The sequence below is a fragment of the Hordeum vulgare genome, chromosome 3H (assembly GCF_904849725.1).
Source record: "Hordeum vulgare subsp. vulgare chromosome 3H, MorexV3_pseudomolecules_assembly, whole genome shotgun sequence".
NCBI classification, from domain to species: domain Eukaryota; kingdom Viridiplantae; phylum Streptophyta; class Magnoliopsida; order Poales; family Poaceae; genus Hordeum; species Hordeum vulgare.
In genome coordinates, this window is record NC_058520.1 from 561,353,761 (window position 1) to 561,423,796 (window position 70,036).

Consider the following 70,036-nt stretch of genomic DNA (forward strand, 5'->3'; position numbering starts at 1 on the left):
CTCTTGTGGTCAAAGAAGACCACACTGAAAACTCTGAAGAAACATAAACAGTCAGGCACGAGTACAGTCCACATTCATACCGTGAAGAATACAGAAATCTGATGAAGACACGGGCTGCCTCTGATGGCACACCGGAAATCAGGATGTTTCTGAAACCATGTTCCACTCTAGCTTCCTCCAGCATACTTCTCAGAACGGGGGATCTGATGCCCTGTCAAAGACGAGATCAAGATCGTACATAGGATCAAAACCTGCCTATGTTGTAACGAGTGTGAGGTCATTTTCAGGAAGGGAATCAGAAAACTGCACTCACAAGAATGCACGAATGCGATAAGATCTCGCTTCCATCGTCCGTCGATACGTGGACATCGGCTTGATATCCTTCCAGGAACAGCCTGTTCCAGCAGTCCTGGACCTCCTCAGGGACATGAACACAACGATGCTCTTTTGCATTCCTGGAAGCTCTCTGTTTGCCATAAGAAGTTTCAGGCAATGGAGGTGGATCTGGCACGACTCCCTTGGTGCCTACCAAGGTACCACACAAGTAGATATCGAACGGGCTGTCGAAGAAGAGTTGTGAGGGGCCTGACTCAAGTTCCAGGGGCGCCATCAGCTTTGACCCTGCGACTGCAAGCCAAGATCATTAGAGAGAAGAGAGCTGAAAACACAACCTAGTCATGTTTTTGTAGTACCCCATACGGCAGCGCAGGTAGTACTACTTTCTTTCAAGGAAGGTTGAGGAAGAAGTTGCTGTTATAAATAGGGAGAAACCAAAGGCATAACGTAAGGCAAGTGATTCGTTATTAATTACTACGTACTCGATATCTTGAGCAGATAATAAATAAATAAATAAATAAAATTACTTCATACTAGTAATAGTGAACTGAAGGGAAATATGCTACATCCATGCGTTTCTTTACAGAACTCGTAGGGAAAAAGATTCTAAGAACCTCCTGCCCGGAAGAACATCACATCACATCACATGAGGTCCATGGAAGGAGATGCTAACAGGGAAATCTCTTAGTTCTGTGGGTGGCCCATGAGGATTCCAGCCCCCCATAAAGAAGAAACCGATAATTAGTTGGTAAAAGGATGTCAAACTCGAGCTGATCGGATTCCTCTTCAGCTGCTCGCTCAAGAGCTATGGCCATCAGAGAGGGGAAATCGACGGGGGAGAAGCGAGGCGCGAGAGGGGAATTGGATTGGAGCAAACCGCAGCTGCGTGTGCTCACCTGAGATTTTCCTCGAGTGATGGAGTCGCCGGAGTCTCTCTCTCTCTCTGTTAAAGTGTTAAGAAGGAGGTACGCTGCAGCCCTGAGTCTCCACTGTCGCAGAGCTTTTGAAGCCCTGCAAATGGCGAGCTTCCTACTTGGGCACTTGGACACACGGCCACGCAGGCTGGGGGGTGGGGGGCCACGTGCTGCGCTTGGCTGACACGAGTCCCCCACAGAAGGCCTGGCCCCGCGTGTCACTGCCACGAGGTACATGCGTGTGCGGTGCAGGCCACGATTGTGAAGTGACGAGTGACGCGAGGGCGAGCAGCAGGACGGAGCCGACTCACGCATGTACTACGTCTTCACGTGGAAAGGCCTCGGCAGCCGCCCGGGCCAGTGGGATCGCGCCACGTGGCCAGGCGCCGGCGCCGCCCGCAGAACGGAGGACGCGCACTTTCTCACTGGACGGTGGCCCCAGCGTGTACCACATGTGTGTGCGTGTGCCTACCGACTATGGAAAAGCAGAACTGGAAGAGCCTGGAAGGTGGCCCCGGCACCGGCAGTGCCGTCCGCTCGTGCGGTGGTGGGCCGGCGGCCGGCGGGTGTGGATGCGGAGCGGAGTCCTACTTGTCCAAGTGGGAGGGAGAGAGAGAAAGGAGCGGCCTGGGTCGGCTCGGCTCGGCTCGGCGCCCTTGGTGTTGATGAACAGCTACCGATGAATGAATGAATGAATGAATCAATGAATACAACTACTCCCTTCATTTTTTTTACTCCGCATATAAAATTTGGTCAAAGTCAAGCGATGCATAGCTTGATCAAATATATATCAAAAGATACCAACATCTACAATACCAAATCTATACGCTATGAAAGTTAATATCATGATGCATCTAGTAATACTGATTTCACATCATGAGTGTTAATATTTTTTTTTTCATAAAGTTGATCAAAGTTTACGAAGTTTGACTTTGACCAAATCTTATACGCGGACTAAAAAGAAACCAAGTGAGTACTATACAACCAGCCCTTGGATCCGCTGCGGCAACGCGCGTCGGTCAGTCGAAACGAAGGCGCATTATCCTTTCACATGATTTCATCGGCAGCGGGAAGGATAATAAACAGTAGAATTCTGGGGCGCCGGTGCTCGCCGAGCTCTTCTGCTGGATCCCCGTTTCCTTTTGGCTCTTCTGTTTGCAGGACGGCGACCTCCCCCCCTTGTCCCGTTCCGGGGCCGGAGGATTCCCGTGGGCGGCGAACCAAGCATCCGCCCGTCCGTTTCGACGGCGACTTGAATCGCACGCACGGCGCGGCGCGGGCGGCTGGTGTCATCACCCATGACACGCGGAGCGACAGTGACGGGAGGATTATGTATGTACGGACGTCGAGGCAAACCCTTGGTTTGCCGGACAGTGGAGAAAACAGAGAGGGCTTCCCAACATTCAATCGAAAAAGGAGAGGAAGAAGAGAAGGATTACAGACAGGGATTCCACGTGCAAAAAGCTTGAGAAACAAGATTACACGCACCTCCTTCGGCCGACGGGCAGCCCTTCTTTTCTCACTAAAAACAGGCCCATTCGTCGTCGGGTTCCGCCTCCTCGGCTTGTGCGCCAAGCTTGACGATGTCCTGTCCTCAACCAGGATCTTCCCGTCTGTAATGTGATCCAAGCATAAATAAGACAGATCAGTACGTGTCAATACGGTCAGGGGACATCGGATGTCCTAGTAGTAGCCATCGTTAGGCTCCCTTTATGTTGGGAGAGGCTCCCGATGAGCTCCTCGATGCCTGCACTCTCCAAGCTGTGCTTCAGGCACGCGGCCGCGGCTGCCACCTCCTCCGACGTGACCTTACTTACCGTCTGCATGGTCCCTTCAGGAAACTGCCATGATGCCAGGATAAAATATCGTGTTAACAATACGATACAAGGTCTTGGTCTGATGGAATTCTACATCCGTCATCTAGACTTGTCTAGACAACACAGAATTCAAGGGTTACTACCTGTCGAGACAAGCTGCCAGCCATCGCCGATGGCAGTGTCTACATCATCGATTTCCTTTGTGAGTTCCTTAAGCATGGCATTTGTCTGACAAGAAAGAGCACAAGAACACACCAGATGTTACGCACCAGAGATGGCCAGGATGAAGAAACAGACTGGTAAATTATCAGGATGGACAATGTTCATTTCAACAGAAAGCGGACAACTAAACTCATGACGTCCAAGTTGGTTAATTTCATTTTTGTTAACACTACAGACCTACTTCTCTTTTCAAATAACTGATCAATTACGATAAGTATTTTGGAATGGAGGCAGTAGTTTACATGAGTATGCCAGTGAGGCAAACAAGTATTCTATTGATATCTTACCGATGCAGAAGACAAAAGAGCTAATGCCTGACTAACTTTGCAAAGCTCTTCCTGTTTCTCTAACATTCTGTTTCTTGCTAGATCACCAGCTTCTTTGACACCGAATTTATTGAAGGACGCGTCCTTGTCTTTCAACTTCGCCATGCCCTCTTGTTCATGTTCTTCTTCGTGCAACATGTGTAAACAAACTTTTCAAGCCAAAAAGGCGTCAGAGAATAGACAGAGTTAAAGGACAAGAAACATTAGTAGTAACTTATCAATAGCAGTGGGCATAAATGGAAATGGACTCCCCTGGCCCTACCCCCAGCCTAGAGTAGCTAAGGGTGGAAGTAAAATCAACTCTTGTTCATACATAGCTTTTCTGGTACGAAATGGGCCACTTCAAATAGGTTCATTGCTCCGGTCAGAATGTAATTAATCCGGCATTAGGAAATGGCAACTGATATGCCTTTTAACTATAAAAAGGTAAACTAAAATAGAAATAATGTTACTCCCAAGTAAATATTAGATGACCTTGATAAGTTTATCTTTTTTCTGATTTAAAAATATGAAAGATAGGAACCAATCCATCAATACTGCGTAGGAATAGGGACCCATTTCACATAAGTGTTCATAAGGATATGATGTACATGTGTCCGTTTATATGCTGAGTGTATTTGCATATTAGTGTGTGTACTATATTATAAAATACTAAAGTATTTTTTATGAAAACTATATCATGTAAAATTCCTCTAATCTAAACAAAAAGAGACGTTAAATTAAACGGCTGAACCCATCTAGAACTATTATCGAATAAAACATACAGAACCGATAAAAAAAATATGGGATCGACTAACACGGGATATGATAAGGCCACCAAGGCACCAACCGGTTAACCAAATCCTCAGGTTAAACACATATAGTGGAAATACTAGCTTAAACACATAAACACTCACTTCTCACACTCAATGCATGTTGATCTCTGTCCGGCAGAAGGCCGGTCATCAACTTTGGAGACACAGTCTGACAGTTTGGCTATTACAGTACTACTCCTACATGGCTACACATCAACCAAGTCACTCGACCACGCCCTAACCAGTCTCCGCTGGCCGGCTGGTCGGCTAACAACTCGCTGCTCTCTAATCCCCGTGGACGGCGACCCATCCGAAGTCGAGGTGCGCGGCCACGGCGGTGAGGGCGCACACGACGCGAGCAACGCCGAAGGAGACGGCGCCCTCCACGCCCAGGAGCCTGTCGGCGACGGCGTCGAGGGCGAGGAAGATGCAGACGGCATTGAGGGCGAGGACGAGTAGCAGCCCCCCGCGGAGCAGCAGCCTCTTCCAGCGGACCAAGTGCATGATCGTCCCTCCTCCGTTGGCGGCGAGCGCCGCCATGGCGGCGAAGAGGACCAGCCCTGCCGCCAGCAAGACGGGGACGAAGAGCCGCCGCCGGGCGGCGTCGCGCTCGCTGCCGCCGGTCGCCAGGATGAGGACGGCCGGGAGGAGCCAGAGGAGCGGCTTGCTGGGCGAGTCGTGGAAGGCCATGGCAGCCAGCCTAGGGATCTCTCTCGTCTATACTTTCGCTCACTGTGTGTTGTTGCTGGGTGCTGTGAGCATGCATACGGTAGGGTAGCGGCATTTTTATAGTAGTAGCCGAAGCCACAGGAGGCTCACAGCGGTGGCATAATTTGTCCTGTGCCATTGCTCTTGTGGCAGCGGGTTGATGGAGGCCGATCGAGTGCGTGTATTCAAAGCTCTGCTGCTGCGCCTGAGTGCACAAGAGATTTCCGTATCCACCGTATCACGCGAAGCAGTACTAGCCTGACATTGACACAGAGAGAGAGGGGGGGTGTGGCAAGCATGGCTTGGCTTGGACCGACGGTCAAAGGCCTAGACTAGCTGCACCGGACTGCCACGGCAGAAATGAGATACGCTGCACAGTTGAGGATCAACAGCAGCACGCGTACAGCACGTCGTAAGTCTTCATCATAGCAGCAGCAAGAGAGCATGCATGCTACTAGTACGCGTGATCACCACAGAGCAGGCATGCATTCCTCTTGGCAAACGAAGCAGCAGTACTTGCGAGCCTTAAACTCGGGTGCGGGTCACACATGCATTTTGGTATTGTCACGTCGGTGGCTCGGTTACCACGACCTTATATCGCCCACCGTTCAGCCGCGGTACGCATGTTTGGCAATGGGGTACATTATGCATGTCCGAACTGTAGGAAAGGTGTTCCCGCCAATCAAGTTTATGTAGTATCTCGGGTGCAGCTGCCTCTTGTCAAGCAAGTGAACCTCCGTGTGCTTGGCACTTGGGTGGCCGGCCGGCCTGCGGCCATGCTACAAGGCAAACCCGTTCGTCTGGTCAAGCTCCTGCTAGTCGTGCACCATTGTTGCCCCGCCACAAGCCTGCTCTCTGTAAATGCTCCTGCATGTAGTACCTTCATCTGCCAATGATTTTCTTCTTCTTCTTTTTTTCCGAAACAACCTGCCGAGAATTGAGGCCGAGCCTTTTTACCCGCTCCACACTTTATACCCGTCTGTGCGTCCATGCTTTCGACCGCGCGCGATTTGGCCTTGACCGGTGCACAAAACGCAGCGCCTGCTCTTCTTTCACAATAAATGGCAACATGCATGCTATGCGGGAAAACGAGGATCTGATCGTGATCGATCGCTGCGGGAAGAGATCGAAAAAGATCCACCCTTGTCCTGGTGATGGATCGGAACGACGATCCGCTGCTTCCTCGTTTTCCTCTGAGACGGCCGGTACTGTGCTGACACATGCGTTTACCCAGACAACCCACAAAGGGAAATAATATAAAGTACTAACATGTAGTGCTCCTAAATATTTGTTGTTGGAAAGAATTAGATTAATTCTTTTCAACAATAAATACTCACTCCATCTCAGTTTGTAAGTCCGGTACGTGTATCTAGATCGTTAATTTAACCAACTTAATGATAAACATATATTATAAAAAATATATCATTAAAAATTTTAGATGTTCTATTTTTAATGATATAATTTTTATATTAAACAATAGATTTTATATAAGTTAAATTGACGACCTAGGTACACGTGTGTGCCTTCTAAACTACGATGATGATAGTATTATGGTACAGAGGAAGTATATGTTATTAGTCTATAAGGGTGTGTCTATGTCTCAGTCGACTGAGACTTCACGAAATCACAGTCAAGTAGTATAGTATGCAAGAAGAAGAAAAAACTGGAAAAAATTATCTGTACGAATCTCAATGCAAAATCAACGGATTATAGTAAGTCTCAGTTGACTGATTTTTAGCAAAATCGTTAGTTTAACTTGCTATCTTCACGATGAGTATTAACATAGAGATGATAACATTTTTTTTTCATTTATTAAGTTATAGATTCATCCTGTCTTGATATATGTTATGTTATTTATAGCATAAGTAACTAGTTATGGTGGGACGGTGGACAGCAAAGTTGCATCACACGGGCTTACTTTTTTTTAAGTAATACTTCCTCCAAATTAAGTGTGGCTGTTTTTTTCAAGATCCAACCGTGGCTGTAATGAGTGTCTCTAACGTTTCAATATATATGCAGATTCAGTCATTTCACCAACAACTAATCCTGGATGATGGAGTACTTTTCATAAGATGAAATCACTGATGCTCATGGCAATGGACATTATCATAATGGGTTGCTGGCACATATGAATGCAGAAACTCCTGGATATTCAAAGCAATAATGCCCTTTGTTCAGTCTTGGAGATTCTTGCTCCGAAATGATCTAAAGTTGATCCTCTTAAGGACTAAAATCAAGCATATATAGAGATGCATTCAAGCAGTGGATTGAAACAAATTTACTTTAGTTTCTTAATGAATCTTCCTAGAACTAGTGTTGGCTAACTGTTTGGGTTTGTTTTCTATTTTTCACTGCAAATGTTATTTATGACTGAAAATTACCGTAGAGCAAGTGTTCAACGGTCCTCAGTTCAAAAACGAAGAAGATGAAATCGCTATCGCTTGCAAATGTAACCAGCAAACTCGTTCCGTGGCGCAATGGTTGTGCCAATTGTTGTGACCAGAGAGTTTTAGCTTTGTTTATCCGCCACAAGAGGATGGGGAGGGTGTGTACATCCTTTTTTTCACGAGATTCAAAATCTAAAACAAAATACCTTGTGAAGTTAGCATCCAAATTATAAATCGTCTTCACCAAAATCTCATATTAACACGTTTGATGAACTTCTTTCGTTCACAACTTGTATTTCGAAAGATAACAAGCTTGTGCTCCCCACTATAACACGTAATCCACAGGGTAACATACTTGTACTCCTCGGGGAGCTAGTGTAATCGCATGCATCGTAAGTTGCTCTCCTATGTTGTACGGGGTAAGTACTTACGATGTGGCTTCCCATGACACGTGTTGCTTCCCTAGGTGGCAGTGCAACATGTCCTTCGTTGTGGAGCACACCTATGTTGCATGAGATAAGTACGTGAAGCACACATGTGATGCATGTGTCATAGTACATGTGTTGTAGTCGTGTAGCTACTGTCTATGCCACAATACATGTGATGCATGCACTATAGTACATGTTCCACGGACGGCACAATATACTCGCTATAGTGTGTCACAATTGTGGTTCAATGGGAAAGAGTAGAAAAAAAGGAAAAATTAGAAGCACTACCACCTAAGGAAGCAACACGTGTCACTCTTCCGTGCGTCCTTCACCGAAAGTGACCTTTCCGAGGATGCCCATGCCTCCTAATTACTCCCTTTGTTTCTAAATATAAATCTTTTTAGAAATTTTATTAAAACACTACATACAAATGTATGTAGACATATTTTAGAGTATAGATTCATTCATTTTGCTCCATATATAGTCCCCTAGTGAAATCTCTACAAAAACTTATATTTAGGAACAAAGGAAGTAGTTGCTTCCAATATATCATAGAAGAGCCAGCAAGTGAAACATGGGCTGATTTAACAACTGAAATATACAAATATAAAATACCATATAAATCAACCCATTGGGTTTTGGATACTATAGCGACTGAAGTTTCTTTGTACGTGTCTACGTGGGCAACGCAACTGTTACTCGGGCCTCGATTGGCTTTTCCCCATACTTTTTGTTCAAAGGGTTGGTTTGATCTTACTAAAAAAATTAGTTGTTTTATAAAATTTGGAAATGTTCGTCCAACATCTGGTTGTTCCCATTGTAATGGTTTTTTCACCTAATATATATTCCAAATATATTTTTTGGATTAAAAACCCGTTAGATGTTTTTCAAGTTAACATGGCATAGATTTAGGTCCTTTTGTCTTTCTGAGCCAAGTAAATATTGATTAGCACTGGATCATTTTAACTGTCTTGACCTCCATCACCTTCCTCAAGCCCACCTGCATTCGTGCAATAGCTCAGACCTGACGAGTTCTTCCTTTAGTCAAATGGTCCTATGGACGACTTCGAATTGTGGTCGTCATTATGGAACCGACAACGGCAAACTCATGATGGTGATGAGAGAGATATTAGGACCCTGTTTCTTTAAAAAGTCCTAGGATTTTTTTAGTCCTCATTAGAAAGTCTCTAGTCCCTACTCGTTTTTTTCAGGGACTAAACAGGGACTAGAGGTCATTAAATGACATTTCAAAAGACCGTGCTACCCCTAGTAATGTAGTAGAAGTTAAATGACATGCTAAAAGTAGGGGCACTGTTGGAAAAAGTGTCAAAAAAGTTCCAAAAGTCCCTCCCATAGGGACTTCTTCCTTTAGTGTCAAATACCCCCTTTAGTCCCTAAAAGTCCCTCATGTTTCTTTCACATGGGACTAAAAAGGACTTTTTTTAGTCCCTACAGCAAAAAGTCCCTGTAAAGAAACACCCCCTAGGTGTCACCCATGTCGTGCATGACCCCTATTCCTAGGGTAAAGCATTTTTGGATGTGGTGGAGAACGGGATTTCATCATTGACATCTGTCCTTGGGCACCCGGTGCCTCATAGTGGGGAGTAACATATAATAGTATCATGCGTAAGTTACTATTGTATAATACTATCTTCATAGTGCATTGTATCATAAATTAGTATCATAGGTGATCTCATTAATTGACATGCATGACACATAGTAGCATAGCATTTAACATGTTACGGTATCTACCTATGTTACTCTAACCCTCTCTCTTCTTTAAATGTCTGCCACATCAACATGTTTGCTATTCTCAAGTACATGATACTACCTAAGTTACTCCCACTATGGCCAGCCTAACCACACCCGAGAGCTACCCCCGCGGGTCAAAACTAGTCACGGGGGTGTCTTGTGTGTGTTTAATTTCGTCGTTTGGTGAAAAAGATGGGCAATAAATGTCAATCTAACTAAACCTATGCATTGTGACCGAAAAAAGTGCGTAAGAGAGATTAATCCGGTAGTTGTATATTTCAGGTTCTTCACCAGACCAATCTCTTCAGAGGGTTATCGTTCCACTCAAATACCTTTCTCGATGTAATTCTCGTTATGTTTGAGATGCTTTATACTTTCGGCGAATTTTTATAACAGGTCTTATGCTTTTCGCTAAAAAAAATACATTCCAAGGTAGATAGTATACTTACCTCCTAAAAACTTCTCATCATGGGCTAGATACTCATTAGCACGAATTATGGCCCATCCTATCCTATGCTTTGTAGGAGCAAGTGGAAACTTCGCTCGAAAAAAAAGGAGCAAGGAAAACACACAAGTATTCTTCTCGCATTTGTCTCAAAGAAAAAGTATTCTTCTCCCATTTTAATTAGGCAGGAACAATTTATGGGTGATCGGTTCAAAGTTCACAACCTACATGTGACGGATTCGAGTCACCAAACATCACAGGTGAAAAAATCACACAAACAAACCAACGAAAGGTTGCAATTGTTCACGCTGCTCACATGATAACGAAACGATATTTCTCAAGACAGTGACAACATCAACATATATTATTATCATGGTATCCTAGCTTCTGCAGTAGAGCATAACCAGATTTTTTCTCTTCAGACTCTTCGTTCGACAATACAGCAGCAAAAAAGAAAAAAGAAAGACCGTATGCGTGCTCGTGTAATCTTTTACAGTATGTATGTATGTATGTATGTATGTATGTATGTATGTATTCGACATGTCAGGTGGACGATGCGGTGATCCTCCAGCTCCATCAGCACCCCGCGCGTTGGCGCGCCTACGTACGTACACAGAGACCTGGCCCCTGTCATTTCCTGCCGGACAAAAACGCAGAGGAAAATCTTTCAGTGTTCAGATATCTGGATAAGCAGCAGTACCGTTCGGTACTGCTCAGCGACTACGATGTACTCATCCTTTTTCGGATTTTGAGCCTGAAACCCTTCAAGTCGCCGGGATACGGACCAGATCTTGAGCGACTCCTTCCATGCCCCCTGCTTCATGCAGTGCGCGTAGATCTTGTCCAGCCGGACGATCATCTCCGAGAACGTCGGCCGCGCCATCGGGTGCGTCTCCCAACACTCCTCGATCAGCCTGCCATTGCACATTTGCACACGCGCAGGGTGGAAGAACAAGGGTTTTCAGATTCAGAGGTCAAAGTGCTTTCCAGATTCAGAAGAAAACTCACGCTTTGAAGTCTGCAGGGTATCCCTTGAGCTTGCCCTTCAGCGACGGCCGCATCCCCTCGCATCGGGTTATGACGGTCGAGGATTCCATGTTGGGTAGCCCTTCGACCATCTGATGATCACATCGCGCGACAAAAGGTTGAGTTGATGATGATCATATGGACTATGAATTTATCATGTCTGAAACTAGGCAATATCACAGTACGCAGCTGCATATGGGACATAAACTTATGCTGACCTCGTAAAGGATGAAGCCGAATGCGTACGCGTCGACGCTCATGTCGAACACTTCGTTTCTGTGCAGCTCAGGCGCAGTGTAGTAACCTGAATCACAGGAGAGTGCGATTAAGTATATGTCAGCGAAGCATTATCTGAAATGTTTCCCATTTTGTTGCTGTTGAAAGTGGACTTACTGAAGGTGTCGACGATGGCCTCGTGGTCCATCAGTTTCACCTTGTCAGGAGCGATCTTGGACAGCCTCATCAGGCCGAACCCTCCGACCTTCATTAGGCCTCCATTATCCAGGAAGATATTTCTGGCACCTTACCAAGATTCAAATAGTAAAGTACGGCACAACCACCCAAATATGCGCGTCGTATTTATGATTATTCCAAGAGAAATGCAAGCAGGAGAACAGACAACGCAAGGTTGCTTCATTTCCTCATCTTACTTTGGCTTTAGGTCGCAGTGGATGATGGGGTCTGGTCTGCACTGATGCAGGTAAGTCATGCCCCTGAACATCCATAGGTAGAGGCGACGAAAAAAAAAACATTAGCACCGCCGATGCACATTTCGACATGGAATGTTATCTTTGGTCGAATGAAGAACAATACGACACAATGTTTACAGTTATCAAATCTTCTGCTGGGACCAGGAGTTAGATATACCTGGCAATATCAAGGGCAAATCTTAGCACCTTCTGGCCATGCAGCCTTCCTTTCCTCTGAATAAGGCTTCCTAAGTCAGCCTGTGTTTTAGAACAACTGCATGACTTAGTCCATCTAAGGATATATAGTTATGTAAGCTAGATATAATGGCTTAAGTAACATTATAATTGTGAAATTCTTAATACATTTGCATGGTATTCCGAAACAATCATCATGGGTATGTTCTGTGTGACGGCTCCGATGAACTGAACGACGTTCGGGTGCCGGACCTTCTCGAATACCGTCAGCTCATGCCTGAAAGAGTTTCTGTAACAAATGAAAGGAAACATGATTTTGTTTTTGTTAGATGAATTAATTGGTTGGTGTCTTTGGAATGAACAATTGAGCATCGGGATCTGCATCTCACATGGCTTCCTGATCGCAGTAGGTTTCTCTGTCTACTATTTTAACTGAAACCTTGGTGCCGTTCCATTTTGCAACTTGGTACGTGCCCTGTTCGATGGGTACACCGTTAATTTCCCCTCTTATTTTTCACTAGCCTCATGCTATTTCTGTCATCTGAACCGAAAATGGAAAGAAAACAGATTGCACTACCTTGAGCACTTCATCCCCTTTCCGGAACTGGAGCTCGCCGGGGTTCAACTCGTATTCCGGTATCTCCCCGGGGTTCGACACCATCATCGGCGTCCTCTTGTTTCTCTGCAAATTACAGACGGTCAGAGACAGAGACCAACACATAAACCACAAATCCATCTATCAGACAGTTGATGTGGTCAAAAGAAAGATGTATACCGGGATCTTTGCGCCATGAGATTTCAGAAGATCGTAGATGTCCATGTGGCCGTAGCACTTGGAATCGGCCACGGCCTGCATATGATCAGAGAAACCAATGAGACATCCATCGTCTGATGCTGAATAATTTGGATGAAGTGATGAACTGGAATGGTGGATGACCGACCGTGCTGCCCCATCGGTCGCGGGCGTCGATGTTGGCCTGCCAGTCGAGCAGCACCCGGACGACGTCGTGGTGGCCCTCGCAGGCGGCGATGTGCAGCGCGGTGCGGCCGTCGAGGTTGATGCTGTTGACGTCGACGTCGCCTTGGAGCAGCGCCTCGACGCCGTGCGCGTCGCCCTGGCAGGCGAGGAAGAGCAGCTGCATGGTGGTGTCGAGGTTGTCCGGCAGGGCGAGGTCCTGGTCGGCCTGGGAGCCGACGGGGCTCTGGCTCCGGCCGCGCCGCCGGTTGGGGTCCATGGACGACTGCCGCCCGAACAGGTAGCGGTTGGCGGCGCGGCCCGAGCGTGGGGACTCCAGCGACGTCTGCTGCCGGAGCTCCCCCGACGGGCCCTGCTTGAGGGACCCCGCCGACGCCTGCCGCTGCAGCGTCACCTTCGTGCCGGGCTCCATTGGCTCAGCTCCTCCTCCTCCGAATCAAGCGACCGGTGCTCCCTCTTATTCAGGCACGGGTCACGAGCAGAGGCAGGTGTGATGGATGGGTCGATCGTGGCGGCGGCGGCGGCGGATCGGGGTCCCCGAGGCACGAGGGGGTGCGCCGGAGAGCCCCGCGGAGATGGAGAGAGCTTGGGCGGTGGTGGGCTGGGGTGGGGCGCGGAATGAGGAAGGGGAGGAGGAGAAGGAGTGAAGGAGAGGCGAGGAGATGAGAAGACGGGAGGAGGGGGCAATGGAGGAGTGGACGGAAGGCCTTGCTTCCCGGAGGAGGCCAAGGAAGTAAGTTGTTAAAGTTAGGAGAGCGCGGGCAGGAAGCATGGGAATGGGATGGAGCCCTTTTGGCGCGTGTTTTTAAAATGCCGTTGGGTAGTGGGAGTGCTAACCGTCGCTGTCGGGAAACGGTAGTCAGAACCGAGTAGGAAAGCTACCAGTAGTGTCTCTTTCGAGCTTAGTATAATCTTCTAAATAATTATAATTGAACAAAATTAGCATAGTTTTTTTGTCAACTACAATTATTTAAGAACGGAATGAGTAGTTTCAGCCAGTGCCGGGCCGGCAAAGTCAGAGACCCTGTGCGAAACTTTAAAATGGACCCTACCTCACTTTAAAAAACTACTCCCTCCGTTTCTAAATATAAGTTCCTACGGAGCCTCTTAAAAGACTTAAATAATTGTAAAACCTCTTAAAAGACTTATATTTAGATACGGAGGGAGTATATGAATATTCATATTTGCAAGCGATTGATTATTAGAGGACACTTGTTTTTTATATGGAGTGTCTAGAACTCTTCTAGATGAGATATAATTTGGTAATAAAAACATACATAAATTTGTACGATCCACGTCAGCACACACATCTTATAGTGTCACACAAAATGACAATAAAAGGTGAATGAGACATAAATAAAATTCAGCTAGATGAATTGTAGCAAAACCGTTATTTATAACATACTTACCCCTATTTTTAAACTGGGGCTGAGTTAACTCCTTGATTTTTTTTCCACGCTTTTGGTAACCAGATTCATGTTTTCTAAGTAAAGGTATGACTCGGATCTTGCAATGCTAGACGTCTAATTTTTAATTGATGAGAATAATAAAATTAGCTACAAGGTTTCAGCAAAATTATGTGCATGATCGAAATTGAAACACACAACAAAGATGAAGGACACACGGAATCACCGACACTCTGGCAGTCGATGCAAACTTTCATGCCTTCCTGTGGGGCGCCAGGTCCCGTTCCTGCTACTGTGCCGGCCGCTCGCTGCCTTGCTCGGACCGTGAGTCACTGGCCCTAGCCGCCGCACGAAGAAAGTTTGGAAACCAAAGGAAAGGAAAGGATAGTTGGAGAAAGGACGCTTCGATCCGATTGCTATCTTCTCTCCTGGAGAAGGGACGCTTCGATTCGGTCTGCAATCGCTAGAAACTTGGAGCCTGGCGGCGCGGTTACTCTATGCACGAGAAGCGGAGACGAGGGGTGGCTCGCGATCGGGAGCTGCTCACATTCCCGCCAGGAGGCCCATGACAACGAACAACAACCAACAGGCCCATCATCTATCACTAATGATCCATATTAGTATCACTACAGCCTAAAAATATTGAGGCCCCAAGAACCTGGGGGCCCTGTGCGCCCGCACAGGTTGCACTCCTCCAGGACCGGGCCTGGTTCCAACTTGAATTTGTTGAAAAAATGAAGCAGATAAAAGGAGGACAACAATATATTGAAGTAGGACAAATATTCTTGGGAGCGACGAGGAAAAGCCCATCTGTCGCCTTCCTCTCGCAACCGCGTGGGTGGGTGAGGGAGGGGGATACCGTACCCTTCGTTGCGGCATTCCTATTCTCTTCTCCCATGTCTTGTCGTCACATGAGGCTCCATCAGCAAAGCCCGGGCAAAAGCTCCGGTGAAGGTGGCGATGAGGCGTTTCTTCGGGTCGACATCTATCCTGTTCATGCACATCTATTAGGGCGGGGCCTGGGCTGCACGGTCCTTGATGCATGACTAGCGTGTGTCGGCAACGTTGGAGAGGCTCTAGCGCATGATGTTGAGGCGGTGGTGGTTCGGGTTATCTGGCCTCATCTAGGTTCCGCAGGCCTCCAGCCTCTCGTCGCGCCCCGCCTTGTTGTGAGTGACATGGTGCCCGCCGTTTGTGACGGTGTTAGATGACATATCATAACAGGGTTGTTTCGAACATTGATGTCTACTATGCAACCTTCTCCTTGTAGACGTTGTTGGGCCTCCAAGTGCAGAGGTTTGTAGGACAGTAGCAATTTTCCCTCAAGTGGGTGACCTAAGGTTTATCAATCTGTGGGAGGCGTAGGATGAAGATGGTCTCTCTCAAGCAACCCTGCAACCAAATAACAAAGAGTCTCTTGTGTCCCCAACACACCCAATACAATGGTAAATTGTATGGGTGCACTAGTTCGGCGAAGAGATGGTGATACAAGTGCAATATGGATAGTAGATATAGGTTTTTGTAATCTGAAATTATAAAAAAGCAAGGTAATTAATAATAAAAGTGAGCACGAACGGTATTGCAATGCGTGGAAACAAGGCCTAGGGTTCATACTTTCACTAGTGAAGTTCTCTCAACAATGATAACATAATTGGATCATATAACTAGACCTCAACATGCAACAAAGAGCCACTCCAAAGTCACTAATAGCGGAGAACAAAAGAAGAGATTATTGTCGGGTACGAAACCACCACAAAGTTATTCTTTCTAATCGATTTATTCAAGAGTCTGTAGTAAAATAACACGAAGCTATTCTTTCCGTTCAATCTATCCTAGAGTTCGTACTAGAATAACACCTTAAGACACATATCAACCAAGACCCTAATGTCACCTATATATTCCATTGTCACCTTAGGTATCCGTGGGCATGATTATACGATATGCATCACAGAATCTCAGAATCATCTATTCAACCAACACATAGAACTTCAAAGAGTGCCCCAAAGTTTCTACCGGAGAGTCAAAACGTGTGCTAACCCATATGCATAGGTTCCCAATGTCACGAAACCCGCAAGTTGATCACCAAAACATACATCAAGTACTCACATGAATATCCCATTGTCACCACAGATAGACACGTGCAAGACATACATCAAGTGTTCTTAAAGACTCAATCAGATAAGATAACTTCAAAGGGAAAACTCAATTCATTACAAGAAGGGAGAGAGGGAAGAACATCATAAGATCCAACTATAGTAGCAAAGCCCGCGGTACATCGAGATCAAGACATCTCAAGAACACGAGAGAGAGGGATCAAACACATAGCTACTGGTACATACCCTCAGCCCCGAGGGTGAACTACTCCCTCCTCGTCTTGGAGATCGTCGGGATGATGAAGATGGCCACCGGAGATGGTTTCCCCCTCCGACAGGGTGCCGGAACGGGCTCCCGATTGGTTTTTGGTGGCTACAGAGGCTTGCGGCGGCAAAACTCCCGATCTAGGTTTGTTTCTGGAGGTTTCTGTATTTATAAGACCAAATGGCATCGAGAACAAGTCAGGGGGACCAACGAGGGAGTCCCGAGCCCCCAGGCGCGCTCAGGGGGGTCGGCGCGCCTACCTGGCTCGTGGCTTCCTCGGGACTCCTCTCTGGTATCCTTTTCTTCTGGTATTTTGATATTTTCCATAAAAAATCTCGGCGAAAGTTTTATTCCGTTTGGACTCCGTTTAATATTCCTATCTAAAAAAGGTCAAAAACAAGGAAAAAACAGAAACTGGCACTAGGCTCTAGGCCAATAGGTTAGTCCCAAAAATAATATAAAATAGCATATTCATGCATATAAAACATCCAAAGTTGATAATATAATAGCATGGAACGATAAAAAGTTATAGATACGTTGGAGACTTATCAAACGTCAAATTGCTCGGTGCGAATCCAAGGCGGAGCTGCTCCCTCCCTTCCCTGTTGTGTCGGTTCGGTCCCGGTTCAAGTTAACCTATCGTTGGATGTTTCGGCTCGATGGCCATCGATGAGGCATTTTTGAGGTGCACATAGTACAAGGCCAGTGTGGTTGTGGCCGTGGCACGCTCAACGGTGGACCATTGATAGCCGCAGTGTGGTGTCCCCTCCCAGTTCATGCGGGAAGGGTTGGGACATCGGCATGGGCGACATCGTCTCGAGACCCGTCGCAAATTGGTGGTTTGATATCGGGTCAGGAAGGAGGCGCCTTCCTACTTTTACTTCCGTGGTTCCTGAGCTACAATGATGACTGCGGGTACAGTATGGCTGCATGGGGACATTGGATGCCGGGGCTACGAGACCGAAAGGAGAGATTGCACATTTGGGTCTTCGACGAGCAGCGCTACAACGATGGTGGAGTCTCCTCTCGGCTATGTGCGTACCGAGCCAAATTCACGGTACCAGACACAACAGGCAATGTACCGGTTGGGACACCATAGGACCGTGATAGAGGAGAAGTTGGGCCAGAGCAAGGGAAGAAAACCCTCGCAAGGGAGTGAGAATTCCTGCATCGGACAAAAGTCGGGGCACAATAGGATTGGGCGAGAGCAAGGGAAGTAAACCCTCGCAAGGGAGTGATAATTCCTGCATCAGACAAAAGCCGGGGCACAATAGGATTGGGCGAGAGCAAGGGAAGAAAACCCTTGCAAGGGAGTGAGAATTCGTGCATCGGTCAAAAGCTGGCTGGCTTGCACTCGCAAAATCCATCCATGCAGCCTTAACCAAAGAACTACCGGAGACAACAAGAACAAGAACGAACATAGACGGGTGGTCGATGGCCTCGAGTCGTGACCTGGTGCGGAAGGGGGCCGTTGCCTTCAAAGCCCTAACAACTCATCATGGTCACCCCCAGCGACCTAGTGGCTGTGGTTTCTCGGGGCCGACAGGTATGAGATTAAGTCAGCGTGAAGATGGAGAGGCTATCGAAGACACAGAGCAGGATGTCAATGTGTTTTGATAGTGTGGCAAGAGAGGGGTGGTAGTTAAGCTTGATTCGATACGCCCACCGTCTCCCATGCTTCCCGAGGTGTGCATGCGAGAGGCACACGTGATTCGCCAAAGTCTCGCTTCCCAAAAATGGCCAATCTGGCCTTTCCCGCTTAGCCTGACCCAATAGTGATGTGACTTGTAAGATTCACACGGATGAGAAAACTAAGTCGATACAAACAAACAGGTCAAATTCGTGACGCCGGGATCTGTTTGGATTGGATGCATGCAATCAAATAGTGCCCGACATACCGAAAGCAGCGGTGTGGAATCCATAGTTTTGGGCATCTCCAACCCCCACCCTCAAATCCTCGGCATATGTCTGAACCGCGCAGACCGGACTGTGGAAGCCACAAATGCGTACCTGTATGAGCCAGCTCGACTGTCCAGGTGCACTTTGATACGTCCATTTTGCATCATGTTTCCATGTTGATATTTATCGCTTCTTGGGCTGTTATTTCACTTCACGGTACAATTCTTATGCCTTTTCTCTCTTATTTTGCAAGGTTTACATGAAGAGGGAGAATGCCGGCAGCTGGAATTTTGGCGTGAAAAAGGAGCAAAGTTGAGATACCTATTCTGCGCAACTCCAAACGCCGTAAAAATCAACGAGGATTTTTTCCGGACTTATAAAAAATACTGGGCCGAAGAAGCACCAGAGGGGTGCCAACAGGTGGCCACAAGCCTGCATGGCACGGCCACCCCCCTCGCCGCGCCATGAAGGCTTGTGGGCAGCCTGCTGGCCCACTGCCCCCCCCTCTTCTGCTATATGAAGGGTTTCATCCAGGAAAAAAAATCAAGGAGGAGCTTTTTCGTGGATTCGCCGCCGCCACAAGGCGGAACTTGAGCAGAACCAATCTAGAGCTCCGGCAGGACGATCCTGCCGGGGAAACTTCCCTCCCGGAGGGGAAAATCGTCGCCATCGTCATCACCAACACTCCTCTCATCGAAGGGGACTCGTCACCATCAACATCTTCATCAGCACCATCTCATCTCCAAACCCTAGTTCATCACTTGTAACCAATCTCCGTCTCACGACTCCGATTGGTACTTGTAAGGTTGCTAATAGTGTTGATTACTCTTTGTAGTTGATGCTAGTTGGATTACTTGGTGGAAGAGTTTATGTTCAGATCCTTGATGCTACTCATTACCTCTATGGTCATGAATATGATTATGCTTTGTGAGTAGTTACTTTTGTTCCTGAGGACATGGGATAAGTCATGCTAATAATAGTCATGTGAATTTGGTATTCGTTCGGTATTTTGATGTGTTGCATGTTGTTTTTCCTCTAGTGGTGTTATGTGAACGTCGACTACATAACACTTCACCATTATTTGGACCTAGAGGAAGGCATTGGGAAGTAGTAAGTAGATGATGGGTTGCTAGAGTGAGAGAAGCTTAAACCCTACTTTATGCGTTACTTCGTAAGGGGCCGATTTGGATCCACTAGTTTAATGCTATGGTTAGACTTTGTCTTAATTCTTTTTTCGTAGTTGCGGATGCTTGCGAGAGGGGTTAATCATAAGTGGTATGCTTGTCCAAGTAAGGGCAGTACCCAAGCGCCGGTCCACCCACATATCAAACTATCAAAGTAACGAACGCGAATCATATGAACATGATGAAAACTAGCATGACAGAAATTCCCGTGTGTCCTCGGGAGCGTTTTTCCTCCTATAAGACTTTGTCCAGGCTTGTCCCTTGCTACAAAAGGGATTGGGCCACTTTGCTGCACCGTTGCTACTTTTGTTACTTGTTGCTTGCTATGAATCATCTCACCACACAATCACTTGTTACCGACAATTTCAGTGGCTGCAGATTTTACCTTGGTGAAAACCACTTATCAGATCCTTCTGCTCCTCGTTGGGTTCGACACTCTTACTTATCGAAAGGACTACGATTGATCCCTTTCATTAGCACGTGGGGGTGGGCCCGCGCCGGGCAGGCTTGTCGCCTCCTCGCACACTTTCTGGACTACTTCCAATTTTTGTATTTTTTAAGTATTCCAAAATGGAGAAAATTTCCTACTGGAAAAGTTTTGGACTCTGTTTTCTTACCGAATCACATACCTATTCGTTTTCTGAGTGTGAACCAGGCTGATAAATATCCCTTAGGTATTCTTCCGGAGTTATGCTATTGATAATGTTGCTTTCAAAATTTATGGGAGTACTTGAGATATAATGCTTGATTCTCTGCCCATTTACAACTCTCGGACAATTACCTTCCGTGTTGTTGATCTTGATAGCATCGGAACGATATACTTCCTCAACAACATAGGGACCTTCCCATTTAGAGAGAAGCTTGCCTGCAAAGAATCTTAAACGAGAGTTATATAGCAAGACATAATCACCTACATTGAACGCACGCTTTTGTATCCTCTTATCATGCCACCTCTTAACCTTCTCTTTGAACAACTTGGCATTCTCATATGCCTGAGTTCTCCATTCATCAAGCGAGCTAATATCAAACAACCTCTTCTCACTGGCATGTTTGAAATCAAAGTTGAGCTCTTTGATTGCCCAGTAAGCTTTATGCTCTAGCTCAAGAGGTAAATGACATGCTTTACCGTACACCATTTTGTACGGAGACATGCCCATGGGATTCTTATAGGCAGTTCTATAAGCCCACAGTGCATCATCGAGCTTCTTAGACCAATTCTTTCTAGACCTGTTGACAATCTTTTGCAGAATAAGTTTAATCTCTCTATTGCTTAGCTCTACTTGACCACTGGACTGAGGGTGATAGGGAGACGCAATTCTATGGTTGACATCGTACTTAGCAAGCGTTTTACGAAAAGCACCATGAATGAAGTGTGAACCACCGTCGGTCATTAGATATCTAGGGACTCCAAATCTAAGGAAGGTAACTTCTTTCAGCATCCTGATAGAGGTGTTGTGATCAGCACTACTAGTGGGGATAGCTTCTACCCACTTAGTGACATAATCAACAACAACTAGGATATGAGTATACCCATTGGATTTTGGAAAAGGTCCCATATAATCAAAGCCCCAGACATCAAATGGTTCAATTACAAGTGAATAGTTCATAGGCATTTCCCGATGTTTACTAATATTACCTATTCTTTGACATTCGTCACAAGACAAGACAAACTTACGGGCATCCTTGAAGAGAGTGGGCCAATAGAAACCTGATTGCAATACCTTGTGCGCAGTTCTATCTCCCACATGGTGTCCTCCATTGGCCTCGGAGTGACACTTCTGTAGGATCTGTCCCTGTTCATATTCAGGTACACAACGTCTAATAACAACATCTACTCCTTCCTTATAAAGGTGAGGATCGTCCCAAAAGTAGTGTCTCAAGTCAAAGAAGAATTTCTTCTTTTGCTGGTACGTGAAACTAGGTGGTATGTATTTGGCAACGATATAGTTTGCATAATCAGCATACCACGGGGCACTACGTGAAGCATTGATGACATTCAATTGCTCATCGGGAAAGTTATCATCAATAGGTTGTGGGTCATCAAGAACGTTCTTCAACCTAGACAAGTTATCTGCTACTGGGTTATCAGCACACTTTCTGTCGACAACATGCAAATCAAATTCTTGTAGCAAGAGAACCCATCTGATAAGTCTAGGTTTAGCGTCCTTCTTCTCCATGAGGTACTTAATAGTAGCATGATCAGTGTGAACAGTGACTTTGGAATCAACTATGTAAGACCTAAACTTTTCACATGCAAACACGACTGCTAAAAATTCCTTCTCCGTAGTAGCATAGTTTCTCTGGGCACTATCTAGGGTTTTACTAGTGTAGTGAATAACATTCAACTTCTTATCGACTCTTTTCCCTAGAACAACACCAACAACATAATCACTAGCATCACACATGATCTCAAAAAGCAAGTTCCAATCAGGTGGTTGAACAACAGGTGCAGTTATCAAATCCCTCTTAAGTATTTCGAAGGCTTCCTCACAATCATCGTCAAAAACAAAAGGAATATCCTTTTGCAAGAGATTGGTAAGAGGCCTAGAAATCTTAGATAAGTCTTTAATGAACCTTCTATAGAAACCAGCATGACCAAGGAAACTTCTTATACCTTTGATATCTGTGGGGTATGGCATTTTCTCGATTGCATCAACCTTAGCCTTATCGACTTTAATGCCTATTCGGAAATTTTATGTCCTAAGACGATGCCTTCATTAACCATAAAGTGGCACTTCTCCCAATTCAAGACAAGATTGGTGTATTTACATCTCTATAAGACTCGATCAAGGTTGCTGAGGCAATCATCAAAGGAAGACCCGTAAACGGAGAAGTCATCCATGAAAACCTCAGCAATCTTTTCACAAAAGTCAGAGAATATAGCCATCATACATCTTTGAAAGGTGGCAGGTGCATTACATAAGCCAAAAGGCATACGTCTATAAGCAAAGGTACCGAAAGGGCAGGTGAAGGTGGTTTTCTCCTGATCAGATTGTGCAACTGGTATTTGCGAGAAACCAGAATAACCGTCTAGAAAGAAGAAATGTGTGTGTTTAGACAATCTTTCTAGCATTTGATCGATAAAAGGCACAGGGTAATATCTTTCCTAGTGGCTTTATTCAGTTTCCTAAAATCAATCACCATCCTATAGCCAGTAATAATCCTCTGTGGGATCAACTCATCCGTATCATTAGGGGAACCGGTAATGCCTCCTTGATACATCTGCAACGTATCTACTTTTCCAAACTCTTTTGCCCTTGTTTTGGACTATAATTTGCATGATTTGAATGGAACTAACCTGGACTGACGCTGTTTTCAGCAGAATTGCCTTGGTGTTATTTTTGTGTAGAAATCAAAGTTCTCCAAACGTCTTGAAAATTTACGGGGAGCAGTTTTGGAAAATATCAAAAATATCTGCGCCAAGTTCCACCTCAGGGGGTGGGCCAGTGGGCCACAAGCCCCTGCTCCGCCACCACCCCCTGGTGGTGGTGGGCAGGCTTGTGGGGCCCACACACACCTGCCGCCCCCAACTCCAGCTCTATAAGTTGTCTTTCATCCCAGAAAAAATAAAAAGAGAAGTTTTAGTCGCGTTTTCGATACGGAGGCGCCGCCACCTCATGTTCTTCATCTCGAGGGAAGATCTGGAGTCCGTCTTGGGCTCCGGAGAGGGGAAATCGTGGCCATCGTCATCATCAACCTTCTTCCCTCTCCAATTCCATGAAGCTCTTCGTCGTTCGTGAGTAATCTATTCGTAGGCTCGCTGGGCGGTGATGAGTAGGATGAGATCTATCATGTAATCGAGTTAGTTTTGATGGGGATTGATCCCTAGTATCCACTATGTTCTGAGATTTGATGTTGCTACTACTTTGCCATGCTTAATGCTTGTCACTAGGGCCCGAGTGCCATGATTTCAGATCTGAAATTATTATGTTGTCACCAATATATGTGTGTTTTAGATCCGATCTTGCAAGCTGTAGTTACCTACTATGTGTTATGATCCGGCAACCCCGGAGTGACAATAACCGGAACCACTCCCGGTGATGATCATAGTTTGAGGAGTTCATGTGTTCACCAAGTGCTAATGCGTTGGTCCGGTTCTTTATTAAAAGGAGAACCTTAATATCCCATAGTTTCCTTTTGGACCCCGCTGCCACGGGAGGTATGGACAATAGATGTCATGCAAGTTTTTTTCCCTAAGCACGTATGACGACACACGGAATGCATGTCTACATCACATTGACGAACGGGAGCTAGCCACATATCTCTCCGTGTTATAGCTGTTGCATGATGAATATCATCCAAACAAATCACCGACCCATTGCCTACGAGTTTGTCCTACCGCTGTTACTTGTCTTGCTCTGCTGCTACTACTGTTGCTACTGCTCTTACTTGTCTTGCTCTGCTGCTACTACTGTTGCTACTGCTCTTACTTGTCTTGCTCTGCTGCTACTGCTATTACTGTTGCTACTATTGTCGCTTGCTACTGTTGCTACTTGCTACTGCTATTCCTTGCCACTGCTATTGCTCGTTACACTACCGTTACTCGAATACTCTACCCTCGAAAACTGCTGCGAACCCACGCGCTGGTGGGCCATCAACAACATTCTTCCAGTTTCATTGCTGGGGAGTGCTTTCAGCATTCTTCTGGTGCCGTTGCAGGAGAAGGTTAGTTGTTATAAGCATTCGTCTAGTAACACTAGAGATTGCAGGATCAACACTTTTCTGGAGCCATTGCTAGGGAAGCACAACTGACGTCAGCATTTTTCTGGCGCCGTTGCCGGGGAGGTATTGCTATATTCTCTGAGTTACTTGGGATTTATATCTGCTGATCACTATGGAGAATCTGAAGGATTCGAAGACCAAAGTCTTGCCCTCCACTACGAGGGGAGGTAAGGAATTGCCATCTAGCTCTGCACTTGATTCACCTTCAGTTATGAGTAAGTTTGCGAGATCACCTCCTGCTAGAAATCTTGATATGTCGCATGTGCTTGATGATGCTTGTGATACTACTACTAGAGATGCTATGCTTGATACTATGCCTGATGATACTATGCTTGATACTGCTAGAGATGCTATGCTTGATACTATGCTTGATACTATGCTTGATACTGCTAGAGATGCTATGCCTGATACTGCTAGAGATGCTATGCTTGATACTGCTTGGCCTGATGATGCTAGAGATGCTATTTTGCCTCATGATGCTATGCTTGATACTGCTAGAGATGCTCCTTTGCCTGTTCCACTAGGAGTGTTCCTTGATGCTCATATTGCTAGAGTTACTGCCAATGCTCGTGATGCTTGTGAAACTGTCGATGCTATTGAGATAGAACCGATATGAATTTCCTGATATACCTGAGGGTTACGTTATGGAGGGAGAGATAGCTAGGATTTTCGTGCATGTAAGGATGCCTATGACGCTGAGAAATTAATTCTCAAGTGGAAGGAAAAATCTCGTGAAGTCAGGATGAAAAATGACCCAAAGTTTGCCACTTCGCCTATCTTTGTCACCAATAAGGATTATGAATTCTCTGTCGACCCTGAGATAATCTCTCTAGTCAAATCTGATCCTTTTCACGGTTATGAGTCTGAGATGGTCATAGCCCATCTTGCCAAACTATCCGAAATAGCCAACCTTTTCACTGATGAGGAGAAGATCCGCCACTACTATATCCTTAAGCTGTTTCCTTTCTCTTTAAAGGATGATGCTAAAGCCTGGTTCACCTCTCTTGCTCCTGGATGTGTGTGTAGTCCCCAGGAGACGGTCTATTACTTTTGTGAGAAATATTTCCCTGCCATAAGAAGCAAGCTGCCTTGCAGGAAATATACAACTTTGCTCAACTCCAAGAAGAGAGTCTTCCACAAGCTTGGGGGAGGCTCGTCCAGCTACAGAATGCTTTGCCTGATCACCCTCTCAAGAAGAACGAGATACTTGATATCCTCTATAATGGAATTACCGATGCCTCTAGAGACTACCTAGATAGTTGTGCCGGTTGTGTTTTTAGGGAACAAACTGTAGAACAAGCTGAGACCCTATTGAATAACCTCTTGATCAACGATAATGCTTGGACTATTCCCGAACCACCTCCTAAGCCAACTCCTAAGAAAAGAGGTATTCTATTCCTCAGTCTCGAAGATATGCAAGAAGCCAAGAAATCTATGCAAGAGAAAGGCATTAGATCTGAAGATGTCAAAAATCTACCACCTATCGAAGAGATCCATGGTCTCGATAACCCGATACAGGTAGTGGAAGTGAATTCTCTGCGTAGGTTTGATGAAAGTGATATTCCTTTTGATAAACCTGCTAGCCTATGCTTTGATGAATTTGACAACTTTGTTGCCGAACAACAAAGTTTCAATGATTATGTTAGCAGACATCTGGAACAAAGTACTCGTATGCTTAGCCATTTAAGTGCTTGTGTAGACAGAAATGTCAATGCTCTGAAGCTTCTGAGTAAACATGCCTCTATGATTACTACTCAGGTAGAACAAGTACTTAAAGCTCAGAATGACTTGCTCAATGAATTAAATGACAACTCTGTCACAGTCATTACTAGAGGAGGCAAAATGACTCAGAAACCTTTGTATCCTGAAGGTCATCCTAAGAGAATTGATCAAGATTCTCAAGAATCAATGCTGATACACCCAGTCATCCTAAGGAGAAGAAGAAGGATGATAGAAACCTGCACGCCAGTTCATTAAATACTATCACACCTGAAGAACCTAATGATATTTCTGCGTCTAATGCAGAAACACAATCAGTTGATGAACATGAACCTGGTGACAATGTGGACAATGAGGTTCATAATAATGCTCAACCTAGCCATGATGAGGATGTGGAGATTAAACCTACGGTTAATCCTGATAATCCACAACCTAAGAAGTACGACAAGAATGACTTTACTGCTAGGAAGCATGGTAAAGAGAGGGAGCCATGGGTTCAGAGACCTATGCCCTTTCCTCCTAAGCCATCCAAGAAAAAGGATGATGAGGATTTTGAGCGGTTCGTTGAGATGATAAGACCCGTCTTTCTGCAGATGCGGTTAACTGATATGCTCAAGATATCTCCGTATGCCAAGTACATGAAAGATATCGTGACTAATAAACGGAAGATACCAGATCTTGAGATCTCCACCATGCTTGCCAATTAAACTTTCAAAGGTGGAACTCCTAAGAAACTTGGTGATTCTGGAGTGCCCACTATACCTTGCTCTATTAAAGGAACCTACGTAAGACATGCCTTATGTGACCTTGGAGACAGTGTTAGTGTTATGCCACTCTCTCTTTATCGTAGACTTGAATTGGATAAGTTGACACCCACTGAAATTTCTCTGCAAATGTCCGACAAATCAACTGCTTTCCCTATCGGCATTTGCAAGGATGTGCCTGTTGTGGTTGCTAACACCACTATCTGAACATACTTTGTTATCTTGGATATTCCCGAGGACGATGCCATGGCTATCATCCTCGGAAGACCCTTTTTAAACACCGCAGGGGCGGTTATAGATTCCAACAAAGGCAATGTCACTTTCCATGTCGACGGTAATGACCACACAGTGCACTTTTCGAAGAAATGATATCCAGTACATTGCATCAATGCTATCGAAAAGACTTCATCGATTCTCATTGGGAGCTTTGAATGCCCTATTCCTCGTGTCAAGATGAAGTATGATTTGCTTGTTGGGGAGATGCATATCCCCATTGAGGTGACTTAGTGGCTATTCGAAAATTCTCCGTTCTCTCTTGCGATTCGAGAAGTTTTTGTCATAAGGACTTGATCAATCCCATTGATGGATTTCTTTCGATGACCATGAAATGGATGAATCAGAGAGTCACATACCTCTGTTTTGAGTTTTCTTTTTCTGTTGCTTAGAAGAAAAATAATAGAATTAGTTTAGTTTTTCCAGTTTTCTGTTTTAGCGTCCCGGAGAAAAATACCTCGAAAATAAAAGTTCTCCGATGGTCCTGAAAATTTAGTATGATTTTTTCTGGAATTTTTGAAAATTTCTGGGCCTGAGAGCTGGCCTGGCGGCCTGACCAGTGGGCCACAAGCCCTTGCTCCGCCACCACCCCCCTTGGTGCCATGGTGCAAGCTTGTGGGGCCCACAGGCACCCCCTCCACTCATTCCAGCTCCCATCCTCTTCTTCCACCTCCAGAAAAAATTGTTTCGCAGCTCAAACCCGTGTTCTTGCTCATTTGGCTGTGATTTTCGATCTCCTTGCTGAAGGCACCATTCTCCGAACCATTTTGGGGAAATTGCTCCTTGGTAAGCGACTCCTCCATTGGTCCAATTAGTTTTTGCTCTAGTGCTTTATCCTTCACGTATTCTTGCTACCTTGGTGACCCTGTTCTTGAGCTAGAAATGTTGATTTTAGCTGGTCCCAAGTCGTTTTAGCGCGTGATATGTTCTCTAGGCACTAGTAGGAGTAGTTGCTACAAGTTGGGTTAATCTTTATTCACTTTTCTTTCGAAGTCTCTAAAAATTTCAGAATTTTTCAGAGCTAGAAAAAGGAAGAGATGAGGAGGTTCTTGAGAGGCTCTTCAAGCCGTAACCACAAGGAGGATGAGAAGAATCACCCCAAGTACGCAGTCCCTCGAGTCACACAAGTTCGAGCGTGCGAGTGGCCAAGTGATGAATTTTTGCGCGCCCCAGGACTTTATGAAGACTTTCATTACTTGGTGGAGAACGCAGGTCTTACTGCGTTCGTTGAAGATAAGTGCCCACAATATATCCTCCTCACCAATATTTTCGTTCAAAACTTCAACTTTTATCTAAGGAAGAATCCTCCCATGGTTGAGTTCATGATATACGATGTCCCCCAGTGCATGACGCTGCAGGATTTTTGTTGGAATTATGCCCTAGAGGCAATGATAAATGTAGTTATTATTATAATTCCTGTATCAAGATAATCGTTTATTATCCATGCTATAATTGTATTGAATGAAGACTCATTTACATGTGTGGATACATAGACAAAACACCGTCCCTAGCAAGCCTCTAGTTGGCTAGCCAGTTGATCAAAGATAGTCAGTGTCTTCTGATTATGAACAAGGTGTTGTTGCTTGATAACTGGATCACGTCATTAGGAGAATCACGTGATGGACTAGACCCAAACTTATAGACGTAGCATGTTGATCGTGTCATTTTGTTGCTACTGTTTTCTGCGTGTCAAGTATTTATTCCTATGACCATGAGATCATATAACTCACTGACACCGGAGGAATACTTTGTGTGTATCAAACGTCGCAACGTAACTGGGTGACTATAAAGATGCTCTACAGGTATCTTCGAAGGTGTTGGTTGAGTTAGTATGTATCAAGACTGGGATTTGTCACTCCGTGTGACGGAGAGGTATCTCGGGGCCCACTCGGTAATACAACATCACACACAAGACTTGCAAGCAAAGTGACTTAGTGTAAGTTGCGGGATCTTGTATTACGGAACGAGTAAAGAGACTTGCCGGTAAACGAGATTGAAATAGGTATGCGGATACCGACGATCGAATCTCGGGCAAGTAACTTACCGAAGGACAAAGGGAATGACATACGGGATTATATGAATCCTTGGCACTGAGGTTCAAACGATAAGATCTTCGTAGAATATGTAGGATCCAATATGGGCATCCAGGTCCCGCTGTTGGATATTGACCGAGGAGTCTCTCGGGTCATGTCTACATAGTTCTCGAACCCGCAGGGTCTGCACACTTAAGGTTCGGCGTTGTTTTATGCGTATTTGAGTTATATGGTTGGTTACCGAATGTTGTTCGGAGTTCCGGATGAGATCACGGACATCACGAGGGTTTCCGGAATGGTCCAGAAACGAAGATTGATATATAGGATGACCTCATTTGATTACCGGAAGGTTTTCGGAGTTACCGGGAATGTACCGGGAATGACGAATGGGTTCCGGGAGTTCACCGGGGGGGGCCCCATGGACCTTAGGGGTGGCGCACCAGCCCTTAGTGGGCTGTTGGGACAGCCCAAGAGGGCCTATGCGCCAAGAGAAGAAAAATCAAAGAGGAAAGAAAGAAAAAAAAGGAAGGAGGTGGGAAGGGAAGGAAGGACTCCCACCAAACCAAGTCCAACTCGGTTTGGGGGGGGGGAGTCCTTCCCCCCCTTGGCTCGGCCGACCCCCTTGGGGCTCCTTGAGCCCCAAGGCAAGGCCCCCTCCCTCCCACCTATATATACGGAGGTTTTAGGGCTGATTTTACACGACTTTCTCACGGCAGCCCGACCACATACCTCCACGGTTTTTCCTCTAGATCGCGTTTCTGCGGAGCTCGGGCGGAGCCCTGCTAAGACAAGATCATCACCAACCTCCGGAGCGCCGTCACGCTGCCGGAGAACTCTTCTACCTCTCCGTCTCTCTTGCTGGATCAAGAAGGCCGAGATCATCATCGAGCTGTACGTGTGCTGAACGCGGAGGTGCCGTCCGTTCGGTACTAGATCGTGGGACTGATCAAGGGATTGTTCGCGGGGCGGATCGAGGGACGTGAGGACATTCCACTACATCAACCGCGGTCACTAACGCTTCTGCTGTACGGTCTACGAGGGTACGTAGATCACTCATCCCCTCTCGTAAATGGACATCACCATGATAGGTCTTCGTGCGCGTAGGAAAATTTTTGTTTCCCATGCGACGTTACCCAACAATTTTTGCAATGTATGCAAATTACCTTATGTTGGGGATATCCGTGACCCTCGTCCATGGGACTTGGAGGATTTCATTGGTTCTATTGCTGTTGGAGAGGAGAGAGGAGTGTCTCGCGCCAGAACTGCTAGCATACATTTTCCTGTGCTTCGGTACTTCTCACTATTTGTGGGAAAATGTTTGATTGGTCGTGGGGAGGCTGGATTACTTAGTTCTCTAGACCTTGCGGTTTTGCACGAAGGCCTTTATAATGATAAGACTTATAGCTTGGGCGCTATAGTAGCTCAACGGTTGAACCTGAACCGTTCTAAAGGTGTTGTCTATGGAGTATCTATGCTACCTGTCTTGCGAGACACTTTGAGATACCCATTAGACTAGGAGAGGAAGGAGAGATGCTTCTCCCTCAGAGATATCTGGATTATGACAGCATGGTTCGCCATGATTTTCTGGATAGAGATGCTAGTAGACGGATGATTTATAACCTGGTGTTTACTCAGGGTACTCGAGAGACTATTACTTTGCCTGCTCCTTCTTTGTTTGATCTTCATGCACGCACGTACACTATTATGCCCACGGACATCTATGCATATTGGGGCTTGGCCCAACCACAGGCGCCCGCGCCTGAGCCGCCAGTCGAGTACCAGGCGCCAGTTTATCAGTGGGAGCCAGAGGAGCTCACGCAGCAGTGGCATCCATAGTCTGCTCCGGAGTATCCTGGAGCTAGTTATTTCCCACCATGGGAGTAGACCAAGCTAGGCCAAAAGCCTAAGCTTGGGGGAGTACATGTTCTCACCGACTTTACATTCATGCTTATGCTTTCACTTTGTTAGCCGGTGTTTACACTTTGCCACTGTACTATGCATGCTAGTTTCTTTTTGTTTTCTTGTTTTCTTGTTTTGTGTCCTTTTGAGAAAACCCAAAAATATTTTTCTTTCTTCTTTTGCTTGTTGGGAGCTTTCCCGTGTAAATAGCTTTCTTTTTCTTTGTGTCAAGGTAGAAGATATTGGTTACAATGCTTAGTGGTTCTTACATGCTTACCTGTTTAGCTTTCAAAGAACCATATTATTTTGTCTTCTCCTTTGTGTTTGCCTGCAGATTCAGTTTAGTCCAATGCGCTTATTATCGTTTTCATCGTTCGATCATGCAAATGAAAGGCAAAAATGATGATATATGATGAAGTGACTGAGACTGAAAAGTTGGTATGAACTCCATTTATTTTGTTTTTGTAAATATGACTAGCTTGTCGACCCAGATTTAGCTTTGTTGTGAGAGAACCATGTTTGCAATGACAACTTAGAGATCATAGTTTCTGATGCCATGCTTATTTAGCTGAGAGCTTATAATGGTTTGTCTTGATTGCCAACATAGATTTTGAGATGACTATGATGTAGTATGATAGGATGGTATTCTCCTTTGAATGTTTCAAGTGGCTTGACTTGGCACATGTTCATGCATGTAGTTGAAACAAAATCAACATAGCCTCTATGATGTTCGTGTTCATGGTGATTTATATCATGTTCATGCTTGCATTCAATGTTAGTCAAACTCATTGCATCTTGATGACCGTTGTCGCTCTCTAGTTGGTCGCTTCCCAGTCTTTTGCTAGCCTTCACTTGTACTAAGCGGGAATGCTGCTTGTGCATCCACTTCCATAAACCCAAAAGTTTTTCCATGAGAGTCCACCATACCTACCTATTTGCGATATCTACCTGCCGTTCCAAGTAAATTTGCATGTGCCATTCTCTAAACCTTCAAGAAATGAATCTGTTTTGCATGCCCGAACCGCTCATGTGGTGACAAAGGGCTATTGGTATCTTCCATGCTAGGAGTGTTATCCTCGACATGTGTTTATTCACAGTCCTTCACGAGAAAAGGGGCCGGTATTTGGGATGCCCAGTTCCATGCTTAAATCAAAAACATAACTGTAAAACAAGACTCCCCCCGGATTGATGTTAGTATGGACGGTACCCGAGGATTCGGCTAGCCGTGGAGTGTGATTGATTGGTGGTGGGGGAGTTAAAACTTTACTTTTCTGTTTGGGAACCGCCTATAACATGAGTAGCATGGAAGATATTGAGAACTCTTGGTCATTGTGTTGACAATGAAAGCATGCCGCCCAAAATTATTATCTTTGTTTTCAAAGCTTGAGCTTTGGCACCTCTGCAAATCAATGCTTCCCTCTGCGAAGGGCCTGTCTATTTATTTTCCTGTTGAGTCATCCTCCTCTTATATAAGCACCAATTAGAGAGCACCTCTGCCATTTTTATGCTTTGCTTTTGATTGATATTGAGTATGACTATGACTGGATCTTCGTTGCTATGAATTACAATGTTTAGTCAGCCCTTGATCTTTGAAAGTGCTCTACATTTATGTTTTTCTGTCTCAAAAAGAGCTAGCGAGATACCACCTAATCATATTGCTTCATGCTTGTTTTGATTGAAGTGTTGGTATTTGAAACTCATTATTATTTGCTCGTTAGCTGATTATGCCATTGATATTAGTTTACCGTGAGACCTTTGTGTCATCTGCTTATGTGGTTAACTTGTGATCTTGCTGAAATTCTGGTTATGAGTTAGACATAGTTGCAACAACAAGATCAAACAGAGTTTGTCAAAGTTTTTCTTTCTCTCTTAGTTTGTCAACTGAGTTGCTTGAGGACAAGCAAGGTTTTAAGTTTGGGGGAGTTGACACGTCTCCAACGTATCTACTTTTACAAACTCTTTTGCCCTTGTTTTGGACTATAATTTGCATGATTTGAATGGAACTAACCTGGACTGACGCTGTTTTCAGCAGAATTGCCTTGGTGTTATTGTTGTGCAGAAATCAAAGTTCTCCAAACGTCCTGAAAATTTACGGGGAGCAGTTTTGGAAAATATCAAAAATATCTGCGCCAAGTTCCACCTCACGGGGTGGGCCAGTGGGCCACAAGCCCCTGCTCCGCCACCACCCCCTGGTGGCGGTGGGCAGGCTTGTGGGGCCCACAGGCACCTGCCGCCCCCAACTCCAGCTCTATAAGTTGTCTTTTGTCCTAGAAAAAATAAAAAGAGAAGTTTTCGTCACGTTTTCGATACGGAGGAGCCGCCACCTCATGTTCTTCATCTGGAGGGCAGATCTGGAGTCCGTCTTGGGCTCCGGAGAGGGGAAATCGTCGCCATCGTCATCATCAACCTTCTTTCCTCTCCAATTCCATGAAGCTCTTCGTCGTTCGTGAGTAATCTATTTGTAGGCTCGCTGGGTGGTGATGAGTAGGATGAGATCTATCATGTAATCGAGTTAGTTTTGATGGGGATTGATCCCTAGTATCCACTATGTTCTGAGATTTGATGTTGCTACTACTTTGCCATGCTTAATGCTTGTCACTAGGGCCCGAGTGCCATGATTTCAGATCTGAAATTATTATGTTGTCACCAATATATGTGTGTTTTAGATCCGATCTTGCAAGTTGTAGTTACCTACTATGTGTTATGATCCGGCAACCCCGGAGTGACAATAACCGGAACCACTCCCGGTGATGATCATAGTTTGAGGAGTTCATGTGTTCACCAAGTGCTAATGCGTTGGTCCGGTTCTTTATTAAAAGGAGAATCTTAATATCCCGTAGTTTCCTTTTGGACTCCGCTGCCACGGGAGGGATGGACAATAGATGTCATGCAAGTTCTTTTCCCTAAGCACGTATGACGACACACGGAATGCATGCCTACATCACATTGACGAACGGGAGCTAGCCACATATCTCTCCTTGTTATAGCTGTTGCATGATGAATATCATCCAAACAAATCACCGACCCATTGCCTACTAGTTTGTCCTACTGCTGTTACTTGTCTTGCTCTGCTGCTACTACTGTTGCTACTGCTATTACTTGTCTTGCTCTGCTGCTACTACTGTTGCTACTGTTGTTACTTGTCTTGCTCTGCTTCTGCTGCTACTACTGTTGCTACTACTGTCGCTTGCTACTGTTTCTACTTGCTACTACTGTCACTACTGCTGTTCTTTGCCACTGCTATTTCTCGTTACACTACCGTTACTCGCTACTTTGTTGTTACTACTGTGCTTGCAGATACTAATATTTCAGGTGTGGTTTAATCTGACAAATTTAGCTGCTCATACTTGAGAGTATACTCTCACCTCCCGTCGTGCAAACCAACAAATTGGGTCGAATACTCTACCCTCGAAAACTGCTGCGAACCCACGCGCTGGTGGGCCATCAACAACATTCTTCCAGTTTCATTGCCGGGGAGTGCTTTCAGCATTCTTCTGGTGCCGTTGTAGGAGAAAGTTAGTTGTTATAAGCATTCATCTAGCTAACACTAGAGATTGCAGGACCGGCACTTTTCTGGAGCCATTGCCAGGGAAGCACAGCTGACGTCACGCCCTTCTTAGGAACGCAATGCACCGGACTCACCCAATCACTATGAGCAACATGATAGATAATACCCACTATGAGCAACATGATAGAACTGCCTATAAGAATCGCATGGGCATGTCTCCGTACAAAATGGTGTACGGTAAAGCATGTCATTTACCTCTTGAGCTAGAGCATAAAGCTTATTGGGCAATCAATGAACTCAACTTTGATTTCAAACTTGCCGGTGAGAAAAGGTTATTTGACATTAGCTCGCTTGATGAATGGAGAAGTCAGGCATATGAGAATGCCAAGTTGTTCAAAGAGAAGGTTAAGAGGTGGCATAATAAGAGGATACAAAAGCGTGAGTTCAATGTAGGTGATTATGTCTTGCTATATAACTCTCGTTTAAGATTCTTTGCTGGGAAGCTTCTCCCTAAATGGGAAGGTCCCTACGTTGTTGAGGAAGTATATCGTTTTGGTGCTATCAAGATCAACAACACGGAAGGTAATTATCCGAGAGTGGTAAATGGGCAGAGAATCAAGCATTATATCTCAGGTACTCCCATAAATGTTGAAAGCAATATTATCAATACCATAACTCCGGAAGAATACCTAAGGGATATTTATCAGCCTGTTTCAGACTCCGAAAACGAAGAGGTATGTGATTCGGTAAGAAAATAGAGTCCAAAACTTTTCCAGTAGGAAATTTTCTCCGTTTTGGAATATTTGAAAAAATACAAAAATTGGAAGTAGTCCGAAAAGTGCGCGAGGAGGCGACAAGCTTACCCGGCGCAGGCCCACCCCCTGGCAGCGTCGAGAGGGCTTGTGGCCACCTCGTGCGCCTCCCGAACTCCGTTTTCGTGCGGGGTACTCCTTCTGGTCTGAAAAAAAATCATTATATATACTCCCGTTTGGTCTGACCCCTGCATCACACAGATTTCCTCTGTTTTTCATTTTGAGCCTGTTTTCTGCCGCAAATTTAGAGAAAGATGTCGTCTCAGGAATCTATGGGGGAGAACAATCTCCCTCAAGTTTATGGAGAAGTAAGTGCTGATATGAAAAGGATGGAGGTCATGGAGGCTAAGGAAAGGCTACCTAAAGAAACCAAGGGCAAAACCAAGAAGAGGAATCAGGCGTGGGACGAAGTGCAATCTGTGCTCAACAAGGAAGAAGTTGAGGAAGTGGATTTCCTCCAACCCTACCTCCACGTATTGTCTCCATCCTTGATTGAACTCTTGAGGTTTTGTGAAACAACCCGTGCTCGCAATACTTGTCTCACTCGTGAAGTTGTTTTGCTGGAAAAACATATCGCAGATCTCCAAGATATAAATCAAAGATTAATGGCCCTCTTGGAGTCAAAGATTGCAGCAACTCCACCACCATCACTACCAAAGGCAGACAAATGAGCATGGGTATGGGCAATCCCCTTGGCTTGTGCCAAGCTTGGGGGAGTTGCCCCGGTATCGTATCACCATCACATCTTTTGCCCTTACCTTTGTTTTAGTTTTCCTTTTCAGTTTTCTCTTTTTTTAATAGATTAAAAGTCTTAGTGTTTTAGTCTTGATTTTGCTTTGTGTCACCCCCGATGTATTCGAGCTCGTGAGCCATATAATAAAGAGTGTCTTAGTTGAAGGGTTTGCCTCTTTCCATGATCAAAAGAGTGAGAAAAGAACAAAAGCATGAAAGATCATGTAATGATCTTATGGGAAGTGATGGCTTCACATATAAAAAGAATGATGATTGAAACTTGTTGAGGGTAGGCAAACGTAGACCTTGGTCATGGTTGCAATTAATAGGAAGTGATAAAGAAGGATAGGTTCACATATAAATATATCATCTCTGACACCATCTATGAGTGTGAACACTCACTAAACTATTGCATGCTTAAAAGTAGATGTTGGACAAGGAAGACAACATAATGAATTGTGTTTGCTTGGTTCTGAACAATGTTATATGATTAGAGATCCCTTATCATGTGACGATTGCTTCCACCTCACATTAGCCAAACCTCCCGCACTAAGTAGAGATACTACTTGTGCATCCATAAACCATCAACCCAGTTTTGCCATGTGAGTCCACCATACCTACCTATGGATTGAATAAGATCCCTCAAGTAAGTTGTCATCGGTGCAAGCAATAAAAATTTCTCTCTAATATGTATGATCTATTAGTGTGTAGAAAATAAGCTTTGTACGAACCTGTGATGAGGAAGACATAAAAGCGACAGACTGCATAATAAAGTTCTTTATCACAGGAGGCAATATAAAGTGACGTTCCTCCACACTAAGAGGACACGCATCCAAACCTCAAAAGCGCATGACAACCTCTGCTTCCCTCTGTGAAGGTCCTATCTTGTACCTTTACTTTTTGCCCTTGAAAGAGTCATGGTGATCTTCACCAATTCCCTATTTCGCCTTTATCTTGGCTAACGTCTTATGCTTGGGAAAGATCTATATTCATATGTCAACTTGGAAGTGAGTATTCATGAATTATTATTGTTGACATTACCCTTGAGTTAAGGAGTTGGGAGGCAAAACTATAAGCCCCTATCTTTCTCTGTGTCCAGCTGAAACTTTGATCTCATGAGTACCATATGAGTTGTAGCAATTGTAGAGAACGAAAGAATGATTGAGTATGTGGATTTGCTTTACAAGCTCTTATTTGACTCTTTCTGATGTTGTGATAAATTGCAATTGCTTCAATGACTAAATGCTATTGGTTGTTACTTCTCGGTAAGGTTCTTGATCCATGCGTTACTTTGTGAAGGAATTATCACTTTAGCATGAGAGATTATATGATGGTATTGCTGTTCTGATCACGATCATGATGCATGCATGTTCGTATCTTGTTTTGTTGGCACCTCTCTCCCTAAACATGTGGATATATTTATTGAGTTAGGCTTTCGCTTGAGGACAAGCGAGGTCTAAGCTTGGGGGAGTTGATACGTCCATTTTGCATCATGTTTTCATGTTGATATTTATCGCTTCTTGGGCTGTTATTTCACTTCACGGTACAATTCTTATGCCTTTTCTCTCTTATTTTGCAAGGTTTACATGAAGAGGGAGATTGCCGGCAGCTGGAATTCTGGCCTAAAAAAGGAGCAAAGTTGAGATATCTATTCTGCGCAACTCCAAACACCGTAAAAATCAACGAGGATTTTTTCCGGATTTATAAAAATACTGGGCCGAAGAAGCGCCAGAGGGGCGCCAGCAGGTGGCCAAAAGCCTGCATGGCGCGACCACCGCCTGGTCGCGCCATGAGGGCTTGTGGGCAGCCTGCTGGCCCACTGGCCTCCCTCTTCTGCTATATGAAGGATTTCGTCCAGAAAAAAATCAAGGCGGAGCTTTTTCGTGGATTCGCCGCCGCCATGAGGTGGAACTTGAGCATAACCAATCTAGAGCTCCGGCAGGACGATCCTGCCGGGGAAACTTCCCTCATGGGGGGGGGGATCGTCGCCATCGTCATCACCAACACTCCTCTCATCGGAGGGGACTCGTCACCATCAACATCTTCATCAGCACCATCTCGTCTCCAAATCCTAGTTCATCACTTGTAACCAATCTCCGTCTCGCAACTCCGATTGGTACTTGTAAGGTTGCTAGTAGTGTTGATTACTCTTTGTAGTTGATGCTAGTTGGATTACTTGGTGGAAGAGTTTATGTTCAGATCCTTGATGCTACTCATTACCTCTCTGGTCATGAATATGATTATGCTTTGTGAGTAGTTACTTTTGTTCCTGAGGACATGGGATAAGTCATGTTAATAATAGTCATGTGAATTTGGTATTCGTTCGGTATTTTGATGTGTTGCATGTTGTTTTTCCTCTAGTGGTGTTATGTGAACGTCGACTACATAACACTTCACCATTATTTGGACCTAGAGGAAGGCATTGGGAAGTAGTAAGTAGATGATGGGTTGCTAGAGTGAGAGAAGCTTAAACCCTAGTTTATGCGTTACTTCGTAAGGGGCTGATTTGGATCCACTAGTTTAATGCTATGGTTAGACTTTGTCTTAATTCTTTTTTCGTAGTTGCGGATGCTTGCGAGAGGGGTTAATCATAAGTGGGATGCTTGTCTAAGTAAGGGCAGTATGGTCCACCCACATATGAAACTATCAAAGTAACGAACGCGAATCATATGAACATGATGAAAACTAGCATGACAGAAATTCCCGTGTGTCCTCGGGAGCGTTTTTCCTCCCGTAAGACTTTGTCCAGGCTTGTCCCTTGCTACAAAAGGGATTGGGCCACTTTGTTGCACCGTTGCTACTTTTGTTACTTGTTGCTTGCTACGAATCATCTCACCACACAATCACTTGTTACCGACAATTTCAGTGCTTGCAGATTTTACCTTGTTGAAAACCACTTGTCAGATCCTTCTGCTCCTCGTTGGGTTCGACACTCTTACTTATCGAAAGGACTACGATTGATCCCCTATACTTGTGGGTCATCACGCTTTCTTCCACAAAGTGGAGACAAAAGGGGGGGAGGGGGGTGCAGGAGTGTGCACGATAGACACGTTGGACTCTGATACCCCACACCCACTAAGTTCGCCTTCCTTGCCAATTTTCTTCCATTACGCCACTTCCTCCTCCTTGCTTTGCATCCACACCATCCATCTTCACCATCACCGTTGTACCTCTCCAGCCGCCACACATGCATTGATGAACGATTGTAACCAGCACCGATGCGCTCGCACGCCTTTTACGACGACATTGTCCACATTGGAGCTGTTTGTACCCACGTACACTCCGCCACCCTATGTATGACCTCCATGGTGGCGAGCACAACCGGCATGTGTTCGGTTAAATGCCATTGAGCTTACTTTTGGATGACATGTCTTTTTTTAGAGTAAGAAGGATGGCGGGAGTACTCGACCATGAAGGATGAGGTGTTGTGCGATGTGTGGTTGGTCGTATCCTCATATTTCATAGGCAGGAGCAGAGGGGGACCTTCTGGCAACAACTGCATGAATTGTTTCATGAACGAAAGCACGTGGACCCCTACGACATGCACATCATCTATGATTGCAATGTGAAGTCGTTATCGTCTAGCTGGTACGCCATCCATACCATCATCATCAAGTTTTGTCACGTAGTTGCTCAGCTAGAGGCACGGTGGGCATTACATGCGGTAGATGAAGAGATCACAAGTTTTCCTTCTTCTTACTCAACTTGTTCCTTGAATCATTAATTCATTCAATATTGCTATTTACATTGTGTAGCCCGTACACGTTGCTATGATACACCACAAGATAAAAGAACGGCCATTTTCGTAGACACGAGGTCAAATGAAGTTGGAGGGGTTGTATGTGTGGTACGACACCATCCGTTAAAAAACTTGTCGGACACTGAATTTAGAATATTGTTATTCTTGCATCCTATATATGGATGATTTATGTTATTATATTTTTAAATTTTGATAAATATCAATCGGTTTGCATGAATTTTTTTAATCAAATCAAAATCCGACAAGGAATATATGCCGACAACGTTGGATGACCGGTCAAAACATTTAGGTTGCCCGTAATGGTAGTATCATAGCTAGTATCATGCATGCCAACTAAGCAATTTCGATGAGGTGGCATATAATTAAATGAAAAAAGAGGGTTGAGTATCATATTATGATACTGTATCATATTAAATGATGTGCTACTATGTGTCTTGCATGATAATAAATGAACTACCCTATGATACTAATATATGACACTACTCCCTCCATCATAGTTTGTTGGGCGCCTCTCACGTCGCTCTGGGCCCAAGGTGCGTTGTGATAGGCAGGAAATAAGGAGGTGATGGAGCTGCGAAATTGAAGGAGAGGCGCCTAATGAATCGCTAAACCAACGCTTTGTAACCTCCCCCTCCAATAAAAGAAGGAACCGATCGCATGCATTTGTATTCACACTTGCATGCGCAACCCAAACAGTTCATGTTCCCACTTGCCAGCGCTTGAAGAAAAGAAACGGAAGAGTACTAATACACCCCAATTAATAGGAGTAGTTAAGGAGCTGCGCCCTATTTTTGTGGGATTATGAAAAAATCTGATTTTGAAGAGGCACCTAACAAACTGTGATGAAGGGAGTACGCATTACGGATGTGGTATCATACACTAGTATCACTAGTACAAATGCCCGTGCGTTGCACCGGGCAAAAAATATGATCATGTGTCTGCAGCATACATGGATATATTTAGTGAGCACAATAGACTTAGTCAATAGGCGTGAGACACTGCATCAATTCTCTCTTTTTTCTTCCGGGAAAGAAACTGCACTGACATTAAATTGAACTCTTCGAAATTCATCTTGCTTTCACAGGAAAGCCCCAAAAGATAAAGAAGAAACAGTCCAACATTTAAAAAGTCTGTAAATATATTAGTTGGATGAGAATAAACATATGAAGCAGCAATGATCAATAATAAACAAATAGATGAGGAGTGAATTATTCCTACTTTATTCGCTGAGGTGCAGCACTGTGACTTTGCAACATAGAAGTAAATAAGCACGGTTATTGGTTTGAATCCATGCTAGATGTAATGATTTTACTAATAACACATCATTTTCTCAATTTTAAATTCATATTGCTATCACTTACACATTACTGGACAAGCCGTTCAGACTTCCGACTCGACTGGACTCTGCGGCTTCCTTCCAGCCCATAGTCCATCCTAACATAGCCAGTGAAAGAGTTATTTGTTTCATACATAATGTCCATAGCTGGTGTCGCCTCAGCCGGAACAACCCAACCGAGCCAAAAGAAATCTGAGACGGACTCTTCTTCATGCTTGAGGAAGTATTTCTCGAAAAAATCATGTTCTTCTCTTCAGTAGAAGATGTTTCAAGTTTCTGTTGTACAAAACGACTCCTGAATTGATCCGAAATCCAGAAAGAGAACCATATCAGTATCCAACATAAACACATCAATTACACTCTAAATTCAGGAAGTAATAATACCTGAACTCGACCACATGACATCCAGCAGCTCAAAAGATCAGGTCTTATTGGTCTTGAAACAAACATGGTTACCCCGCACATTGGTGTTCTCCTCGTGCATTTTTCATGAAGGGGACAAGGGATAATGAGAGTAATTAATTCTCACTGTTATTAGGATTTCAGATGGTACCGAGCAGAGTTACCTCCAAATCCTGACTATCAACGTCGTCGACACACTGGCATGTGCTGACGATGCTATGGCAATTCAGAACCTGGCCTAATGGCTTAAAATCTCTATTGTTCTTCAATATGTACATCTCAAATCAACTCCGGATCAACAAAACCATGGAAACATCAATAAGTTCTAAACTATGTTAGTGTGGAAATAACTAAGGAAAATTAATGGCCTAATTCAGATCTTTCTAAATTACAATACAACTGTCTGACGTATGAACACAGATTCTAAGAAAATAAAGCACTAATTCTAGGCACACGCATGATACCTTTGCATGCTCAGATGGACTGGTTGCACTAGGGATAATTAAGCTCTCAATGCTAGAAAGTGATGCTTATATATTGCTGGTATCAATTTGAAGTAAATCAATTGTACGTAGGTTTTCGATACTGTCATCGTCAATTTGTGATCCTAGTAAAAGTGCCCGTGCGTTGCACCGGGTTAGATTGTCGATTTTCCGATCATGTATTTCGTATTTGACCCCCCTTCCATCATGTTCTTCGTCAACATCTACTTGAACTCCGCACCACCTTTGAAATGCAAGTAGGTACGTAAACATACGACAAATCATTATATATAGTAGCGAATAATACCTATACGAACTCTCCAAGCAGAAGAAAATAAAAGGTACTAATAGAAACAATTTCCTCCATATGAATGGCTGCCCAGCAGCTCCGAAGGACAGCTACTTGCATCTGTTCAATAGCAATTGAAAGTTAAGTTGTAAATTAAGGCAAAAACTGCTCGGCACAAACTTGAAATTCTGATTTTTGTAAGAGATATAGCAATTCCAATGGTCATTATTTTAGCAGTCTTATTTTACTTTTTTCCATAAAATTCGAAAACGCTCTTATGTTAGGACGGAAGGAATGGATATTGATGCACATGTACCGTGGTTATTCGAATGGAGCCAAGCAAGGCATAGTCAGCTTTCATTTTAAGTATTGACAAGATATGACAAATGAACTGAAGCGTTTACAAACCTCCAGCTTTGAGACATTGCCTTTTAGATAAGCTTTTCTTGCAGCTGGGATAGCAGCTGCATCCAGTGTATTCTTGATGGACCCAATTTTCTGATGAAGAAACATCATTCGTAGATACAATCTAATACTACAAAGCAGATCAACATGAAATGGCTACAAAGTACAATTGATGCCATCTATTTACATAAAGGTTACGGAAATAGTATTTTTTTTTCTAAGAAAACAAGCAAAAATGACAATAACTTTTAATAATATCCAATTTATTAGAGTATCAAAACCATATAGCTCAAACTAAGAGACACAAGCACAAAAGGGAAAAGCGAAGTACCTTTTTCAATGTCGCCCCGTCCAGTTTAGATGCTTCATTGATATCACTATCGATAGATGATGCCAACTTCATAGCCTGTGAGGCACACTCAGCAGTAACAACCGTTATCCTCCGAACACCTTTTGCAATACCCTCTTCGGATATGAGAGCAAATGCTGCAGCATCCCTAGTGTTTGAGATGTGTGTACCTGACATGCATAAACTTTAGATGACATGAACACACAAATGTAGAATTACATAGAATGGAGTAGCAAATATACCTCCACACAACTCAGTTGATATGGATAACCATTCTTTGCTTTCAGGGTTTGCAAGCAGATCTTCCACTTTGCCGCCAATCGATACAACTCTTACAAGATCAGGTAGATCTACAAAAGTCCGAGCTGGGAGGGATTTGATTTTCTGAACTGCCGTCCGCGCCCCTCCCGCTGCTCGAGCCCGAGCGTAGCAGGGCCGACGGCTGCCTCCACCGGCGCAAGGGGCGAGGGCGGCGAGGCTCCGGTGGCAGGTTGGCGGCGGAGATGGTCTCCCCCGGACCGGATCGGGGCTGCGGCGGCGGAGATCGAGGCAGAGGGCGGCGCAGTACATGCGGCGCTTTGGGCCGGCGAGTGGAGTTGGCTGCGGGCCGGTGGCCGGCGCGGGGTGGCTCGACTGCGGATGGTGGGTCCCCGACGAGATGCATGCGAGGGGCCGGCGGCGTGCTGCGAGGTCTCGAGCATGGAGCGGCTGGCTGCCATGGAGGAGCTCTGCTACGTCTCCGACGACGGCGCATCCATGCTCTGCTTCGACACCCTCTCCGAGACGGCCGAGCCCATCGCCTCCTCGCCCACCGCCGGCGAGAAGCCCACTCCTGAAGACCGCAATGGATAAGCCGGGGAACGGAACGAAAGGCTTTTTTCTAACTTTAAAACGTACTGCGGATTAATTATCAGAAAAGCGAGGGTTGTTTTTGCAAAATTATCGCGACGTACGGCAGAAGCGCCGCGCGCTTTATTATTAGGGGAGATATGCATGATACTAGTATATGATATGAGCTTTGCTAGACTTACGTAGATTTTCTACGAAATCTTACGTAGATGATGAGGTGGACGTTGTTGATTGGATTCGGCACGGCCCCATCCTGAAAATCAGGGGGATTAGTGGAGGTTAGGAAAGAAACCTCCTTTACGTAAGTAATTCACGTAAGAAATCGTAGTATATGATATTACTACCCAGTACAACCAGCCTTACGGATCAATGTTGAAGACGCCCTTAGGACACATCACCGCGTCGCCATAGCTTCTCGCCTTGGACCACGCACGCTACCTACGTACACAAGCCAGCGATCCCGGCGTCGTCGGCACACGGATCGGTCGGTATCCTCTTGGCTTGGGAGGTTGACCACGGCGCCTAGCGAGTGGCGTACTGCGTACGTGGTGCGCGTGCGCTTTCCGGCGTGCGTCTCGCCGCGGAAGTCCATGGATGGCCTCGCTATCGGAACCCATCCATGAAACTGGAGGGATGGCCCTCTCGACTTCAACGTGCCATCTTTGACCAAGTCATGGCGGGTCAGCAGTGATGGAACCAAAGCGCGTCCGTCCTACCAGTTAATTCGAGAGGCCCATCGATCCAGAGCTTGGACAGCTCCAAGGTACCACGTACCTCTCAGCTTCAAGAGTTCAAGCCTGTCATACAGGTACTGAGGTACAGGAGGCTTGGTCTTCCTGTACGATCTGCACTATCACAGAGGTAGTACAGCGGACAGCAGTGTGCCGCTTTGCCGTTTCAGCCGGTTTGCTTGACCCTTTTCCTCTTTTCTTTTTGAAGCTTGGTTTGCTTGACCTTGATTTCCGGTCGGCGCGCATCAGCAAGTACTCCATCAGAAGCTAACATTCGACTTTCTTACACGAGTTGGAAATATGCGCTGCAAGCAACGACGCACCGGCACATGCAACTTTTTCAACAGGAGACGGAATAGAACTGCCAGCGGCAGACAAATTTCCAAAACGGGCGGATCGATCACACGCGCAAGCCGGAAGCACGGAGCCTCTTGGAGAGGCCGAGCCAGCGCGGGAAGTACAGTACAAGTAGAAGTAGAAGGCCACCACGAACCCGACGGCCACCCGATGGCCGCTCCAAAGGTGCACCACAGAGCCCCTGGTTACCAGCAAAATGCGACGCCGGAAACTTCCGCAGCAATGCAGGAATGGACCCCGATAACAAGTTATCGGCGACGCTGAGCGTCGTTAGCCGGCCAAGCGCGTTGAACCGCTCTGGAATCGGACCGTCGAGCCGGTTGTGCTCGAGGTTGAGCACGTTGTGGTACACCATGTCGGCGATGCTGTCCGGGATCTCGCCGGAGAAGCCGTTGTTCGAGAGATCCAGGTACGAGAGGTGCGGCGCGTCGTGTGCGATGCGCGACGGGATCGGCCCTGAGAATCTGTTGCCTGAGAGGTCCAGCGCGATCGTGCTCGTGCAGTCATCGAGGCCTTTGGGGAACGGGCCTTGGAGTCCCAAGCTGGACAGGCGCAGAGAGAGGACCCTGTTCTGGTCGTGGCTCCAGCATTCCACGCCGGTGGATTCGCATATGTAGCCGCTGACGCCGCTGCTGTTGAGTTTCCAAGAAGATTTTAGGATGCCATTTGGGTCGGCCACTGATTTTTGCACGGATTTCAGGCACTGGATGTCAAGTTCGGAACCGTGGCAGAACGATGCGCTGAACAAGAGCAGCAGCCACAGGAGGAACTTGATATTGATGGTCATGGCGGTCATGGAGAGAACGAAACTATCGAAGCACCGCCTGATCAAATCAAAGCTTGTGTAAGAACATTTAACATTACAGGTGTGCTTCGGTAGACCACCCCCATCCTCTCCATAAAACGTAGAAGGAAAACGTATATCCATCTCGTATTATATACTATAGGCCGTCATACGTATGCAATACGAAATGCGTGTACGTATGACGGCCTGTAATATATAAAAATGTACTACTCCGTTCTAAAATAAGTGACTTAAAAGTGACTCAAATTTGCACTAACTTTAGTATAAAGTGGAGTCATTTTTAAGTCACTTATTTTACGATACATGGAGTACAATATAAGACGGGTACACATTTTCTTTTCTATGTTTTGTGGATGGGGGTCTACCAAAACAAAAGTGTTAACACTATACGTACTTGAAGATAAATGAAGTAACTTGCTCAGAAATGCCACAACACAGCCTCCACGGATGCAAATTGTTAGGAATGCTGAAATTTGCTTACACAAGATGAGGTGTTTCAGAACGCTCACCGGTTGATCCAGCCAAAGAAGAAACTACCGGTTGCATGAAAAAAAGAACGAGCAGAACAAGGCTTTTGCTCGTGGCAATTCCTCAATTCATGTTGCCGCTAGCCGGAGCTACCTTGTTTGTGTTCCTTTAGAAATGTCGACAGGGTACATAAATAATCACGGCCAGTTGATGCCTGACATCTTACTAGAAGAGTTGAACTTGAAATATGTATTAACAAGCACCGGCAGTTGCTAGTTGCCGGGCATACATATGTACATATCATGTGAATTAAGACAACCGTTGCTGCAAGGAACATACTAAGATTACTGTCGGAAGTGCTCATTTGGCCTCCGGAAGCAATGCCAGAAAAAGGTTTTCAGAACAACAGGTGAATCATATGCGAACGACGTAGGCACGGAGCCTCTCGGAGCAGACGAAGCAGTGCGGGAAGTAGAAGGCCACCACGAACCCCACGACGAACCCGACGGCCGCTCCGATGCTCGACTGGTCGTTGATCCTGTGCAGCCTGATTCGTACCGGACAATCATCCAACGGTGAACCACAAAGCCCTTGGTTACCAGCAAAGTTTGAAGCCGGAAAGGTCTCCAGCAAAGTAGGAATGGGCCCTGATAACAAGTTCTCCGCAACATTGAATATAGTTAACCTATCAAGCAAATCAAATTGCGGTGGAATTTGACCGCTCAATTGGTTATGCTGGAAGATGAGGGCATTCAGATATGTCATTTGTGAGATACTCTGTGGGATTGAACCCGAAAAGCTATTGTACGAAAGATCCAGAGACGTCAGGTACGGCATCTGCCGCGAGATCTCGGCAGGGATCGGTCCTGAAAAATAGTTATTCGACAGATCCAGGCCGCTCATGCTTGTGCAGTTTTGAAGACCTTGGAGAAATGGGCCTTCAAGTCCTAGGTTGCCGAGACGCAGAGAGGAGACCCTGTTCTCGTCGGGGTGCCAGCATTCCACACCAGTAAAGCGGCATATGAAACCGGCTGAGTCGTTTTCGAAGTTCCAAGAGGATTTGAGTACGCCGAAGGGATCAATCACTGATTGTTGTACAGACTTCAGGCACTGGATATCAAATTCACTGCCAAAACACAAAGATGAGCTGCTCAAGAGTAAAACCAAAAGGAGGAACTTCGTATCATCAGCCATCGCAAGCACGGAGTGAAACAAACAGCAGCTCTGCTCGGCCAAAACCTGCAGCTTGTAACTTCCAACGTCGCCTGATCAAAGCTTGTGTAAGAACACTTGAACACGCTACTTGGAAACTAAGAAATAATTTGCTCAGATATGACGATTGTATGACACCATAAAGTAAACTCCAAGACCAAGAGTGCAAATAACAAAGTCGGAAAACACTTGTTTTGTTAATTTCATGTGATACTTCCTAGGCAAGCAATTTGAGGTGCTCCAGAAAACTCACCAGTTGATCCAGGCAAATCAGAAGACACATCTGCAGTAGATGAACGGGTGCAGCCCTTATAAAACAAAGAATCTCTCCACTGGGACATAGACTTTTCTTCTGCCAAACCATGAAGTCTTATTGACTTGGAAGGATTTGCCACAAGTATACGGGGAAGAAAGACAAACCGTGTGCCTACTGCCAGTAGTCCCCATCCTGAGTGAATAGCCTCCGAAGACTCACCAGTCACCAGTCACTCACCGTCGAGAGAAAATTAGGTGTATAACTTGTGGAACTGATGCCTTCAAATCATTCATTTATAAGGACCTATGTGACAGGCAGGAAAACTTTGTCAGGAGTAAAGGCAGTGCTTCTCCCAGCCCAAACTAGGTACTTATAAATTACTTTTCCACATTGGGCAAAAATGCTGGGAGCCTGGGACTTATATGATGCTACTCCTCGGTGGACTGCCGATGATATAAAATTAACCCGATTGCATCTTCTGGAAAAGATTGTAAAGCACCCGATCAGTCTCAGTCCGAATCATGATCGCTCTAGCCTGATCCAACTGCTCTGATAGGCAGTGCGCTGCCCCCGTGTCATGAGTATGGAAAGAAGGCACGTGGCAGAAAGACCGACCCAGCGTCGTCGAGTCTCCGGAGTCCGGTCTTAGTAGAATTGTCCCCAAGGAATGTGTGGAGGGAGTTTACATCATCGCCTGGCAGAATAGTAGAATTTTAAGCCCTCCTGCAAGAACTCTGACCTCATGGTCTCGCCGAGTGAATTTACATCGGTTTCTGTTACTCCAAAATATTGTTGGATTTTCAGAAAACATGAAAGGATATCATTCCTATAACCCTACCTACATTGTGATGCAGAAATACGGCCATGTGTCTCCTGTGCATACAGCGCAAACTGGTACAGTTTAGAAAGTATGCTATTTATTATTCAAGTTGCACAAATTTATTTTGTTACATGCCACATATGGTCATATTTCTGTATCAAATTTTGAAGTTTACATGCCATAGCAAAACATTTATCATGCATCTTTAAAAAAAATCACTGGATAAAAATTCGAATATAGAATGTGAACATACCATGGTGGAGAAAATCTGAACACTATCTAGAAGAAGTCCTCAAGGTCGAGGGAGGACAAGACTGCAGAACTGGGATGTCTGCTCTCTTACTAGGCAGAAAGCATGAGGGGCATTATTCTGATTCTGCATATAAAATACTCATATCAAGCATGATAATGTATACTTTCTTAGTTCAGCTGAAAATTCTTCTTTTTTTGAACCGCAAATAGACTACATATAAATCATTATAAGTTTATAACCGGTGATTCCTTGCGTCGGCATTTTCTTTAGGAAAATGCTTTGCACCATTTGCATTACAAGCGAAGAAAAAACACGGGCTCAACAGGGCTGCTTTCTCTGTTTTCCTTTTAGAAATGCCGAATTGAGTCACGGTACACAAATTATCACGACCAGTGATGCCTTGCATCTTTCTAAAAGAAATAATATATGCATTACAATTTACAGGCAAACCAAAGCACCATGCTTGCAAGTTGCCAGGTATACATATCAGGTGAACTGAGATGATCTTTATTCCAGGGAGCATACTAAGATTACTGTTGGAAGTGCTCATTTGGCCTCCGGAAAGCTATGCCAGACAAAGTTTCAGAACAACAAGTGAGTCATATACGGACGACATAGGCACGGAGCCTCTCAGAGCAGACGAAGCAGTGCGGGAAGTAGAAGGCCACCACGAACCCCATGACGAATCCGACGGCCGCTCCGATGATCGACTGGTCGTTGATCCTGTGCAGCCTGATTCGTACCGACCTCCATCTCCTCCTCGGGGGGGGGGGGGGGGGGGGGGGGCAATCATCCAACGGTGAACCACAAAGCCCTTGGTTACCAGAAAATTTCGAAGCCGGGAAGGTCTCTAACAGAGTAGGAATGGGCCCTGATGACAAGTTGCCCGCCACATTGAACGTGCTTAACCGAGTAAGCCGATTGAATTGCGGTGGAATTTGACCGCTGAATTGGTTATTCTGGAGGTTGAGGAGATTCAGATATGTCATGTCTGAGATACTCTGTGGGATTGATCCCGAAAAACTATTGTACGAAAGATCCAGAGATGTCAGGGGCTGCACAAGCTGTAACAAGTCGGGAGGGATTGGTCCTGAAAAATTGTTTTATGACAGGTCCAGGCCGGTCATGCTTGTACAATCTTGACGACCCTGAGGAAATGGGCCTTCGAGTCCTAGGTTGCCGAGACGCAGAGAGAGGACCCTGTTCTCGTCGGGGTGCCAGCATTCAACACCGGTAAAGCGGCATATGTAACCGTTGGTGACATTTTCAAAGTTTCAAGAGGATTTGAGTACGCCCAAGGGATCAATCACTGATTGTTGTACAGACCTCAGGCACTGGATATCTTGTTCAAAACCAGAACACGACGATGAGCTGCTCATGAGAAGAAACAAAAGGATGAACTTGGTATCATCAGCCATCGCAAAAGGGGAGAGAAACATAGAGCTGCTCTGCTGGGCCAAAAGCTGCAACTTGTTCCAAATGTCACCTGATCAAAAGTTGTGTAAGAATACTTGACAAAAAGAAGAGATAGTTTGCTAAGACATGAAGACACCACAAAGCAGACTCCAGAAGAAGCAAATAAGTCACATGTACTCGCTTTGTTGATTTCATGCAATACTTCATACACAAGAATAGGTGCTTCAGAAAACTCACCAGTTGATTGATCCAAAGCAGAAGCCACGACCTGCAATGGTTGAAGGGGCATAGCTCTTAAAGGGGCAACCCCTCCGCTGGAGCACAGACTTCTTCAGCTAATTAATTCCTCAGGTCCTACTGAATGGGAGAGTAGCTAGCACAGGGAGATTGACCAGCTCACTGTCCCACTCTAAGCAAGTAAGCAGTCAATGAAACTCAACACCAAAGAGAAAATAGTGGTAGGACTTTCTGTGATGATGCCTCGCGTCGTTCATTTATGAGGCTAGAAAAACTAAGGCATATGAGACAGACAGCTACAACTTTGTCAAGAGTAAAGACAGTGATCCTGGTCCTCGTAGGCACTTGGATTAATTCAGGATCAAACCGCGACTTGTTGATTATAGAATTAAAAACACTTTATATTGGGCAAAGCATGGACAAGATCAGATAAACGCACATCAACACGAGAGGTTTCACATTTTTTATTATTTATTTGGATCATGAGATATTTGTAATATTCAACAGAATGTAGACGTACTTCACACTTGTGACCACACACACGACTTGTTTTCCCACATATTTACCACTGAATAGACCAACAAAGGAAGCTGGCGCATTCTCTAGCCCAGTGCTCATGTACAAACACGAAAGGTGTAGGGCTGGAGCCTCCCACAGAACAAGAACTTGTGCGGAAAGTAGAAGGCCACCACGAACCCAAAGATGAACCCAGCGGACGCCCCGATGATGGACGCATCGTTGATCCTGTGCAGTAGCTTCCGAATCCGGACAAACATCTCACGAATCCAGATAAACCTGACGTGTATCCGCACCCTGAACCTCTTCTTGCACTTCTTGCCCAGCGGGGCCCCGCAGAGCCCCGGGTTGCCCGTGAAGTTGCCAGCCGGGAAGCCCTGCAGAGAGTCCGGGACAGGACCCGTCAGCGAGTTATCGGCGACATCGAACGAAATGAGCCGTGAAAGGTTGATCGCCGGAATCCCGCCAGTGAACTGGTTGTGTTGAAGAACGAGGACATTGAGGTACGTCATGTTCATGATGCTTGCAGGGATTCCACCTGAGAAGCTGTTGTTCGAGAGGTCCAGAAAGCTTACATAGGGCATCTGCTCGGAGATGCGCTCCGGCAGAGGGCCTGTGAAGTTGTTGCCTGACAGGTCAAGAGTGGTCATGGAGGTGCAAAGCTCGAGGCCTCGAGGGAATGGACCTTCGAGTCCTAGGTTGCCGAGGCGCAAACTGAGAACCCTGTCATCAAAAGGGTTCCAGCACACCACGCCAATGAAATCGCACATGGGACTGTCAGTAAAATTCCACGGGGATTCGTTTTCTGAGCCGGCTTCGAGTATACCGTTGGGATCAATCAACGACTGTTTGAGGTCCTTCAAGCATTGGAGATCAGAATCACTGATTCCATGGCCAAAGTACGATGACGAGCTGCTTAAGAGCAGCAGCCAGACGACCAGCTTCGTGTAACCATGCATCATAGAACCTGCCGTCTGCCTTCCAGTGTCACCTGCTCCACAAAAATATGCACCATCAAGGATGTTCTGGCATATCCTTGTAATGTTTTGTATGAGGATATGCGATATAGTACTACTGTCTAGCACAAACCTTTACAAAGACGTCCCTTCACAAAAACGCAGTGGCAAACAATAGAAAGAAAAAATCCGGCTGTTTTGAGCTCGTCTGATCCGTACCTCACAGTTGCTCACCAATTATGCAGCAGAAAGCAGAGACGGCACTGGTAGAAATATATGAACGAAACGTTTATGTCATCCCCTAACCTAAAGAGGAACAGACGTGAACGAATATATGATCAGAACATGTGTAAGAACACTTAAAACTCTGCTTCAAATAAGAACAAGAGATGAAAACATGGAGACGGTACAAAAGCAGGCTCCAAAAGGCAAATAATAAGCCATGTTTACTTGCTTTGTTGATCTCATGTACTCCATGCTAGTTCTTAGACAAGGTAAGGTGTTTTGGAGAACTCACCAGTTGATGCAGCCAAAGTGGAGGGCACCACCTGTAGCAATTGAACAGGCACAGCCCTTTTGAAACGGTGAATCTCTGCACTAGATGACATGTTTTTTGTTCTGTTAACTTCCAAGTCTTGCAAATGGAAATGCTTGTCGCGGTCGGCCAGCCGGCAAGAAGGTCAAAGTCATCAGGTTACACGCCAAGAAAAGTAGTATTGTATTAAAAAATCCTGGTTTAGAGAGTTAATTACGTTAGGAATTCAATTATATGATGTAAGGCGAATTTCCACTTAAAATAGGGGCAGAACTTTCTGCATTGATGTATCACATCATCAATTTATGAGGATAGAAAAACTAAGACATATGAGACAGACAACTAGACAGCTACTTCGTCAAGAGTAAAGACAATCCTTCTCATGGTCCTAGTAGGCACTTGGATTGAGGATCAAACCATGGCTTGTTAATTATAGATTAGAAGTAACTTAATATTGGGCAAAGCATGGGCAAGATCAGATAAATGCACACCAACACGAGCGGTTCACAATCTTTATTATTATTTGAATCATGAGATATTCGTAATATTCATCAGAATGTAGATGTACTTCACTCTTGTGACACGTACACGACTTGTTTGCCCACATTTTTACCACTGAATAGACCAACAAAGGCAGCTAGCGCATTCTCTAGCCCAATGCTCACGTCTTCCACATATGCAATCTTGCCATCCTTGTAATGCTTGGTCATGTAATCGAGGAACTGTGGGAATAAGTTGATGTAATCACTCTGGATGAAGCCCTTCATACTGATCCGTTTCGGCACCAGGCAAAAGAGGTTGTGGATCCCTGCAGGATCAGTCATGCCGTGCTGGGAGACCATCCCACATACTGCTATGCGACCATGCATCCGCATGTTAAGGAGTACAGCATCTAGCATTGGTCCGCCTACATTCTCGAAGTAGATGTCGATACCTTCAGGAAAGTACCTATGTATGGAAAGATTGCAGAACAAAGATAAGATCATTTTGGTGCTATTCTCCCCGTTTACTGAGTTCAATAGAATTACTAATTTCACAAAAACGGTAAGCAGATGATGACAAAAAATATCTGCCAAATGAACAATATGTTTGATTTGAGGGCCCACATCATCCTAGAATTCATCCGACCATCATTAGATCACTCATGACTTTTGGTAGGATTGTCATATCCCTTAGTTTGTAGTCGTCTCCATGTTAATAAGAGATGATATGTGTTAGGCTTGGACTTAGGACCAGGTGGTTCATTCACCATCTGGTTCAATAATCCTAAATGGGAAAGTGTGCCTCATAATTCAGGTAGGTTCATTCTGTTAACATGGCTTTCAGATGTCATGTTCATTATAACCTAGCTTGATCCGTCTATGGTTTATGCAAGTTACCGTTGTATCTTTTTTTAGGTGTTCTGTTGTATCCTATTGAAGGAGAAGGTCTGACCTTTTTAGTGCTGCAGTCAAGTCAGGCTCCTCTTTGTAATTAAAAGCTGCATCGAATCCAAACTTATCTTTTAGGAGTTCAACCTGAAACAATGTTGTAGACCCTGAATGATACAGCTAAACAGTTAACGAATGACATACTACAAGTTGGATGAGTACTTTCTCATTTGTTCCAGCACTTCCGACAACATAGCAGCCATGGAGCTTTGCAAGTTGACCGACAATCTGACCAACTGCTCCAGATGCAGCAGAAACAAAGACAAACTCTCCTTTCTTCGGTGAGCAGATTTCATAGAATCCAACGTAAGCTGTAAAACCAGGCATGCCTGCAGGGAAGACCAGAGTATTAGTAAGCATGTCGGAACAAAGAATAGTTAACAAACAGCAATATCAGAAACAGTAGCTACATGGATCAGCAATTCAGCATACACTAGTCCCTGTTACAACATCGACATTCCCTCGACCACATACCATTATTCATTCTGTGCCTACTCTAACCTCCATTTTCTTCTGGATTACACATTACAAATTCGTGCAAGCAGGGGAAGACTTTCTAAAAGGAATGATGTGCAGTAGGTGTTGTCCTTCGCATGGTTGCATATCTTCACTCATGATACATACTGTGGATGCTTCAGGATTCAACCGAATAAGTAAAATAGCAGCAAGAAACCAACCGAGAAGCCCCAAATGGTAGGAGAGTGGTATGTCGCTTTGCTGAATCTTGTTCAGCTGTTCAGGCTTGTCAATCAGGCTGTATTCCTCCCAGCCAGTCATTCCCGAAACAATGTCGCCGGCGACGAACCCCGGATGAGTGGAGTCCACCACTCTCGCCACGCCCAGCCCTTCTATAACCTTTGACACAATAAAATTTCTCTGGTCAGTAAACAGGAATTAACCAACAACATGAAGAGAGAAGCAGACGGAAGGGAAAAAAGGACTGACAGATCCGGGCTTGAACGGAGGGATGTAGGAGCCGTGGAAGTCCCGCATCCGGCCGCGCATGTAGGGGTCGCAGGAGAGGTAGAGGTTCTTCACCAGCACGGCCGGGCCGGCGGCGCCCTCGGGGACGCGCAGCGGCACGGCGCCCCCGTCGACGAGCGACATGTCGTCCTCCCTCGGCGCGCGGCTGATGTACTCCCGCAGCACCACCTTCCGGTTCCTCGCCGACCCCGCCGGCGGGCTCGCTTGCTCCATTGCCGCCGTCCGGGGAGTAGCAAGCGCTTTTGGTGGAGGGAACGGAGCTCGCCGAGGTTTAGGTAGGTGAGGTGCCGGGTGAACAGTGGGGGTGGGAGTCGCCGATGTTTAGGTAAGCACGGTGCCGCAGGTGGTAGCTGAATCCGACGGTCGGGAGGGGGGAAGCCGGTTCGGTCAACTTTGCCGAATCATTTTCAGCCATTAGTCTTGTTATATATACTCCGTCTATGGTTTATCCAAGTGTTTTGAGTTTTCATATTCAAAACCTTATATTCGAATGCACTTTTAGTTGCAAATATTTTTTCTCTAAAGAACTCACAAACACAATAAAGTTTATTCAGAAATATGAAGGGAAAGAGTGCTCGCTCGCATCGCTCCAGGGGGCGGCTCGGGCGATCCAGATCTCAGCTGCCGCCCCCACCCCCCACCGCAGCCAGAGGAAGTCACCTGGCTAAGCCAGCACAACTGACGGTGGTGACGGGCCTTCATCTCCTCGTGCGGTGGGTTGCAGCACGGGCCTTTCATCCCCACAGGGCGGTATCTTCGTTGTTGTAGATCGGCAGCCCTAGACGTCGAGGTGCACACGGCGGAGACGAACGCCGGGGGCGGTGGCCCCTGTCTTCTTCGGGTACCTCGACGACCGTTGTGGCTGCAGGGTGGCACGACACCTAGTTCGGGGGACTCGGAGCGACTAAGCCCTCATCCCTCTGTGGGGCGGGTGGTGACGGCGGTGTCCGCTTAGATCTTCGGGCTGCTTCTAGGAGCCGGCGGGCGACAGTGTGGGGGGCATTGCTCTGCCTAATAAAGGCGGTGGCCCTAGGGTTCCTCTCGCGTCAAGATAAAGATTTGCTTGATGCTTATCGTCCTTGATCTGGTCGGGGTGTCAAGTTCTGAAAGGCTCCATCGATGAACTCCCTTGGGCGCATCATGCTTGGAGAATGCTGGAACGGATGGGATTCGATCGTACGCACCCATGTTTTTTCTGACCGTTTGATTTATGAAGAGAGCGACGCGAAGCTCTGCTATTTGTTGTCATCATGGGACATGTCTTTTTCGTTTCATGGTGAAGTCAGAGGCAGAGGATGTCATGGAAGTTGTGATGTGAGGACTAGTAATTGTGGTTTGTGTCTTTGTGATGATGAGGAATTTGCTTGGTGTTTCGGGACTCGTAGCAGCGTCATGCAAGTGGGGACGACAGCACACGAAAAGTTCAAGGTCTTACCTTTTAGGGTGAAAATTCAAGGTCTCGCCTTAATTGGATGTGTGTGGCAATGGTCTTTTTTAACGGATTGTTTTGAAAGTGCGGACTTTCTTCAGGGTGAAAACCTATGATCTTTGATTGGACGAAGACGATGCTTGTGCACTGTTTCCTTTTTAGAGGCGTCGCTTTTGAAGAATTTGGACTTCAAGTGTTGTTTTGGTGGTGTTTGTACTGCTTGTTTTAAGAACTAGGTCATTGTAGCAAGACTTTTCTTTTTTTTTGACCTTATGAATCCATAGTGCCATTAGGATATTGCGTTATTGTAGATGCTCGGTCTAATTGGTATCTTCACAATATTGATATATATATATATTTTGTCGAAAAATAAATATGAAGATTCCAACATAATAAAAAATACATCAAGGTCCCTGGACCATCACACAACCACTATCATTGCCACAACAAGCTCCCAACACGTCACTGTCGTCGCTCACATACTAGAGCCGGTCTAATCTTGTCAATTACAGTCAGTAAGTCATCATGCACGTACCCCTAAGGGTCGGTGCCCTTAAGTCGTTGAACCCTTGAATCAATCTGAAGAACTTAACACCAAATCTCGTCATCGCGTACACATGATGAGAAGCCATAACCTCATTGCCCGAGGAGCTGGTGGAGATCTACGCCAGAGCTGTGTCTAATCTGTCTCGATGGGCGAATTTGAGAAGGATTGGAGCCCAAAAACGACTCAAAGAAGAAGTGTTGTCATCCATCCAAGTGTCACCCCTCCAAGGACTAAAAACTCTAACCAGTCTACTAGTCGAAGCCGAGCAGTATGATTCATGTCCCTGCCACCGGCCACCAGAACGACAGATGTAGGGTTATTCTTCTTTATTTATGTATCTATTTCGTTCTTCTTTTTTCATGTGTAGTTGTGTGTTTAATTCGTGCATGCATCTCTCTTATATGTTTTTGTTGATAGGAGGTTAGACACCATAATATAGGGGTACGTACTTTAGCATAATATTTTCTCTACATCCGTTTGAGAGATTTTCTAGAGAAATAAACATTTGTAGCTCGCATTTTCAAGTTGGATACGCGCAATCTCATCACCTTGGATTGGTTTAGATTTTTATTAGGCGATACTAGGTCGCTATGATGCAATATATTTGCCGGACTATAGCTTGTTATTTGTTATCTTGCATATGTTGTTTTGTTTTATTCAGTTTTCTAACAATTGAAATGACTTATTAGATACTTGACATGATGTATTGCTCAAACTTCTATTCTTGTTACCATGACACTGCTTTACTTCCTTGGTAGTATTACATTTTTCTTTGGATTATGTAAATTCCTAAAGTAGAGCTGACAACCAAAATCATCATAACTTAATTTCCACCCCGCTTGCCACACATGTCGTGTTGTATTATATGTTGCTTACACATAGAACAATTGCATAAACATATTTATTACTCGCACATGTCTTTTGTATAGTATTGATATGTGCGCACACTCTTTTAGTATTCTTAGTTTACCACGTACTATGATTGCCATAATATGGATGATGCCACAGATCTCTAGTCTAGTATTGATAGAAGCCTCATCGATAACAAGACAAAGGCGAAGGATATCCAAAGAGGATAATACAAGAAGCTACCAGGATGCTCGTGATGCGTCAACTGTCAATAGAACGCCGAACACTCTCATAGTACTTCTCACATGTTGTCACACGCCTGATGCGAAATTAGCTGGAGAATGAGCAGGGGGTAAGGCGAGATGTCTCAAGAAATATAAATCTTACTTATGCTATGAAGGAAGGATGTAAGACATTTTTTGGTTTAAAATGATGGAATTGAATGCTTGTTCTATTCATTATGTAAAATGAAAAGTGAGGAATGGGAAAATGACTAAGGTCTGGGAGGGCTGGTCCATTGTCAAATGACCTCTTGTTGTAGCATTTGCAATGTTATAGACCATTACATTTTCTCACGACATCAACAATCTATATTATGATGGCTAAGGGTTGAGTTTGCCATGTTAAGTTTTAAGAAGAAATGTTAGGGGACAATATATAGAAATGTGGGTATAAATGGAAAGGTCACTTGATGGTGTTATGTTTCCAATGATAATGATATAGTGGTGTGGACCCCATGTTGGAATTATGCCCTAGAGGCAATAATAAATATAGTTATTATTATAATTTCTGTATCAAGATAATCGTTTATTATGCATGCTATAATTGTATTGAATGAAGACTCATTTACATGTGTGGATACATAGACAAAACACTGTCCCTAGCAAGCCTCTAGTTGGCTAGCCAGTTGATCAAAGATAGTCAGTGTCTTATGATTATAAACAAGGTGTTGTTGCTTGATAACTGGATCACGTCATTAGGAGAATCACGTGATGGACTAGACCCAAACTAATAGACGTAGCATGTTGATCGTGTCATTTTGTTGCTACTTTTTTCTGCGTGTCAAGTATTTGTTCCTATGACCATGAGATCATATAACTCACTGACACCGGAGGAATACTTTTTGTGTATCAAACGTCGCAACGTAACTGGGTGACTATAAAGATGCTCTACAGGTATCTCTGAAGGTGTTAGTTGAGTTAGTATGGATCAAGATTGGGATTTGTCACTCCGTGTGACGGAGAGGTATCTCGGGGCCCACTCGGTAATACAACATCACACACAAGCCTTGCAAGCAATGTGACTTAGTGTAAGTTGCGGGATCTTGTATTACGGAACGAGTAAAGAGACTTGCCGGTAAACGAGATTGAAATAGGTATACGGATACTGACGATCGAATCTCGGGCAAGTAACATACCGAAGGACAAAGGGAATGACATACGGGATTATATGAATCCTTGGCACTGAGGTTCAAACGATAAGATCTTCGTAGAATATGTAGGATCCAATATGGGCATCCAGGTCCCGCTATTGGATATTGACCGAGGAGTCTCTCGGGTCATGTCTACATAGTTTTCGAACCCGCAGGGTCTGCACACTTAAGGTTCGACGTTGTTTTATGCGTATTTGAGTTCTATGGTTGGTTACCTAATGTTGTTCGGAGTCCTGGATGAGATCACGGACGTCACGAGGGTTTCCGGAATGGTCCGGAAACGAAGATTGATATATAGGATGACCTCATTTGATTACCGGAAGGTTTTCGGAGTTACCGGGAATGTACCGGGAATGACGAATGGGTTCCGGGAGTTCACCGGGGGGGGGGGGGGGGGCAACCCACCCCGGGGAAGCCCATAGGCCTTGAGGGTGGCACACCAGCCCTTAGTGGGCTGGTGGGACAGCCCAAAAGGGCCCTATGCGCCTAGGAAAGAAAATCAAAGAGAAAAAAAGGGAGGTGGGAAGGGAAGGAAAGGAAGGACTCCCACCCACCAAACCAAGTCCAACTCGGTTTGGGGGGGAGCCTTCCCCCTTGGACTCGGCCGACCCCCTTGGGGCTCCTTGAGCCCCAAGGCAAGGTCCCCTCCCTCCCACATATATATAGGGAGGTTTTAGGGCTGATTTGTGACGACTTTTCCACGGCAGCCCGACCACATACCTCCACGGTTTTTCCTCTAGATCGCGTTTCTGCGGAGCTCGGGCGGAGCCCTGCTGAGACAAGGTCATCACCAACCTCCGGAGCGCCGTCACGCTGCCGGAGAACTCTTCTACCTCTCCATCTCTCTTGCTGGATCAAGAAGGCCGAGATCATCGTCGAGCTGTACGTGTGCTGAACGCGGAGGTGCCGTACGTTCGGTACTAGATCGTGGGACTGATCGCGGGATTGTTCGCGGGGCGGATCGAGGGATGTGAGGACGTTCCACTACATCAACCGCGTTCACTAACGCTTCTGCTGTACGGTCTACAAGGGTACGTAGATCACTCATCCCCTCTCGTAGATGGACATCACCATGATAGGTCTTCGTGCGCGTAGGAAGTTTTTTGTTTCCCATGCGACGTTCCCGCGATCAGTCCCACGATCTAGTACCGAACGGACGGCACCTCCGCGTTCAGCACACATACAGCTCGACGATGATCTCGGCCTTCTTGATCCAGCAAGAGAGACGGAGAGGTAGAAGAGTTCTCCGTCAACGTGACGGCGCTCCGGAGGTTGGTGATGACCTTGTCTCAGCAGGGCTCCGCCCGAGCTCCGCAGAAACGCGATCTAAAGGAAAAACCGTGAAGGTATGTGGTCGGGCTGCCGTGGAAAAGTTGTCTCAAATCAGCCCTAAAACCTCCGTATATATAGGTGGGAGGGAGGGGACCTTGCCTTAGGGCTCAAGGAGCCCCAAGGGGGTCGGCCGAGTCCAAGGGGGAAGGCTCCCCCCCAAACCGAGTTGGACTTGGTTTGGTGGGTGGGAGTCCTTCCTTTCCTTCCCTTCCCACCTCCCTTTTTTTTCTCTTTGATTTTCTTTCCTAGGCGCATAGGGCCCTTTTGGGCTGTCCCACCAGCCCACTAAGGGCTGGTGTGCCACCCTCAAGGCCTATGGGCTTCCCCGGGGTGGGTTGCCCCCCCGGTGAACTCCCGGAACCCATTCGTCATTCCCGGTACATTCCCGGTAACTCCGAAAACCTTTCGGTAATCAAATGAGGTCATCCTATATATCAATCTTCGTTTCCGGACCATTCCGGAAACCCTCGTGACGTCCGTGATCTCATCCGGGACTCCGAACAACATTCGGTAACCAACCATAGAACTCAAATACGCATAAAACAACGTCGAACCTTAAGTGTGCAGACCCTGCGGGTTCGAGAACTATGTAGACATGACCCGAGAGACTCCTCGGTCAATATCCAATAGCGGGACCTGGATGCCCATATTGGATCCTACATATTCTACGAAGATCTTATCGTTTGAACCTCAGTGCCAAGGATTCATATAATCCCGTATGTCATTCCCTTTGTCCTTCGGTATGTTACTTGCCCGAGATTCGATCGTCAGTATCCGTATACCTATTTCAATCTCGTTTACCGGCAAGTCTCTTTACTCGTTCCGTAATACAAGACCCCGCAACTTACACTAAGTCACATTGCTTGCAAGGCTTGTGTGTGATGTTGTATTACCGAGTGGGCCCCGAGATACCTCTCCGTCACACAGAGTGACAAATCCCAATCTTGATCCATACTAACTCAAGTAACACCTTCGGAGATACCTGTAGAGCATCTTTATAGTCACCCAGTTACGTTGCGACGTTTGATACACACAAAGTATTCCTCCGGTGTCAGTGAGTTATATGATCTCATGGTCATAGGAACAAATACTTGACACGCAGAAAACAGTAGCAACAAAATGACACGATCAACATGCTACGTCTATTAGTTTGGGTCTAGTCCATCACGTGATTCTCCTAATGACATGATCCAGTTATCAAGCAACAACACCTTGTTTATAATCATAAGACACTGACTATCTTTGATCAACTGGCTAGCCAACTAGAGGCTTGCTAGGGACAGTGTTTTGTCTATGTATCCACACATGTAAATGAGTCTTCATTCAATACAATTATAGCATGGATAATAAACGATTATCTTGATACAGAATTATAATAATAACTATATTTATTATTGCCTCTAGGGCATAATTCCAACAGTCTCCCACTTGCACTAGAGTCAATAATCTAGCCCTCACATCATCATGTGAATTACATTGTAATAAATCTAACACCCATACAGTTCTGGTGTTGATCATGCTTTGGCCGTGGAAGAGGTTTAGTCAGCGGGTCTGCTACATTCAGATCCATGTGCACTTTGCATATATTTACGTCCTCTCCCTCGACGTAGTCGCGGATGAGGTTGAAGCGTCGTTTGATGTGTCTGGTCTTCTTGTGAAACCGTGGTTCCTTTGCTAAGGCAATGGCACCCGTATTGTCACAGAACAAGGTTATTGGATTCAGTGCGCTTGGCACCACTCCAAGATCCGTCATGAACTGCTTCATCCACACACCCTCCTTAGGTGCCTCCGAGGCAGCCATGTACTCCGCTTCACATGTAGAATCTGCTACGACGCTTTGCTTGGAACTGCACTAGCTTACCGCACCCCCATTAAGAATAAATACGTATCCGGTTTGCGACTTAGAGTCATCCGGATCTGTGTCAAAGCTTGCATCGACGTAACCTTTTACGGCGAGCTCTTCGTCACCTCCATACACGAGAAACATCTCCTTAGTCCTTTTCAGGTACTTCAGGATATTCCTGACTGCTGTCCAGTGATCCACTCCTGGATTACTCTGGAACCTACCTGCCATACTTATGACCAGGCTAACATCCGGTCTAGTGCAGAGCATTGCATACATGATAGAACCTATGGCTGAAGCATAGGGGACGGAGCGCATATGCTCTCTATCTTCATCAGTTGTTGGGCACTGAGTCTTACTCAATCTCGTACCTTGTAAAACTGGCAAGAACCCTTTCTTGGACTGTTCCATTTTGAACCTCTTCAAAACTTTATCAAGGTATGTGCTTTGTGAAAGTCCTATCAGGCGTTTTGATCTATCCCTATAGATCTTAATGCCTAGAATGTAAGCAGCTTCTCCTAGGTCCTTCATAGAGAAACTCTTATTTAAGTAATCCTTTATGCTCTCTAAAAACTCCACGTTGTTTCCAATCAGCAATATGTCATCCACATATAATATTAGAAATGCCACAGAGCTCCCACTCACTTTCTTGTAAATACAAGATTCTCCAACCACTTGTATAAACCCAAATGCTTTGATCACCTCATCAAAGCGTTTGTTCCAACTCCGAGATGCTTGCACCAGTCCATAAATGGATCGCTGGAGCTTGCACACCTTGTTAGCATTCTTAGGATCGACAAAACCTTCGGGTTGTATCATATACAACTCTTCCTTAACGAAACCGTTAAGGAACGCCGTTTTGACATCCATCTGTCAGATTTCATAATCGAAAAATGCAGCTCTTGCTAACATGATTCTGACGGACTTAAGCATCGCTACGGGTGAGAATGTCTCATCGTAGTCAACTCCTTGAACTTGTGAAAAACCCTTTGCCACAAGTCGAGCTTTATAAACGGTCACATTGCCGTCAGCGTCTGTCTTCCTCTTAAAGATCCATTTGTTCTGAATAGCCTTGCGGCCCTCAGGTAGTACCTCCAAAGTCCACACTTTGTTCTCATACATGGATCCTATCTCAGACTTCATGGCTTCTAGCCATTTGTTGGAATCTGGGCCCACCATTGCTTCTTCATAATTTGCAGGTTCATTGTTGTCTAACAACATGATTGATAAGATGGGATTACCGTACCACTCTGGAGCAGCACGTGGTCTCGTCGACCTGCGTGGTTCGATAGAAACTTGAACCGGAGTTTCATGATCATCATCATTAACTTCCTCCTTAACCGGCGTCACAACGACAGAGGTTTCCCCTTGCCCTGCGCCACCATCCAGAGGGATGAGAGGTTCGACAACCTCGTCAAGTTCTATCTTCCTCCCACTCAATTCTCTCGAGAGAAACTCCTTCTCGAGAAAAGCTCCGTTTTTAGCAACAAACACTTTGCCCTCGGACTTGAGATAGAAGGTGTACCCAACTGTCTCTTTTGGGTAACCTATGAAGACACACTTTTCCGCTTTGGGTTCCAGCTTTTCAGGCTGAAGCTTTTTGACATAAGCATCACATCCCCAAACTTTAAGAAACGACAACTTTGGCCTTTTGCCATACCACAGTTCGTATGGTGTCGTCTCAACGGATTTTGATGGTGCCCTATTTAAAGTGAATGCAGCTGTTTCTAATGCATAACCCCAAAACGATAACGGCAAATCGGTAAGAGACATCATAGATCGCACCATCTCTAATAAAGTACGATTATGACATTCAGACTCACCATTACGCTATGGTGTTCCAGGCGGTGTTAACTGTGAAACAATTCCACATTGTCTTAAGTGAGTACCAAACTCGAAACTCAGATATTCACCCCCACGATCAGACCGTAGGAACTTGATCTTCTTGTTACGATGATTTTCCACTTCACTCTGAAATTGTTTGAACTTTTCAAATGTTTCAGACTTGTGCTTCATCAAGTAGACATAACCATATCTACTCAAATCATCAGTGAAGGTGAGAAAATAACGATATCCGCCGCGTGCCTCCACGCTCATCGGACCACACACATCGGTATGTATGATTTCCAACAAGTCACTTGCACGCTCCATTGTTCCGGAGAACGGAGTCTTAGTCATCTTGCCCATGAGGCATGGTTCGCACGTGTCAAGTGAATCAAAGTCAAGTGACTCCAAAAGTCCATCAGCATGGAGTTTCTTCATGCGCTTTACACCAATATGACCTAAGCGGCAGTGCCACAAAAATATGGCGCTATCATTGTTAACTCTAACTCTTTTGGTCTCAATGTTATGTATATGCGTATCGCTATCAAGATTCAATATGAACAATCCTCTCACATTAGGTGCATGACCATAAAAGATGTTACTCATAGAAATAGAACAACCATTATTCTCTGACTTAAAAGAGTAACCGTCTCGCAATAAACAAGATCCAGATATAATGTTCATGCTCAACGCAGGCACTAAATAACAATGATTTAAGTTCATCACTAATCCTGATGGTAACTGAAGTGAAACTGTGCCGACGGCGATTGCATCAACCTTGGAACCATTTCCTACGCGCATCGTCACTTCATCTTTCGCCAGCCTTCGTCTATTCCCCAGTTCCTGTTTCGAGTTGCAAATATGAGCAACAGAACCGGTATCGAATACCCAGGCACTACTACGAGAGCCGGTTAAGTACACATCAATATCAGGTATATGAAATATACCTGATTTTTCTTTGGCCGCCTTCTTATCTGCCAGCTACTTGGGGCAATTGCGCTTCCAGTGACCCATACCCTTGCAATAGTAACACTCCGTTTCAGGCTTAGGTCCAGCTTTGGGTTTCTTCGTCGGATTGGCAACAGGCTTGCCTCTCTTCTTCGAATTACCCTTCTTGCCTTTGCCGTTTCTCTTGAAACTAGTGGTCTTATTCACCATCAACACTTGATGCTCTTTACGGAGTTCAGACTCTGCGACTTTCAGCATCGCAAACAACTCGCCGGGAGACTTTGTTCATCCCTTGCATGTCGTAGTTCAACACAAAGCCTTTATAGCTTGGCGGCAGTGATTGAAGAATTCTGTCAGTGATAGCCTCTTGCGGGAGTTCAATCCCCAGCTCAGCTAGACGGTTTGAGTACCCAGACATTTTGAGCACATGTTCACTCACAGACGAGTTTTCCTCCATCTTGCAAGCATAGAATTTATTGGAGGTCTCATACCTCTCGATCCGGGCGTCATTCTGAAAGATAAACTTCAACTCCTGGAACATCTCAAATGCTCCATGACGCTCAAAGCGACGTTGAAGTCCCGGTTCTAAGCCATACAAGACTGCATATTGAACTATTGAGTAGTCCTCCTTACGTGCTAACCAAGCGTTCTTAACATCCTGATCAGCCGTAGCGGGTGGTTCATCTCCTAGCACAGCATTAAGGACATAATCCTTCTTCCCAGCTTGTAAGATTAGCTTAAGATTACGAGCCCAGTCTACAAAGTTGCTTCCATCATCTTTCAACTTAGCTTTCTCTAGGAACGTATTAAAATTCAGGATGACTGTAGCGTGAGCCATGATCTACAACACAAATATATTCAAAGTGGACTTAGACTATGATCAAGATAATTAGAGTTTAACTTAATCAAATTATTCGCTAAACTCCCACTCAAAAAATACATCTCTCTAGTCATTTGAGTGGTTCATGATCCACTTACACTAGCTCAAGTCCGATCATCACGTGGGTTGAGTATAGTTTCAGTGGTAAGCATCCCTATGCTAATCATATCATCTATATGATTCATGATCGACCTTTCGGTCTCATGTGTTCCGAGGCCATGTCTGCACATGCTAGGCTCGTCAAGCTTAACCCGAGTGTTCCGTGTGCGCAACTGTTTTGCACCCGTTGTATGTGAACGTTGAGTCTATCACACCCGATCATCACGTGGTGTCTCGAAACGACGAACTGTAGCAACGGTGCACAGTCGAGGAGAACACAATTTCGTCTTGAAATTTTAGTGAGAGATCACCTCATAATGCTACCGTCGTTCTAAGCAAAATAAGGTGCATAAAAGGATTAACATCACATGCAATTCATAAGTGACATGATATGGCCATCATCACGTGCTTCTTGATCTCCATCACCAAAGCACCGGCACGATCTTCTTGTCACCGGCACCACACCATGATCTCCATCAACGTGTTGCCATCGGGGTTGTCGTGCTACTCATGCTATTACTACTAAAGCTACATCCTAGAAAAATAGTAAACGCATCTGCAAGCACAAACGTTAGTATAAAGACAACCCTATGGCTCCTGCCGGTTGCCGTACCATCGACGTGCAAGTCGATATTTTCTATTACAACATGATCATCTCATACATCCAATATATCACATCACATCGTTGGCCATATCACATCACAAGCATACCCTGCAAAAACAAGTTAGACGTCCTCTAATTTTGTTGTTGCATGTTTTACGTGGTGATCATGGGTATCTAGTAGGATCGCATCTTACTTACGCAAACACCACAACGGAGATATATGAGTTGCTATTTAACCTCATCCAAGGACCTCCTCGGTCAAATCCGATTCAACTAAAGTTGAAGAAACCGACACTTGCCAGTCATCTTTGAGCAACGGGGTTACTCGTAGCGATGAAACCAGTCTCTCGTAAGCGTACGAGTAATGTCGGTCCAAACCGCTTCAATCCAACAATACCGCGGAATCAAGAAAAGACTAAGGAGGGCAGCAAAACGCACATCACCGCCCACAAAATTTTTTGTGTTCTACTCGAGAAGACATCTACGCATGAACCTAGCTCATGATGCCACTGTTGTGGAACGTCGCATGGGAAACAAAAATTTTCCTACGCGCACGAAGACCTATCATGGTGATGTCCATCTACGAGAGGGGATGAGTGATCTACGTACCCTTGTAGACCGTACAGCAGAAGCGTTAGTCAACGCGGTTGATGTAGTGGAACGTCCTCACGTCCCTCGATCCGCCCGCGAACAATCCCGCAATCAGTCCCACGATCTAGGGATTGTTCGCGGGGCGGATCGAGGGACGTGAGGACGTTCCACTACATCAACCGCGTTCACTAACACTTCTGCTGTACGGTCTACAAGGGTACGTAGATCACTCATTCCCTCTCGTAGATGGACATCACCATGATAGGTCTTCGTGCGCGTAGGAAATTTTTTGTTTCCCATGCGACGTTCCCCAACACCCCATGGACTAAGGGTAAATACTTAAAATATGTTAGCTCGCAACTAAATTTCATTTGTCATGTATCCTAAAACTTGGTTACAAAAGTCCAAGTTACATCCAAAATCAAAATTTGTTGTCTGTTCGTGCTTCATACGAGCATTTTGACTAATATATTTTACTTGGAGGATATGTTAGGGGTAAGAAACACCTTTTTTGTCCCCGTGTCTTGTTGCACACTTTGTACAAAATGTTCTTCAATGTGAAATGAATTACCCATGTATGCATATCATTTTTATCACATTTATGTGATACTAACTTCCCTTTGGATCGAAGGAAGATGGTGACCATGGGTTTAGAAGCCATTATTGGGGCATTCTGAAAAGCAAGAAACAATGTCTGCTTTCGTGGAAATTTCCAAAATGACCCGTTGTATGGATGGACACCAACTACATGAAGGTCGATGTGATTTCACTCTCATATATGGGTGGTATTCCTAATTCCTCCTCTCATGTAGAGAGGACACGTTTTTTTTTTACGGAATTTTTTGGGCTTGTTGTAAATGCATGGCTTCGTTAATGAAATCGGGAAGGAATTTCTTTCATAGAAAGAATAAATTCAATTTCAAATCACTGAGAACTTCTGAGCTCCATATATAACTCTTTACTTACTACTTTGTGTGTTTTTTTATTATTCCTTGGTGCAGTTGCGAAATCCGCAGAATACCCTCTTCACATTATCACATATGGTTACCCGATGCTATGGAAGGACCCACTCCTATTTCAGCTCTTATACACGCAGCAACCATAGTTGCTGCGGGAATTTTTCTTCTAGCTCGAGACTCCTACAATTTGAAGCATTCATAAAAATCATATGCACCAAATTAACATATATTTGTAAATGTCGCGCCACTGCTATTCACTATACTAGCCAATTATGTTACACGTGTGGCATCTCGATCGTCATGAGAGTTGTAGTCGTGTTAGAGGCAGCTTGGGGGCAGGACGAGGCCAAGCGATCTGCCCTCAACGTTCCGGCAGGAGGACTTGGCGACCCGCCTGTCGTAGGTCAGCTTCACGTCCTGCATGCTGATCCCGCTGCACGGGTGGCTCCTGCTGCAGTTGAAGGTCACGGCCACCGGCGTCGTCGACCACCCCCGTATGTCCACGTACTTCACCTCGCTGATCTTGATGCTCGAACTCTGCCGTACGTACGTACACAACAAACACCAAATCTTGAGAATATGCCATGAAAAATTGTCGTTTGTACGTGCATTGCATGAATTAGTTGCCATGTGTAGAATGTTAGTTAGTTACCCGGTCGCTGCATCCAACTTTTCCGGGGCAGTAATTCTGGTCGATGATTATGGGGTTGTGGACGGCGGTCATGGTAGCGTCCTCGAAGGTGACGCCCCTCACGAAGCCCCGCTTGGAGCTCCCCCAGGTTTTGATCCTCAGCCCGTTGCTGGTGCCGGTGAACCACGTCGTCTTCACCGTCACGTTCTGCACGTCCTCCATGTCCAGCCCTTGCTGATGGCCCAGGCTTCCGATGCTAAGTTGTTAACACAATCACACCGATAAAGTCGTTGGGTTAGCTCCCCAGGTCCTCTGAATGATCTTGCAAATGAACTTGTTATATATGCACCTTATGCCGTGGCCTGGGCCGCAGGCGACGCGCTCGATCCAGAGGTTGGAGTTGCCCGGGCCGACGGAGACGCAGTCGTCGCCGGTGCGGATGTTGGCGTCGTAGACGGAGACGTGGCTGGACATGTGGATGTGTATCCCGTCGGTGTTGGGGCTGTCCTCCGGCGCGTCCACCGTCACCCGCTGCAGCGTCACGCCGTTGCTCTGCAGCACCACCACGTGGAACAGCTCGCTGTTCATCGACCTCAGCCCGTCCACCACCACGTCCCTCGAGTTGGAGATCGTCAGCGACTGCAGAGACAACCAACGCAAATGGCCGGCACGTACGTCAAGATCACCTAGCTAGCTAGAAAACCGTCGAGCTCTCCGGCGAGACATGTACGTACGTACCGAGGCGCCGGAGGGGCAGTGGAGGCGCGGCTGCTGCTGCTGCTGCTGCTTGCATGCCCAGAGGGAGGCGCCGCGGCCGTCGAGGGTGCCGCCGGAGACGGCGAGGCCCTCCACGGACTCGAACGTGAGCCACCGCCCGGGGGAGGCGCTGTCCCAGC

The 70,036-nt window shown here is 45.4% G+C and overlaps 7 protein-coding genes and 1 pseudogene across 9 annotated transcripts in view; all 8 read right to left on the reverse strand.

The window, feature by feature from the left end:
- LOC123445079 (BTB/POZ and TAZ domain-containing protein 3) overlaps nucleotides 1-1,338 on the reverse strand; it is a 3,871-nt gene extending 2,533 nt beyond the window's left edge. Inside the window, exons 1-3 of one of the 2 annotated variants that reach the window (XM_045122007.1) lie at nucleotides 1,233-1,338; nucleotides 314-627; nucleotides 81-211 (exon numbers count right to left, since the gene is read on the reverse strand). In XM_045122007.1, the coding sequence (XP_044977942.1) occupies nucleotides 81-211; nucleotides 314-610 (428 nt within the window). In that variant the 5' untranslated portion in view covers nucleotides 611-627; nucleotides 1,233-1,338. Of the gene's footprint in view, nucleotides 1-80; nucleotides 212-313 lie in introns of both variants that reach the window. The other variant, XM_045122008.1, reaches the window with a different exon arrangement.
- A 9,124-nt stretch (nucleotides 1,339-10,462) lies between these two features.
- Nucleotides 10,463-13,760, reverse strand: LOC123440619 (integrin-linked protein kinase 1-like). The gene is made up of 12 exons (XM_045117184.1): nucleotides 12,981-13,760; nucleotides 12,815-12,889; nucleotides 12,617-12,721; nucleotides 12,429-12,514; nucleotides 12,208-12,328; nucleotides 12,023-12,102; nucleotides 11,806-11,868; nucleotides 11,549-11,670; nucleotides 11,374-11,459; nucleotides 11,138-11,247; nucleotides 10,915-11,043; nucleotides 10,463-10,766 (listed from the first exon to the last, which is right to left on the reverse strand). The coding sequence occupies exons 1-12, from the start codon at nucleotides 13,425-13,427 to the stop codon at nucleotides 10,760-10,762; spliced, it is 1,431 nt and encodes a 476-aa protein (XP_044973119.1). The 5' UTR covers nucleotides 13,428-13,760; the 3' UTR covers nucleotides 10,463-10,759.
- A 31,461-nt stretch (nucleotides 13,761-45,221) lies between these two features.
- LOC123440620 (inactive LRR receptor-like serine/threonine-protein kinase BIR2) lies at nucleotides 45,222-46,071 on the reverse strand. Its single transcript, XM_045117185.1, has one exon. The coding sequence runs from the start codon at nucleotides 46,069-46,071 to the stop codon at nucleotides 45,328-45,330; it is 744 nt and encodes a 247-aa protein (XP_044973120.1). The 3' UTR covers nucleotides 45,222-45,327.
- A 712-nt stretch (nucleotides 46,072-46,783) lies between these two features.
- Nucleotides 46,784-48,720, reverse strand: LOC123445081 (probably inactive leucine-rich repeat receptor-like protein kinase At5g48380). The gene is made up of 2 exons (XM_045122011.1): nucleotides 48,023-48,720; nucleotides 46,784-47,822 (listed from the first exon to the last, which is right to left on the reverse strand). Exons 1-2 carry the CDS (start codon nucleotides 48,108-48,110, stop codon nucleotides 46,972-46,974), a joined length of 939 nt encoding a protein of 312 aa, XP_044977946.1. The 5' UTR covers nucleotides 48,111-48,720; the 3' UTR covers nucleotides 46,784-46,971.
- Nucleotides 48,721-49,391: 671 nt separating this feature from the next.
- On the reverse strand, nucleotides 49,392-51,112 carry LOC123445083 (annotated as a pseudogene).
- Nucleotides 51,113-51,199: 87 nt separating this feature from the next.
- Nucleotides 51,200-53,166, reverse strand: LOC123445084 (probably inactive leucine-rich repeat receptor-like protein kinase At5g48380). 2 transcript variants are annotated; one of them, XM_045122014.1, is made up of 3 exons: nucleotides 52,741-53,166; nucleotides 52,443-52,529; nucleotides 51,200-52,258 (listed from the first exon to the last, which is right to left on the reverse strand). In XM_045122014.1, the coding sequence occupies exon 3, from the start codon at nucleotides 52,227-52,229 to the stop codon at nucleotides 51,366-51,368; it is 864 nt and encodes a 287-aa protein (XP_044977949.1). In that variant the 5' UTR covers nucleotides 52,230-52,258; nucleotides 52,443-52,529; nucleotides 52,741-53,166; the 3' UTR covers nucleotides 51,200-51,365. The 2 variants fall into 2 exon arrangements, with proteins under 2 accessions (XP_044977949.1, XP_044977948.1); XM_045122013.1 differs by having other exon boundaries at nucleotides 52,357-52,529.
- A 90-nt stretch (nucleotides 53,167-53,256) lies between these two features.
- LOC123445082 (2-alkenal reductase (NADP(+)-dependent)) lies at nucleotides 53,257-55,570 on the reverse strand. The gene is made up of 5 exons (XM_045122012.1): nucleotides 55,134-55,570; nucleotides 54,866-55,043; nucleotides 54,351-54,517; nucleotides 54,193-54,275; nucleotides 53,257-53,706 (listed from the first exon to the last, which is right to left on the reverse strand). Exons 1-5 carry the CDS (start codon nucleotides 55,383-55,385, stop codon nucleotides 53,328-53,330), a joined length of 1,059 nt encoding a protein of 352 aa, XP_044977947.1. The 5' UTR covers nucleotides 55,386-55,570; the 3' UTR covers nucleotides 53,257-53,327.
- Nucleotides 55,571-68,690: 13,120 nt separating this feature from the next.
- The window catches only part of LOC123442030 (polygalacturonase-like), a 1,689-nt gene continuing 343 nt past the window's right edge, over nucleotides 68,691-70,036 (reverse strand). Inside the window, exons 1-4 of the mRNA XM_045118153.1 lie at nucleotides 69,879-70,036; nucleotides 69,490-69,779; nucleotides 69,162-69,396; nucleotides 68,691-69,046 (exon numbers count right to left, since the gene is read on the reverse strand). The exon at nucleotides 69,879-70,036 is cut by the window's right edge and continues 343 nt beyond it. Coding sequence (XP_044974088.1) covers nucleotides 68,828-69,046; nucleotides 69,162-69,396; nucleotides 69,490-69,779; nucleotides 69,879-70,036 — 902 coding nt within the window. The 3' untranslated portion in view covers nucleotides 68,691-68,827. The remainder of the gene's footprint in view (nucleotides 69,047-69,161; nucleotides 69,397-69,489; nucleotides 69,780-69,878) is intronic.

Excerpts from the sequence above, each read along its gene's own strand:
- LOC123440619 (XM_045117184.1), bottom strand. The coding sequence starts at position 13,427 with ATGGAGCCCGGCACGAAGGTGACGCTGCAGCGGCAGGCGTCGGCGGGG. Across the intron at positions 11,869-12,022 it reads TTTGCCCTTGATATTGCCAG|GGGCATGACTTACCTGCATC; the intron begins GTATATCTAACT and ends ATGGATGTTCAG. Across the intron at positions 11,671-11,805 it reads CACTGCGACCTAAAGCCAAA|AAATATCTTCCTGGATAATG; the intron begins GTAAGATGAGGA and ends GTAAGGTGCCAG.
- LOC123445081 (XM_045122011.1), bottom strand. The coding sequence starts at position 48,110 with ATGTCCCAGTGGAGAGATTCTTTGTTTTATAAGGGCTGCACCCGTTCA. Across the intron at positions 47,823-48,022 it reads TGATTTGCCTGGATCAACTG|GCGACGTTGGAAGTTACAAG; the intron begins GTGAGTTTTCTG and ends AGCTTTGATCAG.
- LOC123445082 (XM_045122012.1), bottom strand. The coding sequence starts at position 55,385 with ATGGAGCAAGCGAGCCCGCCGGCGGGGTCGGCGAGGAACCGGAAGGTG. Across the intron at positions 55,044-55,133 it reads CTCCGTTCAAGCCCGGATCT|GTTATAGAAGGGCTGGGCGT; the intron begins GTCAGTCCTTTT and ends ATTGTGTCAAAG. Across the intron at positions 54,518-54,865 it reads CTACCATTTGGGGCTTCTCG|GCATGCCTGGTTTTACAGCT; the intron begins GTTGGTTTCTTG and ends TCTTCCCTGCAG.
- LOC123440620 (XM_045117185.1), bottom strand. The coding sequence starts at position 46,071 with ATGACCATCAATATCAAGTTCCTCCTGTGGCTGCTGCTCTTGTTCAGC.
- LOC123445084 (XM_045122014.1), bottom strand. The coding sequence starts at position 52,229 with ATGATGCATGGTTACACGAAGCTGGTCGTCTGGCTGCTGCTCTTAAGC.